The sequence below is a fragment of the Tasmannia lanceolata genome, unplaced genomic scaffold, assembly GCF_043159265.1.
Source record: "Tasmannia lanceolata isolate RefF3 unplaced genomic scaffold, GAP_Taslan_0.1 ptg000012l, whole genome shotgun sequence".
Taxonomy (NCBI): domain Eukaryota; kingdom Viridiplantae; phylum Streptophyta; class Magnoliopsida; order Canellales; family Winteraceae; genus Tasmannia; species Tasmannia lanceolata.
The window spans coordinates 15,300,355-15,372,443 of record NW_027518689.1 but is presented as its reverse complement, the minus strand read 5'-3'; the positions used below and the strand labels follow the sequence as shown (position 1 = coordinate 15,372,443).

At 38.5% G+C, this 72,089-nt stretch overlaps 1 protein-coding gene, 2 long non-coding RNA genes and 1 pseudogene across 5 annotated transcripts in view; 3 read left to right on the top strand and 1 right to left on the bottom strand.

Annotated features, from left to right (window-relative positions):
* The first annotated feature begins 28,911 nt into the window (after positions 1-28,911).
* On the top strand, positions 28,912-34,173 carry LOC143887645 (uncharacterized). The gene is made up of 3 exons (XR_013254320.1): positions 28,912-29,112; positions 32,429-32,511; positions 33,933-34,173. It is a non-coding gene; the product is annotated as an uncharacterized LOC143887645 (long non-coding RNA).
* On the top strand, positions 29,106-31,544 carry LOC143887644 (cation/calcium exchanger 1 pseudogene; annotated as a pseudogene).
* Positions 34,174-55,163: 20,990 nt separating the features above from the next.
* On the bottom strand, positions 55,164-56,931 carry LOC143887091 (uncharacterized). The gene is made up of 3 exons (XR_013254023.1): positions 56,798-56,931; positions 55,746-55,820; positions 55,164-55,318 (listed from the first exon to the last, which is right to left on the bottom strand). It is a non-coding gene; the product is annotated as an uncharacterized LOC143887091 (long non-coding RNA).
* A 6,099-nt stretch (positions 56,932-63,030) lies between these two features.
* LOC143887642 (putative NAD(P)H dehydrogenase (quinone) FQR1-like 2) overlaps positions 63,031-72,089 on the top strand; it is a 19,418-nt gene continuing 10,359 nt past the window's right edge. The window contains exons 1-3 of one of the 3 annotated variants that reach the window (XM_077391757.1): positions 63,031-63,179; positions 63,467-63,616; positions 64,037-64,428. In XM_077391757.1, coding sequence (XP_077247872.1) covers positions 63,467-63,616; positions 64,037-64,428 — 542 coding nt within the window. In that variant the 5' untranslated portion in view covers positions 63,031-63,179. Of the gene's footprint in view, positions 63,254-63,457; positions 63,617-64,036; positions 64,429-72,089 lie in introns of all 3 variants that reach the window. The other 2 variants (XM_077391756.1, XM_077391755.1) reach the window with 2 other exon arrangements.

Below are 72,089 nucleotides of genomic sequence, written 5' to 3'. Positions count from 1 at the left end.
GATGTTTCAGGCAGGTCTGAATAACAAATCTCTTGCCCTTCTTTGATTCTTAAACCAGGATCTACTTTGAATTTTCTTTTCACTTTGGAAGGTATACACCCATTCTCTCCAGTGCCAAACACTTTTGATTCTAAAAGAAAAACAATGATAAACCAGAAACAGACTTCTGATGACTCTTTCAAAGAAGACTTACAATATTCAAATGATTTGACTAAATTTTGATTCACTCTTAAATCAAATGTATCATTTTTTAATGGTAAGGTCAGCCACTCTCAGAGTAGTCTAAAAAACTATGTCAAGATGGCCTAATTTCCTCCATCGGGATCTCCGTCATGGTTATTACCCCTTTCGGATTGCTCGGTCTTAATGCCCCTAGTTTAAAAAGGTGTCAAAATAAGTCTCGCTGACACTACTCGGATTCCAGGATTCTGCCCTGTGCAGAGGTGGCTTCTCCGTCTCCCTGATTTCTCTCTTCAAAAGAAGTCATAACTTTTGCTTTCCAAGCTTTCAGTCTGAAAGACCACTTATCTCAACTTTTGCTTGTACTCAAACTTGGGAATTCTACGTAACTGAGGAACTCCTTCTGCTTCTATTCAACTCAACTGTTCATGGGAAGTCTTTGCCCTTGACTGGATTACCACTTCAAGTTTTCAATCCAGCAGACCACTACCCTGACTTTTTGCATAAGCTAACTCTTTTGGCTGTTAACTTAGCAAATGTATATCTCTAGGCCGCCCTTTCGGGTTTTCAACCTAGTGGGTCTTCAGACTCTCATTCTTTTCTTTCTGTTTTTCTTTTCATTCGCCTCGAACCTTTGCTTGTTTCACCAGAAGGACTTTCTAGGTGGGCTTGGGTTCGAAAGGGTTGAATACCTAAGGTTCTAAAGATTTGAACCGAATCTGGTCTAGCCAGACTACCTACATACCCCAAAGATGGAGGATCAGATCCGCGTAGTTCGCTTTGGGATTTTTCAAAGAATGGTTTAGCATTTAGCTTCAAAATTTTCAAAGGGGATTTTATCCCAAGGTTTGACCGAACTTGAATTAATCAAGTTGCCTACGTACCCCTGAAGAGGTGGGGATCAGGTCCGACGTAGTTCGGGTGTATAAATGCCCCGGGTTTATAATGTGTTTGAAAAGAAGTTGTTTTAATTTTGCTTTTGGCCCAAAGGGTTTACAAATGGATTTTAAAACATTAGGATTTTGGCTATAAAAGCTCAAACGATCAAGGATGGCATCCTGATGTATTTGATGTACAAGCCCTTTTGTTTAAGGTTCAAAGCCTTTGAAAATTTTTTTTTTTTTTTTTTTTTTTTTGAGGAGTCTGGTGGTTTTCTGGCAAAACTTCAACCACTGTGCTCCACTCCCGTCTCAAAGATCTTGAATTTATGCTCAAGATTCCACAACTCTGTCTGAAAATCTTCTCTCAATATCTCATCAGCTCCACAGGATGCCTGATGCTTATCTCTTTAAAATTTTATTCCTCAACTGGATGTCTAAAGCAGATGAAGTCTTGCTTTGATCAACGACAGGGCATTCCCCTGGTTTATCCTTATAGGATCAAGCAAAACTACCTCAAACCCCTCTAAACAGGTTTATCAATTCTTTGCGCTCCTTAGGAGATAAAGTTTTTCCAATCCATCCATCCCGAGTTTCGGATTTCGATACCACTATCAATGGCTTTGATTTCTTCTTTAAGTGGCTATGCTCGACGCTCTTCCTCTCGTTCGACCATCTTTCAGATCTCGAGGTGAATTTCGTCTGCATTCTCATCCGAGAAGGGGGTCTTTAGTTGTTTAAACATTAGATCTAAGAGTGAATCATAGAGTATCATAGATACGAAATCAACAATTTTATTGAATTGAGGACTGTAAGTACATTGATGAGTTTTGACACACCTCAATGGGCTCTTCAACAGTTCTGATAGAAAACAGAATACTGACACTGTATAAGAAAGATTGACAGACATGACTTCATTTTTTTTTTTTTTAACATCTACGTAACTGAACTTTTTCAACTTAGAGAGAAGAAAGTTGATGTACACTCAATGAAAGACAAATCTAAAGATACAGGACACTTCTTCAAAGGTAGTGAACTGACACTGAAAGCTTATAGGTGATACACCTTTCCTCATGATAATGATAACTATAAAGTTCAATCCCGGAGTAGAAATCACAGAAAAGGCAACTCCACAAGGTCTAGGTTAAATGGGGCAACAAAAGGCTTATGTTGACAATGTGGGTAAAACAATGGACTGCCTGGATCAAGTATGATTAGAAATAGTCAGTCTTTAGAAAAAATGGTCTTTCGCTAAACATAGACTCTTGACTTGGAAGCACACACACTAGATCAATAGTCATGGGATAAAGATTCTGAACAAACAGAGAAAAGAGTAATCTTGAAATACACCAAAGGGTATTTTATTCTAAAAATCAAAGAAATATTGTCTATGAAGGTCAAAGCGAAATAGACAGTGATATTATGACCTACATCAACAGGGTTTCAATGAATTCTCAATCCACACCTTGAAGTCTCATTTGAGTATAACTGCTCTTCTTTTTGGGAATGAAAGAGTCAGGAACGATAAACATCCCTAATCAAAATAAATTTCGATCTCAGCAATGATCATGCACTCAAAGAATACAGGTAAGATCAAACTTTCCCATTAATGCTTTCGATATGATCCAAGGGTAAAAGGATACATGATAGATGAACATGGATCAAATGGAAAATCAATGGTTCAGATAATAGACCATGGCCATAAGAATGACAAAAGTAGGGTCAAAGACCAGATCTAAAATCTGAATGATGGATATCAACAACTGTACGATCAATATGATCAGAAATGATAGACCATGGTCATAAGGACAGCAAAAGAGCCATCGGCCAGGTCTCAAGATAAAACAGGTAGACAAAGACAAGGATCTAATCCCACTGAGTGATGTATATATGAGAATCAAGATAAGGCAGACTGACTCCAAAGGATAGCAATCATGCTTAACATGCTTTTGGATAAAATCCAGCAGCATAACGGCTATACGAGGAGGTCAAGGTCCAGACTAAGTAAACTGACTCTAAAGAGTAGCCGTCATGCTCAAAATGTTCTGGATAAAATCCGGCAGCATAACGACTATACAAGGGATCACCCTAGCTCAATCGAAAGGTATGAATAACGGTTACTAGAGAAGGGTGATCAACAGATGGACTAACCAAAGGTGAGAATATACAACAATGGGTCAAACCCTATAATCAACAGATCAAGGGCTAAACCCGGCCAAGGTAATGACGGTCAAAATCCACTGACTAGATCTAGATCTAAATTCGGAATGGATATAACCGACTGAAAGGAATAAGGAATCTCTGACTAAGAGGAGAACCATAATATACATAATCAGTATATATAAGTAAATACACATACACACAAATCCTAACCAGGGGCACCAGCCCTAATTCTAATCTAGCGGAGTCGAGAAAATCTCGACTCAAGACAGACTAATGAGTGTACTAGGACCGTACTGTAGTCATGTAAAATGAACTACCCTAGTCTACAAATGGGGCAAAGCTCCTAACTCTAGGCTTTACATGTGTAAGCAACACATGTTCGACCCTATATGAATGCAATATACACACGGGTACTCCCTAGTTGGGCTTCACTAGGTCAGTAAGTATATATATATAAAACAAAGTAGGGCTCCGGACTCAATCTAATGGGTACTATGCGTATGAAACATACTTAATATGCTGCAGCGCTGGCGCATAGCTTGGAAATAGATTCAACAGTACCATCAGGATGTAATAACATCCCAGTCAGGCACGCATTGAATCTATCCCATGGAGCCAATAATGAAAAACAATGAAAAATAATAAAAAATAAATAAAAAATATGACAATGCATGATGTGCAGTGTGTGAATCCTTTGTTTTAATTACGCACCTACCTGGTGCCCCTGGATTCTAACGATAGAGTTCCCATTTAAAATGATTTTAGCTCAAATTTCTCCAAAGTTAATAAAAATGGCATTTTTAAAGAGTTAGGCAATGTTTCAAGAACTCCCCAGCAGAGTCGCCAGCCTGTGGACCCCGATCCGGGAGGACGAGTGCGGCGAGGGACGCGAGGTCCCCACAGCAATCCTCTAAGATCTCCACAATGTGAAGGAGAGCTCTGCCAAGGAACTCTCGAAACGGATGCCACCCTCACAGCATAGCACGAGTGGCGATACAAAACGAATAAGATACATCCTGATCAGGAGCCAGGGCTCGAAACCGAGATGTACCTAAAAGGAACTCAGAGTCGCCATCCATGGATAGGCCATGGAACCCTAAAATCAAATCCTCTGTGCAATGGATAACCAGAAATATATATGGGTTCGTGCCTGGTTACGAATGGGGAAGGTCTGAGAGCACCCCCAATTCGCCCGAGTGCAAGCACTTGGTCTCTTATGCCATTTTCATTAATTCCAAAGAAGTTTGAGTAAAAATCATGTGAAATGGGAACAATCCTCAGGAATCGTCTACCTAAGCATGCATTTCCTGAGAATGGAGAAATAAACACGTAAAATGAAATGAAAAATGTGTCACCTAAGCAAAGCTAGGTTATGAGTGACATGCCTAATGGGTGTCTAAGTTTCTGGTGGACACGCACATGCAAGCTACAACCAAAGGTATAGTATCAGTACAAGAAAGTAAGAAAACATATCAAAACATGAGACACAAATCTATGCTATGTATGACGGGACAAGACAAGTCCTAACTCTAATGCAGGACTGGACTCGGACCAGAATGGCCATCCATCCTAGCTGCGCTACGTATCCCGGCCTCGGGAAGAATCGGAGCCCACGTAGTTCGATGCCCTATTCTAAATTATGATGCCTAAGACATCTAGCCCTCTATCCTAGACTCGATCTAAAAGACCGAACCAGTTATTAAAGCTTCTTGTATGATTATTAAAATTCCAGTGAATTGTGGATTTTAGGACACCCTATATGCCCTAACTAATGCAAGTTGATTAGCCTTAGGCTAATGCAGGTGGTTCCTACAATCCTATGTGTAACTAGGCTGTGCAACCTAATGAAAACCACGGGCTGACTATATGCCTAGTCTAGCCATCGGTTCGACTAAATGTCTAACCGATCGACTCGAGGCCTCCTAACTCTAGGGACACTCACACGACAGGACATACCATATCAATACAAATCAAGACAAACTCCTAACTCTAGAACACAACCTAAACAGCTAGGACATACTCCTAACTCTAGAGGAAGATCTTTTTGAAAATGGTTTGAATATTTTTGTAACTTTGAAAGATTTAAAATTTTTATTTTTAAAGGTTTGGCTGGACTTGGGATGTGGATCCCAAGCTGCACTACGTACCTCGTGGAAGAGGATCAAGCCAACGTAGTTCGAAACGAACTCTCTACCTATCAAACACTTACGGCAAATCAACTATGCTCTAATAATACTATTATAAGAGCAAATGAGTCAAAGACTCTCTAATGACAGTAACTGGAGAATAAATGAGTCAAAGACTCTCTAATAAAAGCGACTAAAGGATAAACGAGTCAAAGACTCTCTAATAAGAGCAACTGATAACACTGAAATGAGATAACGAAGTCAAAGACTCTCTAATAATACTGCAAATAAAACAGATGAGTCAAAGACTCTCTAAAAACGGAAACACGAGTCAAAGACTCCAATGACACCAACTAAAAGATAAATGAGTCAAAGACTCTCTAAAGGAAAAGAAACACGAGTCAAAGACTCCACTAACATTAACTAAAGGATTAATGAGTAAAGACTCTCTAAAAGAGATGAAAAACACGAGTCAAAGACTCCACTAACACCAACTAAAGGATATATGAGTCAAAGACTCTCTAAAGGAAAAGAAATACGAGTCAAAGACTCCACTAACACCAACTAAAGGATAAATGAGTCAAAGACTCTCTAAAAGAGATGAAAATACGAGTCAAAGACTCCACTAACACCAACTAAAGGATATATGAGTCAAAGACTCTCTAAAGGAAAAGAAATACGAGTCAAAGACTCCACTAACACCAACTAAAGGATAAATGAGTCAAAGACTCTCTAAAAGAGATGAAAATACGAGTCAAAGACTCCACTAACACCAACTAAAGGATATATGAGTCAAAGACTCTCTAAAGGAAAAGAAACACGAGTCAAAGACTCTACTAACACCAACTAAAGGCTAAATGAGTCAAAGACTCTCTAAAGGAAAAGAAACATGAGTCAAAGACTCTACTAACACCAACTAAAGGATAAATGAGTCAAAGACTCTCTAAAAGAGATGAAAACACGAGTCAAAGACTCTACTAACACCAACTAAAGGATATATGAGTCAAAGACTCTCTAAAGGAAAAGAAACACGAGTCAAAGACTCCACTAACACCAACTAAAGGATAAATGAGTCAAAGACTCTCTAAAGGAAATGAAAACACGAGTCAAATCAGATAATATAAGATTGAAAATCTGTGATCAAGATGAAATGAGATAGCATAAGATTGCTTTCAGCGGATGGATCATGAATGACTAATCCTATGAGATCTTTGGAAATGAATGGGATTTACATCCTAACCCCAAAGGAAAAGTTTTTTAATCTTCGCACATTTTATCAGTGTTACCTGAAGGCATCAACTCTAACCCTAATCTAGCGGAGTGGAGAGAGGATCTCGACTCATGACTTTGTTTGTGTACCTAGGACCGATCGTAGCCATTGGAAGATGGACTACGACCTAATCTAGACACAAATGGGTAGGATATCCTAAACTAGGCTCACACACGTGATGCACATGTGTTCGTATACTACATGCATGTGTGGGTTAATCTAGGGGTAAGGCCAAGAGTTCCCTTAGCGCGAATCCATGTTCGATATACTGTACCAGTGTCCGGCGTATCAGTACGTGAACAAGAGATCCGTTTACGTACCATAAAGGTACTAGGCTAAGGGTGGAATGCTTCTCTAGCACAGAGGCACCAGGTGATGAAATCCCAGTCAACCATGCTAGATAACACTCCGGGTTCCTAAAATGGGACGTGTGTGCATGTGAGATGCAGGGGTTTAGATGAAAGTGATGTAAGTGTGTGCAATAAGTTCGCGCAATCTATGATGCCTTCAGGTTTTGTTAGATTAAGTTTGAGTAAATGTGATTTTATCAATGGATTTTATCAATTTTAATTTCGAATTTCGAATGTTGAAAATCACTTGGTAGTAATTAATTTCGAATTTTCAATGGATTGTATCAATTTTAAGCATATGAATGATTTTACAAGTGAAATTATTGCAAACGAATTCGAAATGAGTTGAAATTTCTACAGCAGCAAGATGGGAATGTATGTAGCTTAATAGATGAGTTTTGCAGATTTTTACATTAAATTCATATTTAATCTTGATTTAACAATTAAATGACCAGATTGCCAAATTAACACAGAAACTACAAGAAATAGACATATAAATTCTATGAAATTTCTACAGAAATAAGATATCAATAAAATGAGCATGCGGTGAGAATTTCATAAATTATAAAGACTATTTACTACCGATTTCGGATTTTACAATTTTCAGACCAGATTAAGAATTAACACTACATCCCATATGAAAACAGATCCAAATCACTCGAAAATTTTACAGTAACACGAAATATGGAAGGTAAGACTACTGTAAAAATTTTAAGAATTTTAAGGGTGATTTGATGTCAGTAACAAGTCTCACAAAATCTGATAATTTTCAAAGAAAGCATTAAATAATATACCAAATAAACTCCAAAAATCCTTAAATATTCATGGTAAAATGAATCAGTACCATATTAATTTCCCACGAAATTGCATTAAATTTGGAATCTGTTTGGTATATAATTTAATTTTTCTTCGTCAAAAGATGTTTTTTTGAAGAGTTTTCTATTTTTAAAACACAATTTGCGGAAAAAATCAGAAAAATTCGAAAAAATACAGAAATATTTTGAGAAAAATGCACCTACCTGTGGTGAAGATCTTGCCGCCGCCGATCCGATCCGCCGTCTTTCGCTTTCTCTTAGAGGGAAGGATTGGGAGGTGATTGGGAGAGATAATGGAAGAAGAATATAGGGAAAGGGATTTGAGGGAGTGATTGGAAGAGATAATGGAAGAGAAAGAGATAATGGAAGGTAAATCTCCTTTTTTTCTCCTCTTTCTTATGGATGGGAAGGAAGATATATATAGGGAGAGAAAGAGAGAGAGAGATGTGTTGGTGGAGAGCTCATCATGTTGTCCCTCTTAGTGGAGAATCCATCATCATTCTTCTTAGTGGAGGGCCCATCATGTTTCTTAGTGGAGAATCCATCATCATTCTTCTTAGTGGAGGGCCCATCATGTTTCTTAGTGGAGAATCCATCATCATTCTTCTTAGTGGAGGGCCCATCATGTTTCTTAGTGGAGAATCCATCATTATTGTTCTTAGTGGAGGGCCCATCATGTTTCTTTAGTGGAGAATCCATCATTATTGTTCTTCATAAGAGGCCTCACAAGAGGCCCTACTGAGGCCCCACAATGTGGGCCCCACAACGCGGGCCCCACAACGTGGGCCCCACAATGTGGGCCCTCGGTTGATTCGAATTTTAAACAAATGTTCAATGCGGGCCCACCAAACGGGTCCAAATTCTCCCTCGCTTGGATTCTTATGAATAATCTCTCTCAACCTCTCACGGAAAAATGCGAAACATGGCGGAAATGATCGGATGGGGTTTCTCCCAAGCATAGCGAACTTGGGTCCGGTCAAAATGGGGTGTCTACAGTTGTACAGTAACATTAAGGGCCAATTGTATGCCCCACCCATATTTTTGAAAATGAAGTGTACTGTCCAGACTATAGGATGATTCAATCCATCCATTTGATGGGCCATAACGTAAATGGGTTGTGCCCCCAAAATCATTTGTTTAGGATGATCGCAACCCTCCAATCTATAGAGGTTTCCATAATAAGCAATTTCTCTTTATATCTGAGGGCTAGGATCATCATATGGAAATGGTTTTTTGGGACACAACCTACTTACGATGTGGCCTATCAAATGGACGGCTTGGATCATCCTATGGTGTTTGCCATAGTTCATTTTGATAAATTGGATGGAGAGAGAGAGAGAGAGAGAGAGTAAGCGATTATCTGGTCCCCAGTTTTTATAGATAACAATTTATTTTGTAAATTCTAAGTCATATGGTGGGCCACAACGTAAATAGATTACGCACCAAAATATCATTTCCATAGGATGATCTGAACCCTCGATCTAAAGAGAAACTGCATATAATGGAAACCTCTATAGTTTGGAGGGCTACAACTGATTTTGGGGGCACAAGTACCCATTTATGTTGTGGCCCATCAAATGGACTGCTTGGATCATCCTATGGTCTGGACGATACACTATCATAGTGGGTTGGATTTGGGCACCATAGAGGAAAATTTTGGGGGCCCATCAACTGTTCCTGTTGGAGAGAGAGAGAGAGAGGTCAAAAGCTAGGAAACGTGCAGTAACATTATTCAAGGGGGAATATAGCCTCCGTTTATAGTTAGCGGTTAAAGTCTAACGTTTAGCGTTAGAGCGCCGTCAAGAGGGAATATAGCCTCCGTTTATAGTTAGCGGTTAAAGTCTAACGTTTAGCGTTAGAGCACCGTCAAGAGGGAATATAGCCTCCAAGGGGGGAAATATCAGTGCCCAATCTTCAAGTGTTATTTCCATCTCCTATAATATAGCTTCTGGCCCACCACCATGTGGATGCGATTGGATCCATTGATTTGACCGCCTCACAAGTATGGCCCATTTCTATTTAACCCACCCTGATTGGATGATCTTGGCCCCAAGATCCATCAATCCTTAATCATCTTTATTCCCTAAAAAGTTAAACCATTGAATTTTTTTAAGCCATATCTTACGGACGACAAGATGTCCTTTCAACATAGGACAAAGACCATGTGGTTCGCCTCTTGATAGACTACAATATCAACAGTCTTGATTGCATGTTAGCTCTAGATCACTTCGTCTTAAGGGTGCCCATATCAAAATATGCAGGACAATATTCTCCGTCTTTTCCCCCTCTTGGATTAAGATCATAATTGATCTTAGCAGTTCATGTGATAGCCTTACCTTTGGTGTAAGATTGTTATGATTTATCAATCCTGTTTGTTTTATCAAGATCCGACGGGTGGTGAAAAATAGATAATATCGTTTTTTCCACGCCTTTATGTTTTCTCTGTTCTTCCTAAATTATTTTTTCCCCAGCCATAAATCAAGTCATTGGTTTTTGTGAGATTTTACAGATCTTTGTGGGTGAAAGAGGGAAAGTAGTGAACTTTACAAAGAGATAAGGCAGTGTAACGAAAAAAACTAGGAAAGGCCTGATGTTTAGGGAGTCTTTAATTGACCGTAGTTAAACCAGCAGATTTAAATACTAAAACTTTGACCGCATGGCATTTTATATCCAATAAGCACCCGACTACCTTCAAGCGGCTGTTTAGCCACTTGATCTTAACATTCCTCAAGATAAGAGTTACAAAATTCACCGAATAGGTTAAATCTTTTAAAAAATCCCAAACTTATTGTTAGCCCAAGGTTCCCCATAGGGTCAACTAATCACCTATACCTTGTTATTTTGATGCTAGTAAACCCAAATTGATTAGTCTTTATGGACTAATGTGTTGCTTTGTAGTGTTGTGCCTTAGATAGGAAAATAAAATGCCAAACCAAAGATAGCACATCTAGCATAATACAACTTAATACATGGCTTGCGAATCAACATGCACAATGAACCAAACGAGCTTGTATATACATTGGAGACATCATCCTTGGAAGATGTTCAAGTCAAAAGCTATAGTTAAAGATCCCACAAGCATGCCTTGCAAAGTACCAAAAGAAGGTTGGAGATGAACTAGCATTGGTGACCACCTCATGTACCATTAAAGATGTTCAAAGAATAGAGAAAGTCACGAGGCCCAAAGCAAGTTGAAGAATTCACTCTCAAGTTGAAGATGTCCAAGAAAGTGCTAAGGAGCCAAGGCAATCCAAGAAGACTCAAGGTTATACCTTTTATAGATTGTATTCGAGTTCTCTTGTCAAAATATATTTGCACTTTCAAAAGGTTTTCAAATGGTTTTCATAACAAACTTGATATCCTTGAAAACCATCCACACACCCCAAAAATGTGTTTGAAAACCTTAGACAAAAGCCGAAGATAATGGCCCAAAGCCCCAAAATTTCAATATGTAAAACCAAGTTTTCAAAATAGGGCCGGTCAACCAGGGTCTCCTGGGCGACCGAGGGAAGTGCGCTGGAACTCGAGCACCTACCCAAACTTAGAGGGCAGGTCGACCGAGGCACCCCGGTCGGCCGTGGATGAGCTTCTGGAAATCCAGAGGCCATCCAGCATGTTTGGGCGATTCGACCGCCAAAGGGACGGGCTACCACGGATAGGGTTCTGGATCAAAAATAAAATGTTGAGATTGCTCACGGCGGGAGACCGCGAGACTCCCGGTAGACCGCGGAGGTTAGAAATTCAAAATAAATAAAAATGAGCACCCGAAAGGGCGGGCGACCGTGACACCCCGATCAATCGCACCCGTCTGGAAAAATAGCCGTTGGAGCTCGAGCTACTTTGATTTTCTTGACCAGTTATTTACGGTTTTACCCCTAAACGGTCATATTACTACTTGGGCTATTTATACCCTATCATTGATCTTCTAAACAACCTTTTGCAAGATTGATTCACATCTTTTGGAACTTAAACTTTCAAATCTAAGGTTTTCTTAAATCCTCTTTGTAGACACCCCATTTTGACCGAACCCTAAATCTGTCAGTTCTAGTAAAAATCTTCCAAACCAATGATCTAGGGCCCCAAATTTCTCCCTAGGGTAGGTTAGGGCCTCAGCTAGGGCCCTGCAAAATTTCGTCAAAATCCGCTAAGATTTGCTCAATAAGAGGAGTGTAGTTAGAAGCATAGCGTAAATATGGGAGTGTATTAGTCATTAACCTATGTAGCTTTTACATTAGAATAGAAAGGGGCGTGATTTAGGTAATTACACTAAGAAAACTTAGCTTAGGATGTAAGCTACCTTTAAAGAGGGGTGAATTATCCTACTTTAATTTTTGACCCATTTTCTTCCTGAGACCACCCTTATTTCGGTAAAATCAAGTGTAAAATACATATGAAGGGGTGTCTAAGGGGTAACTGAAGGGGATAAGGTTATGTTAATTTTTCACTTAAATTTTTTCCTCTAGACCACCGTTTTGCAACCAAAATTAAAGCAAAATTTTTTTAAAGGGAATTCCTATAAACTAATGGGGAACAAAAATTAAGGAAAAACTTTATAAATTGAGCATTTTGGCTCTCATTTGGAAAAAAATAGGGTTCTTAATTTAATTTTAAAGAGAGAGAAGATTCTAGATAGAGAGCTTTCTAGAGAGAGAAGATTTTAGAGAGAGCTTTCTAGAGTGAGAGAGAAAGCTTTCTAGAGAGACAGAAGATTCTGGAGAGAGAGAATTCTAGAGTGAGAAATAGTTTTAGAGAGAGAAAGGAGGAGTAGAAGAAGCTTTTGAGGAGAGATCCAAGAGAAGAGTTCAAGAGTTGCTAGAATTTGAACTTTCTCACACAAGGTTGGTGGATTTTGAGTTTCTTTTAAGCTTTCTTTGAGAATCTAGCCTAAAAAGGAAAATCCAAGTGAAAAATGCCTAAAAATGGTTAGATCTAGCAACTTAGGGCTAAAATTTACCAATATATTTTAAAAACATGTCTCATATGAAGATATAAAGCAATTCACCTTAGATTCTGAGCTCTAGTTGAATTTTGATGTGAAAATAGGAAAACTAGGTGCTGTCCAGCCTCGTTTTTATCATTTTTTATCAATTTTTGGTTGGAATTCATAAAACTTTCTCTAGTGGAGGTGTAGAGCTTGTTGAGATCTTCAATTTGGCGTATAATGGCCCAAAATCGGCCATGAAACGAAGAAGTTATAGCCGTTTTAAGATTTCAGCTCAAAATTCGGTACAAAATGGTGAATCTATGTGTGTTTTTGTGAAACTCCATGTAAGATTTGAAAATTGATGATAAAATTGGTAGATATAGGTTTAAATAACATGTTTGATCTTAAATTTGAATGAAATTCCCATAAATTTGATGTTTGGATGCCTTTTGATTTGAAATTTCATGAAAAAGCCTGAAAATTGTGAATCTATGCATTTTTTGTGAGAATTCCTTAAAGATCTTTAAAAATGAAACTAACATGATTAGATCTAAGCTTATTCAGCATGTATTATCATATATTTGTGTCAAATTCTCATAGATCTTGTGTTTGAATTAAGTTTTAATGTGAAATGTCTTAAAATTGTGTTGAATTACATGCAGTCCAGATTTTATTTCTATTATTTTACTGAAATTCGGCTAGATCTAGCAAGAGTATTACACACGGAAGTTGTAGATCTTTCCGTGATATTCGATCTGACATCTTACAGGCCTCGTAACGATGAAAAATGAAAACGTTGTGCTACTTTTAAGATATCAGCTAAAAGCACTACATTTCCATATTTGGACTTGATCGGGAATGACCGTTTTCTGCCCACTTCCGGCAAGATCCAGCCTAAATTGTCAACGGAGAAAAGTTTATTTGATCAATTTCCTAAACCTTTGTAGTTCAATACTCTTTTTAAAAATATATTTTGGATCCTCTGTTTTGCAAAACCAAATCAAAACTTTTGAAAAGCAAAACTACAGAATTGAAATCTGAAATTTCCCCAGAGATAGTCATTTTCCGGCCACTTCCGGCAAGAACCAGCAAGAGTATATAACTAACCAAATGTTCCCTAATGTGTCTTCTACGACTTGTATGTGTATCATGTTTGTTAGTTTTCCCATTTGGATAGTGTGAGGTTCAATACAAATTTTCAGCTTCCATATGGAAGGCAAATGCATGCTTTTTTATGCTGAGCTTAGCCTAGTTTGTGATGGATGAGATGAAATGCTTTCAATGTTTTGAGTTTAGTTTCTGATATTATACATGCTATAGGCTTTTATTCATGCTTAAGTTAACTGTTTTGAGTCTTGCTATGTTTGAATGCCTTGAATTCCATGCTTTGTGTAATGCTTTGTGATGCAAAAATGTTAAATGCATGCAAGTGGAAATCAAAACTGAAATGAAAGATGTGAAAATGATTAACTAAAAGATGTTAGGAGGTGAACTCAGTTACATTAGAAAGTTACTCTTAGGGAGTTTACCTTAGCCTCATTTATAGAACCCTCTCTAAGTTGTAGCCCAACTTATACCCCTAGTAGTTGGAGACCAACTTAGTCTGTTGGTTGCCTAATCATTATTTATCATTACAAGGGTAATGATAAGGATACATGGAGCCCACCTCTGTGTCTATGAGACTCGCCCAGTCTCTCTAGGGTCACCCTTCTTTGTCTCCTCTTCTTCTAAGAGACTTTCTTTAGACTAGTTAGCATTCCCCTTTATAGCTTATAGCTTAGGAGTCAGTCCCATAGTCTAGGAGTCAACCCATAAGTTAGAAGTTAGCCCCATAGATAGGAGTCTATCCTTAATGATAAGAGTCTGTCTTCCCCCTATAGAGTTTAGGATTCTGTCCAACCTGTCATAGAGTCATAGGATTTTGTCCTACCATCATAGGGCGTGGGATTCTGTCCAACCTTTCACCAAGTCATGGGATTTTGTCCAACCCCAGTAAAGTATAGGATTCTGTCCAACCTTTGCAAGATACAGGAGTCTGTCCTACCCTTATAGATGATAGGAGTCTGTCCTATCCTTTCATAGTATAGGAGTCTGTCCTATAGATAAGAGTATTCCCCTTTAAGCTCTAGGGATTCTGTCCTTAGTGTTTAACACTCCGCCAGGCTGTGGATCACGGGGTGCAGTCATATAAGTTTCATTTAGCTGAAAGGGTGAAAACACTTTAAAAATCTAAAAGCATTACAAATTTAAAACTCAAAAGCATTGAAATGTCAGGAAAATGTCAAGAATCATTAGGAGAGTAGTTAGGAAGGCTGTTTTCGAACTACGTTAGTTTGATCCCCTCCCACGGGGTACGTAGGCAGCTTGAGGTTGTCACCTCAGGTCCAGCCACCATTTTGTAAATATCTCTCACCATTTTGTAAATAAATAAACCAAAGGTCTTTAAAAATCACTAATAAATTCAAAATCCTAAAAAATAAAAAAACCCTTAAAAAATCAAATGTTTTCGAAAAGCTCTTCCCATAGATTTTAGGATGGTGTGAGAGGGAGTTTAGATTGTCTAGACTCTTGTTTGGTCTTGTTTGTCGTACCTTGTTGTGTGAGTGTCCCTAGAGTTAGGAGGCTTTGAGTCGTGGTCGGTTAGACACTTAGTCGAGCCGATGGCAAGATTAGGATGCACTTAGTTAGCTCACTTTCTAGGGTCTCAGCCTAGTTACATGTAGGATGTAAGGTACACCTGCATTAGTTTAGGACCATATAGGTGTGTCTAAAATGCTTAAACAACTTAAACATGAGTCGAGTCGTGTCGTGTCGAGTCTAGTGTGGTCTATGCACATTTAGGTATCGTAGCTTAGAATAGGTCACCGAACTATGTTGACTCTAATTCTTCCCGAGGCCAGGATACGTAGAGTAGTCGGGATGGCCATCCTGGTCCGAGTCAAATTTCACATTAGAGTCTTAGGGTTTGTTGTTAGTGTTTTAGGATTTTTGTTTGTAGTTATCATTATTTCTTGCATAGGATCATGCTAGTGTGTTTACTTCTTTCTTCTGATTATCCTTATTCTTTACACACTCACATGTTTACACACACTTAGCTGTAGTGTATTTTTTTCCTTTTATTGCTTCATTTACTGTTCATTCACATGCTTAGTTGTAGCCCTTTACTGCTTTTCAGTTTATTATCTCTTGATTATATTGCTTAGCTGGCTTAGCTGTAGCTCTTTTATTGCTTTACTGATTTTTCAGCTTATCATATTCTTGCTATATACTGCTTAGTTGTACGTGTGCAGGTGTTTGTTACTGCTTTCCTAGGTGTGATGAGTTAGGATTAGATGTGATGATTTAGGATTAGATGTGATGAATTAGGACTTGGATGTTTATTTTTCTTTACCTATCCCCAGGACATGCATGCTTAGGTAGACGTTATCTGGAGGATATCTGTTCCCATTTCACATAATTTTCTCCTAAAACTCTTCGAAATTAATAAATAAATGGCATAAGAGACCAGGTGCTTGTACTCGAGTGGATGGGGTGCTCTTCAGACCTTCCTCATTCGTCACTAGGCACGGACCCAAATTATATCTCTGGATTATATCCATTGCACAGAGCATTTGTTTTTTGTTCCATGGCCTATCCATGAATGACGACTCTGAGTTATTTTAGGTACGTCTTGGTTTCGAGACTTTCGTCTCCGGATCAAGTGGTATCTCACGTACATCGCCACTCATGCTGTGAGAGGCACTCTTTTGAAAGTTCCTTGGTAGAGCTCTCCTTCACATGTGGAGATCTTAGAGGTCGCTGGGGGCTCGTCCCTCACCTTCCTCTGGATACGGGGTCCATAGGCTGGCGACTCTGTTGGGGAATTCTTGAAACATTGTCTAACTCTGTTAAAATGCCATTTTTTATTAACTTGAAAGAACTTTGGGCCAAAATCAAGTAAAAGGGGAACTTTTTCGCTAGAAATCCAGGAGCACCAAGTAGGTGCGTAATAAAACAAGGGCTCACACACTTCACTTCATGTTTTATTTTATTTTTTGGTTTTGATCTATATATATTAGAGTCGGCCTCCAGGTATAAGTACAGTCAGGCCTGGCAGGAGGTGATTACCTGTACGGGGCACTGAGTGAGACTTATATCCAGGGCTATGCAGCCAATGAGAGTGATCCATTAACTCTATGCATTGCTTAGATCATTCGTGATGTATAAGGGCATGGATCATAAGCATAGCTCATAGTGTATAATGGGGCCATATTTTTGACACAAGTAAATATATATGTATATAGGACATACATGTGTAACTAGCACATGCGAACCTAGTTATAACCTGGCCTTGACCTATTATTTAGTATAGGATAGTGGTTCGCCTGGTGCGGCCATTCACTCCGTTGTTTAGTACTCACCAGTCATTTATGAGTTGAGACCTCCTTGACTCCGTTAGACTAGATTTAGGGCTGGTACCCCTGGTTAGGATATATGTGTATATATATTTATATATATTGATTATTAGATTAGAGCCTACTCCTTAGTGAGGTTTCCTTATCAAATTCAAATCAATTATATCTACCCATTGTTCAGTCCGGATCTGGTCTGTGGATTTTTGCTTACCACCCTAATGGCCATGATCTATTCTCTGATCCTTTGATTGTTAATCTGAGTATATCATACGTCATTGTTTCCTATACTGTATATTCATATTTAGATTAGGGTTTACCTCTTAGTTAAGTTCTCCTTCTTAATCTAATTAATTCTTTCTGTTAATCCATTCTATGGAGTATCAATTAGATTATTGGATCTTTATCCATAATCTATCCCTTGATCTATTAGTCATAAAATTGATCATTATTTTCCATCACGGATTTACATTATTAGATTAGGGCCTACTTCTTAGTTACGTTTTCCTTCATAATCTAATCAATTATTCATATCTATTCATTCTGTGGATTATCATCATATTATTTGATTCTTAGATTAAGGGTCTCCTCTTAGTTTTGGTTCTTTATCTAATTCAATTCAATAAATCTATTTGTTTTTCAAATTATGATCAGATCAATGGTTTTCAAGTTATCATTATCATAGCCATGATCTATCTTTCTGTCTTTTGATCGCAAATCTGACCCATTGCCAAATGTCATCATCTATGGTCAGTTCTGTGCTTGATTACCTTTCTTCAGTGACTATATTCCATTTACCGATTGTCTGCTTATCTTGCCACCTTTATTTGAGCGCGAGTATCCTTGCTGAGAGTCCTACATTACTGAGTTTCTATTCATTTACCCTTATGTTGAGTTGTGGGGATCTCTTTATATAGTTGTCATGCTGTCAAATTTTACCCAACACATTTTCAGTATGATTGCTATCCTTTAGGACTGCCAAATTTTACCCAACACATTTTCAGTGTGATTACTATCCTTAGGATTATTGATAAGTCATGTGTTTACCTTCCCACCACCCTTTTCACAATCGTTATGCTGCTGGTTTTACCTAATGAAGAGATGTGTTGGTATTATCTCTTGTTTCAACTTGTGTATAACATTTCCATGAGATTGCCACATACTAAAATTGGTGTTTGTCATTTCCATAACAGGAGTCTTAGCCTCTCACTTGTTCATACCAAAAGAGCCTTTATTTCTGAACCTATTGGATCTCATTAACCTTTGCTCACCACTTTATTTCATTTGTTTCCCCTCAACCTAGATGGCCAAGCTAACTATGAACAATAAGCAATCCCTAGCTGAAATGTGGGAAATAATATATTCTTGGAATAAAGAAGCAAGTCCTATGAAAGACAAAGCTAATGAGAAACCCATAACTTCTGAGGACTTTGTAGTCCAAAATCGTCCTCCTGTGACCCTTGATCCTATCCCGGCCATGATAGCACATATTAGTGATTCTGAAGAGGAACAACTTACTGAAGAGAAGCGTTTTACACTTCCCACTGCCATAGGAAGGGAGAAAGAACTTACTAAAAAGGTTGAGAAATTGTCTCCTAAGATCCCTGTTCCTGTCTCGGTAGCACAGATTGATGATTCTAAGGGTAAGCGACATGTTGAAGAGAAGTGTCTCCCATCTTCCAATTCAGTAGGACCGGTGAAGAAACGTGTTAAAGAGATTGAAAAGTTGACCATTAATCACCAAAGTATGAAAATTCAAAGAACGATAGCAAACCAGTTGCCAATTCTAGAAAGATCAGTGATTTTGAGTCATCTCATGAGGCACCTCAAGTTGTCATGCAAAAGTCTGGTCAAGGAGATGAGAAACTAGCACGCAAGCCTAAAAAGAAATTCACTCCATTACCGAGACCTCCAGCAGTCATTCTTCGAAAACTTGTCAAGGATGGGCGGTTGAAACTCATGGCTCCAAAGCCACCACCCAAGGTTCTTCTAAGGTTCTATAACAAGGATGAATACTGTGAATATCACCAAGGCCCTAGTCACATCACCAATCGTTGTCGCTCCCTCAGATTTGCGATTCAGGACATCATAGATAGGGACCGTCCCATTTAGCCCGAGTTTAACGCTCAACAGAATCCTTTGCCTAAAAGTGTTATAATTCCTCCAACCGTTGTTAAAGCTAACTCGAGGGCTGAGCCTTTTGAAGATCCCTCCGTCATCATTCGTCACAGATCCGAACTGGGGGGTACTTCGGCTGCAAATTTGGGAATGTTAGAGCTAGAAATGTCAGGAGGTATGCCAGCGAGACTGTTACTGAAATGGACTCAAATTTAGTGAAATTTTTGGTCCAACAATTTAGTGCAATTTTCGGTCCAATAATCGGTTGAGGACTCCACAATCGGTTGTCATAATCTAAAACAAGCATAGCCTTAGTGTGAAGGCATTTGCTAGGGACCGTCGCAGAAGGCATTTTGTGGACCAGCTATTGCATGAGAGCAGCCATCTAAGATAGATTAAGTGAATAAGACAAAACTGAGCCTATGTGGCTGCTCTCTCATGCAACAGCAGGTCCGCAAAATGCCTTCACAATTTATAAAACATAAATCCGATGCTAAGACCTACTTGCAAAAAAAAATTGCATGGGTTAAAACTAGTACCATTGTCAAGTTCAACAAATTCGAACTGACAATGGAACGGAGTTTCTCTCTAGGGATATGATTTCCTTCTTTCAAACTAATGGTGTGGTCCATCAACATAGTTGTGTTGTAACTCCCCAACAGAATGGAGTTGATGAACGAAAACATAGGCACCTCTTACAAGTCGCACATGCCCTACATTTCCAAGCCAATCTTCCTCTATCTTTTTGGGGAGAATGTGTCCTAACGCCCACCTATCTCATAAATAAGTTGCCCACACCAATTCTCTCGAGAAAATCACCCTATGAAATGCTGCTTAATCGAAAGCCCTCTTACTCTCATCTTCGTATTTTTGGGTGCCTTTGTTTTGCTCACAATATTAGCCCACACAAGCACAAGTTTGACACTCGTGCTAAACCAGGCATTCATATTAGTTACCCATATGGTCAAAAGGGTTGCAAAATTTATGACATTGCCACCAAAACTATTTACACTTCTCGTAATGTTATTTTTCATGAATCTGTTTTTCCATTCAAAGATATTGCCATGCATCCTTCCAACATTCCTGTTTCACCGATTCCTATCACTGATTATCCTGGTGATGTTGACCCTCCATTGTCAACTCCCTCCACAACTATTCATACTGGTCCATCAACACCCTCTCCATCTCCTTCTAATACTATCCTTGATGACCCCTTCACCACCTTACCAACTCGCTCTCATCATCTGCCAAGACACTTGAAAGATTATTATTGCTCTATCGTCGCGGGCACGCCACCTACAATACCATGCACTCCTCCTCACTCAGGAACTCCCTACTCCTTGCATAAATTCATGTCTTACCAAAATCTCTCACCCTCCCACATAGCCTTCATTGAATCCCTTGACTCCTCGGTAGGGCCTACATCCTTTTCTAAAGCAGTTAAAATCCCAGAATGGAAAGAAGCTATTGGTAGTTGAACTTGCTACGTTATAAGGGTCAGCTCGTGGCCAAAGGGTTCACCCAAACTGAGGGATTTGATTATCATGAAACTTTTGCTCCAATTGCCAAATTGGTTATAGTCTGTTGCCTACTAGCCCTTGGTTCTGTTCAACATTGGCTCGCCCATCAGTTGGATGTAAATAATGCACTTTTACATAGTAAGTTGGACGAAGAAGTGTATATGACACTTCCTAAACAACAGGAGAATTTAGTTTGTCGACTTAATAAGTCCTTATACGGCCTCAAGTAAACTAGTCGACAATGATTTGTCAAATTTTCTAATGCACTCTATGAAGTCGGTTACTCTCAGTCTAAGGTGGACTATTCACTTTTCTATCAACGGATATCATCTGGTTCTGTTTTTGTTCTTGTTTATGTACACGACATAATTGTCACTGGGGATAATGTTGCCGCCATAAATCACCTAAAGCGCTTTCTTGAGTCCAAATTCCATATTAAGAATTCCATAATGACAACCTGCGACTATCCTCCCATAATCTCAACTTGCAATTATGGATTTTTCCATAATCGCAGCGTGCTATTATCCTCCCATAATCGCAGCCTGCGATTATGGATTTTCCTATAATCGTAGTCTTCGATTATCATTTCAATGTCTATAAAAGAAGACCTCCCCTCCCTTCATTTTCATCACTTATCCAATATCATTATCACTCTTCTTCACTCCCTTTACACCCTTACTCTGGTTTTCACACGCCCTTTTTTATATCAACACCCTTTTAGCCTTTACACCCCTCCCTCTTTGATATTCACACGCCTCCCCTTTGGTTTTAGAAAACCCTAGAGAGAGAAAGTATGAGAAAGAGAGAGTATGTTCGAGAAGCTTGTAGAGATTTCTAGAAACCAACACTACCCAATTTCTACCGAAATCTCCTCTGATATATCACCGAGCGTCGGAGTTCTACCGAAATTGCCTTGGATATACCACTTGACGTTGGAGTTCTGCCGAATTTCTGAGGATTTAGAGCAGCACCAACCCTTGATTTGGTAATTTTATAGCGTTATGTACTTTCCATTACAAACTCAATAGCGGGTAGCTACGGGGTTTGGTAGCGGGTAGCTACGGGGTTTGGGATCCACTGGCCCCAAACCCTATAGCCTAAATCCTCCATTTTCACAAATAGAGTTCTTTTCTCTCTCTTTATCACACCACTCTGCCTCAGGCCCCACCATATGTCGTGAGAGACAATGAAGAGAGCTTTACGCTCCTGAGGTGTTGGACAAACGGAAAGAAGTGAACTCCTTTTCTTTATTTTCAGTTATTTATTCCGTCATTTACAGCTTCTGTCTTTCAATTACAAACTCTGTTGTAGGTAGTTACGGTGTTTAGGGACCCATTTGGCCCCGAACCCTATAGCCTAAATCCCCTCTCTTTTCCACAATTAAAACTTTTTCTTTAAATTCTTTCATTTACTTTCAATAATTAGGATAATTATAGGATTTGGGAATTCTTTTGTCCCAAGTCTTATAATACAAATCCTATTTTACTCTATATTTGGAAGCAAATGACCCACATTCTTTACTTTTATTCTCTTTCTTTCTATTTAAGACCCAACTCAAAAACAAGCTTAACCGTAATGAACTTTTAAAATCAATTTTGCTAAAGTTTTCCCACATCCGCCAATTTAAGTCAAGAAACTGGGTTTTCCCTGGCATGCGTGGTGCCTAACGCCTTCCCCTCATGTAACCATATCCATTACTCAGATTTTACAAGAGTGCTAGAAACAGAGTTATTCAGGGGCCTAGGCCCCAAACTAGACAGCAACTTTGATTATCGCCTTTCTCGCAAAACTGCCAGAAACAGAGTTATTCAGGGGCCTAGGCTCCAAACTAGACAGCAACTTTGATTTTCGCCTTTCTCGTGAAATTTAGATTCTTATCCCAAATTCGGTAGAAATACAGAGGGCCTAGGCTCCGAACTAGACAGCAACTTTGGTTATCGCCTTTCTCGTGAAATTCATATTCTTATCCCAAATTCAGTAGAAATGCAGATCATGAGTCCTAGGTCCTAACCTAGGTGGCGACACTGTGAACCTCTCTTTTCCCATGAAATTTGGATCTTTATCCCAAATTCACAGGAAACGAAGACACAAACACACCTTAACAAAAAAAAAAAACAAGAGAGCGACAACAAAACACTCACCCAAGTGTGGTAACGAGAACTCCGGGAGGAATTAGCCCGACACCAATCGAGAGGACCTCCGCCCCGGGGGACCCACAAAGATATAATTGGATAGTTCCATGATGGTAAACATGAGGGTTTATTAAAATCTTTCCATTGAATCCGATCTACATTTTACTAAAAAGGCATGGGAATAAAAATCAAGGAGTATTCATGGAGTAAATAAAAAATTGCGATATTTCCAACTTCACAAGGTGGAACATCTCGCCCAGACCGTTATTCTACAACCATTGCCAATGCCAAGCCAGGCATGAGAATACATTGCGATGGATTTCATTGATGGGATGCCTATTTCAAAAGAAAAATCTACTATATTTGTTGCTATAGAATGATTATCGAGATACCCACATTTCACTTCCATATCTCATCCATATACCTGTAGGAGTTGCTAACGTCTTCTTTGACCAGATCTTTTGATTGTATGGTATGCCTAGATCCATCATGTGTGTTAGGTATCCGGCCTTTACAAGCATGTTTTGGTAAGAGTTGTTCTGAGTGAATGGTACCCATTTTAATTTCAGCTCGGCTTACTATCCACAAACTGACGAACAAATTAAAGTAGTGAATCAAACAGTAGAGATGTACCTTCGTTGCTTTACAAGTTCTCAACCCAAGAATCGGGCCAAGTGGCTAACATGGGCCAAATACTGCTATAATACTATCTGTCATTCAACCATTGGGTGGACGCAATTTGAAGTGGTATATAGATGGGCCCACCTAACCTCATAGCTTACAAACATAAAATGGCTAAGGTGGTTGCAGTTGAACAAGAGTTACTAGATATAGATAAGATTGTCAGAGAATTAAGGGAGAAAATCAAGGAGACACAAGCGATGATAAAGCATATCTATGAATCCAAACATAGAGAGAGGTTTTGGTTGGTAATTGAGTATATTTGAAGCTACAACCATATTGGCAAGCCTCCATGTCTACGAGAAAAAAATTTGAAGCTCCCTGATGCAACCCAAAGATTTGCAATAAATTTTGAGGATGGCTATGTTAGGAAGATTCATAAGTGGAAGTTCCACAAGTGGAAAATGCAGAAAGTTTTCGTGAAAAAATGTGTTTTGGCAGAATGGAAACTTGCTAAGTTTACATGATTTTGAGATATGGGAAACTAACATTCTTGGAAATCTTGCAAAATTACAAGCTTTGAGATTTAGCAAGTTTCAAGATTTGGAAAATATGATTTCCGATTCCCTTGAGTATTTTGTTTCCTAAAGGTTATCATTTTCTAATTTAGCTATTTACTAGATTTAATAGGCTCTAGTTGCTTTTCTTATTTGTAGCTAGTTTTTAGCTAAGGAAACTTTAATATTTTAGATAGATATGCCAATATCATTTTTAGCTACTCTTTAGATTTTGGAAATCTTTTGAAATCTTTTAGAGATGTAATAAAAGAGATGGAAGATTGGAGTTGGGGAAGTTTTTGAGATTGAATAAAATTTTATCTTCATGGCATACGTGAGATTTCATACGAGTTCTTGTTGTTACATGTTCTTTCTTGGTTTGGTTTGATCTTGGTATTTGGGCTGCGCCAGATTGGTATTAGTGCTACTTCGCTCCTGCGGTTGGCGGCAGATTGATCATGCCACCGAAAAGAAGAAGCGCTCATACCGTTCCGATGGCGGAGATTGAGACACGAGACGAACGAGCCATGCGTCGAAGACAAGTCGAAGACTTGTTCTTCTCTTGGAAACTTCTTGCCAAGATGAAGAAACCAAAGAGGAAGATGAAACCCGCCTAAACCCTTTCCATGACAGGGTGCTAATGGAGGCTCCAGTGAACCCGCGTGAAAGAGACAACCGCAGTTGGGAATCCGGACTGAAAATAGAGATGCCTACCCGAGTTCCATGGTGGATTGTCTGCGGAAGAGTTCTTGGATTGGCTATGCACGGTGGAAAGAATATTCGAGTTCACAGGAGTTCCAAATCACAAGCAAGTCCAACTTGTGGCTTTGAAGCTAAGGGGACGAGCCTCGGCATGGTGGACACAATTAGGATTGACACGATCTCATCGTGGAAAGTCCAAAATCAACATGTGAGAGAAGATGAAGAAGAAAATGATAGAAGCCTTTTTTTTCTCCTTTTATCTGCTTTCAATTTATTTATCAACGACTACAGAATTCAAGAGAGAGAAAGCCATTACTTGTCGAAGCGAATGATGAAGACCAAGGTGAACCTATCTATGATGAGTACGGGGATGATGATGATGAAATAGTGGAACTACAACCCATTTATGATGAGTACGAGGATGAAATAGTAGAACTACAAGGAGTTGTTGTGGAAGCTTCGGTCATTCGAAAAGAAATGATTTCACTTCAAGACAATTTTGTCGACTATTTTAGAAACAATAATTTTTCATTTTACAAGTACGGTGTCTAGGAAAATTTGCTCGTTTGTTATCAATAGTGGGAGTTGTGAGAGCATCCTATCAGAGTCTCTCGCATCCAACTTGCAGATTGACATAAAAACCCATTCAAAGCCCTACAAGCTTGTATGGTCGAAACGAGGAAGCAAGGGTGATTCGTCGGAGGACGATGTATCGAATTCAATGGCGAATTCTTCTCAACAGGAGGTGACTGATGCAATCCAAAGATTTGCAATAAATTTTGAGGATGGCTATTTTAGAAAGATTCATAAGTGGAAGTTTCACAAGTGGAAAATGCGGAAAGTTTTCGTGAATAAGAAGGTGTTTTGGCAGAATGGAAACTTGCTAAGCTTACATGATTTTGAGATATGGAAAACTTAAATTCTTAGAAAGCTTGCAAAATTAGAAGCTTTGAGATTTAGCAAGCTTCGAGATTTGGAAAATATGAATTCCTATTCCCTTGAGTATTTTGTTTCCTAAAAGGTTATCATTTTCAAATTTAGCTATTTATTAGATTTGATAGGCTCTAGTTGCTTTTCTTATTTGTAGCTAGTTTTTAGCTAAGAAAACTTTAATATTTTAAATAGATATGCCAGTATCATTTTTAGCTACTTTTTAGATTATGGAAATCTTTTAGAGATGTAATAAAAGAGATGGAAGATTGGAGTTGGGGGAGTTTTTGAGATTGAATAAAATTTTATCTTCACGGCATATGTGAGATTTCGTATGAGTTCTTCTTGTTACTTGTTCTGTCTTGGTTTTGTTTGATCTTGGTATTTAGGCTGCACCACTCCCTCTTAAATATCATGGTTCATTTATAAGGTTTTGCAACGAATCAGAGTCGTGGCTTACAAGTTAGAATTTTCGACAGATTCTCATATTCATATGATCTTCCATGTCTCACTCAAGAAGCAAATTGGAGCCAAAGTCAGCGTTCAATCTCATTCCATTAGCGAGAGAAGAAGATGAGAAGTTACTTCCAAGACCTCAAGCTATTCTGGATCGACAAATGCAACGGGGGAAGTAAGAAGTTCTTAATTATCTATTAGCCAGCACTATCATTTGCAGAAGCAACATGAAAAGATCTCAATTTTATTAGAAATCAATTTCCTTGGTACGCCTTGAGGACAACGACAAAATTTAAGAGGTGAGGAATTGTTACATGTCACGAGGTTAAGTCCATTAGTTTGGATCTCATTTCTAGTTGAAGTCTACTTTATCTCTTTAGTGTTTAGCATTATGTGGGTGTTGCATCATTGGAGTCCTATCTTCTATGCGGGCATGCGGTGTTGCTATCTTTTAGGTGTTGTTAAGATAGAGTCTTATCTTTGTGATCTTTTAGTTTGAGTGGAAAAAGGATGCATGTAGTTATTTGTCCAGTCTAAAATACTTTGGCATGATGCGTGATCTGTGGTTGAGTGTATTGTGTGAGTGATGTGTGGGCGTGCCAGCCTCCTGGGAGGCAAGATAGGAAACTCAATCCAAGGAGTCAACGACTGAAACATTTTTGTCCCCTAGGATTGGGGTTCGGGAAATTGAGGGGAAGACAGGAACACTGCTACTTTCTTGGGATCCCCTGCCTTAACACAAATGCAAACGACTTTCGGGGTCGACAAACTATTCAATCTAACTAACCAACAGAACAACAAAAGCAAACTCCGGTCAAGGGATAGTGAATTAAAGTGAAATACTCACGTGAGAAGATGAATTCATTTCTCCCTTAATTCGGTTTCTACAACTAAGAAAGGTAAAAGACAGTACATGAAAGTAAATGATAAAAGATAAATGCTAAAACATGTTTGATTTTGGTTCTGGGACCTCTTCTTTAGAGACAAGCATCTCCTTATATAGCTTTATTCTAGTAACCGCTCCCATTACTACACGTTCTTAAGGAGGGAACTTCTGATAACTGCCTAACTCAGGCTCTATTACTTGCATGTCCTTGCTTCTAGATGGTTGTCAACCCGCCTTCCCTCAAGTGACATATGACGTGTCACTTCTTTGACCTAGCCCAATTGGGTCATAGTTTAAAGACTCGGTCCTTCTTGACCAATCGAACTAAAAACGAGTGTATAAACAAGAGGGAACTTTTGGTAACTGCCTAGATTTTAGGTTCAACTATTTACATGTCCCCCATTGAATGCCAGCTTGGCAAGTTACTTCTTTGACTAGGTCCAAACGAGTCATCATCTGTTGATTCGGTCCTTCCTAACCGAACGTGTCAAAAAAGTGGTGTAAACATTATTATTTAATTAGTAGAAGAAAATAAGAGAAGGGATTTCTCAAGTTTATTCTACGCAAATGTGCAAAATCTGGACGTTGAGTTCCCTCGAAGCAACCATCATTCTTTCTTCTGTTTCATCTTCTCTTCTTTGATTATTCAAGATAGGAAAGACTGGAAACAGCCAGCCCCTACCAGTTCTATTCAGTATCTGTGCATGTGTATACACATTTATTTAGTTGAATAATTTATCTGTGAGTAATTTAAACTTCTAAATACGAAAAATGCTTTTTAATAGAGGATTCAATTTAAATTGCTTACAAGCATCTAGCCAGCCTCTTGGAGTAGGCTATTGTCTAGTTAGTTAGGGTAAGCCTTATGAGAAGAGATGGGATAGAAGAAAGGAATAAAAGTGACTTCCTTTAAAAAATTCCATGTCAAAAATACCCATCATAGATACTAATTTATTTTCAATTTGAAAGATACCTTCATACAGTCTCCGATCGAATCTTGGATCGTCGATGGATGGCTATGGTTGGGTTGGATTTGGCGTGATTTCGAATCTTGGATCCTCCATTTCATGGCTAATTAATTGAGTTCACCAAACTGTGGGTTGCAGATTTTTTAAGGAAGGTTTTTTCCAAGGAAAAAATACCGACACCCAAATTAGACCTGGCAAACGGCCGGGCCAGGCCGGGTTTCACCCCAACCCCTACGTGTTTAGGTGGTACCGGCCGGGTCACTAATGTCCTGGAATCATACGGGCCACTATTTTGTAAACCCAGACCCCACCTATGTGGGCTGGGTGGACCCCGTGTCATCCAGTTCTTTTATTTTGCTGTATTTATTCTTATTTCAGTCCAAATGACTATGATTGTCTCTTACTAAAAATAAAAGACTAGGATTGTCATACAAATTGGGGTAAGGGGAACCCTACAGGTGAAAATTAGAGAGAAAGAGAGAGATGGAAGACTGGAACCCAAACGAATGAGGTAAATTAATTTGGGTTTTAAGGGCACCTGCGGGTTTACCTAGCCTGGCCGAGTTTTGATGGGTTGGGGTGGGCCGGGTCAAATTTCAACAGGTCACTAATTTAGTGACTCATACCTGTAAATTACAGTCGGAAAGGTTGGACCCACGGGTCCAAGTCACTCTTTTCCATGTCTAATCCAAACAATCCCATAAGACAGATCTGAACTGCGTCCGATATATCCAGCCCTTCAGCCCGAATCGTACCAAATTAAGCTTGGATTCTTTTGAACCGATCGGATAATGTCTGTCCACTGACTCCCCAACTACCAGTCTAGTTCTAAAGTAGCTACCATTCTAGTTGTAAACGTGGGTGGGTATCTTTTGCTAAGACGTTGAACCAATCCTTAAAGCGAGATTCCCTATTTATAGCAAAGACGCGTAACCAATCTTTGTGCAACGTTAGACACAACCGACACCCAATGCCTCTCACTAAAATATCTCTTTATATTCTCTCTTTCAAAGCCATCTCAATTTCCCACCTTCTTTCATTCCCCTTTTTCTTTTCTCGTAGAATGTATAAACGCACAAGAATCGGTAACGAAAACAATTTGCTCTCCCATCAATTCATGACAAGGTGAGTTTCAGTTTTATCCCTTGAATCGTTATTTCAAAATTATCTGTTAAATCCCTAAGATTTAACCCACGTTTCTATCTCATTTTTCTATATCATCTGATTCAATTTCCCTTAAATTTATGATTCTTGGTGTTTTTCTGTAAGTGGGTCTGATTGGGTTTCTTCAATGGATGCCTTAAAATCCATTTACCAATCCAAGAAATTCTCTATCTTTCTTAACATGTATTTTCTCTTACTGTTATATTATTCGAAGTCTCTTCCCTAAGATTTAACCCACTTTTTTGTCATTTAACTAATTCATCTGATCCAATTTCCCTAAATTCTTGCTTCTTGTTGATTTTGTGTAAGTGGGTCTGATCGAGTTTCTTCAATGGCTAAGACTTTCCTAAGATTTAACCTACTTTTCTTGTCATTAAACTAGTACATCTGATTCAATTTCACTTAAATTTATGCTTCTTGTTGTTTTTCTATAAGTGGGTCTGATCGAGTTTCTTCAATGGCTACCATAAACTCCATTTCCCAATCGAAGAAATTCCGTATCTTTCTCAACATTTCTTTTCTCTTACTATTATGTATTTCCATCACTACCCGTATATATTCTTCAAACTCCCTTCTCCTCACTCGTTCTCGTTCCTTCACTAGCCCCGATGATGGTTGTAGAGGTCTAGAGAGGTTAAAAGATCAGAAAACCAAGTGCTCATACCTTAAATCCAAGAACCCATGTGTGTCACAAGGCTACATAAACTATCTCCAATTCTTCTATTGCATATGTGGGAAATGTCCTGCATCGGGGTATGCCCTTCTAGCCCTTTGGCTTCTTGTGTTGTTTTATCTATTGGGGAACACAGCGTCCGAATATTTTTGCTCCTCTTTAGAAAGCCTTACAAGGGTCCTCAAGCTCTCTCCTATTATAGCAGGAGTGACAATTCTTGCTTTAGGGAATGGCGCTCCAGACGTCTTTGCGAGCATCGTCTCTTTCATTGGAAATAAGACTGGTGATGTTGGTCTCAATAGCATACTTGGTGGTGCGTTCTTTGTCTCGAGTGTTGTGGTTGGAATTATAAGTATTTCAGTTAGCACACATCAGATTTCAATTCACAAGTCGAGCTTCATTCGAGATGTTTCCTTCCTACTCCTAACTTTGTGTTCTCTACTTGCGGTGTTGATTGTTAGAAGGATCAATATATGGGGAGCATTGGCTTTTTCTTCTCTTTACCTTGTATATGTGTTCATAGTCTCAATAACGCATTTCTGTATGAAGAACAACAAAGAGGTAGATCGCTTAGACTCCGAATCTTCTGAAAATGGAGAATTGGTCATGCCGCTCTTGCGTAGTTATGGAGACAGAGAATCCACAATGATAGAGAACGAAGGTTTTAGAAGTGATGTTTAGAATGCTAAAATGATCTGTTCTAATTCTAACTCATCAGCTACCATCTGGTTTGCTAGGGTTTTGTGCTTTTTAGAGCTGCCTCTTTATCTACCAAGGAGATTGACAATTCCTGTTATTTGTGAGGAGAGATGGTCTAAGCTATTTGCAGTTGCTTCAGTTACATTAGCACCGGTTCTTTTGGCTTTCCTTTGGAATTCTCAAACAGGGGATATAGGTTTGAAAGCAAGAGTAATCTACATATGTGGAGGATTGATAGGGATAAGTCTAGGGCTTCTTGCATTTTTTACTACTGAGAAATCTAGCCCACCGAAAAGATTTGTACTCCCTTGGCTTGCAGGTGGGTTTCTAATGAGTGTCATTTGGACTTACATTATAGCTGAGGAACTGATTGCATTGCTGGTTTCACTTGGGAGTATATTTGGGATAAGCCCCTCAATTCTAGGGCTGACTGTCCTTGCTTGGGGCAACTCAGTTGGGGACTTGATTGCTAATGTTACAATGGCAGTCAATGGTGGGTCAGATGGGGTCCAAGTTGCTACTTCTGGCTGTTACGCAGGGCCCATCTTTAACACATTGGTGGGCTTAGGTCTGTCACTTGTTTTCTCATCCTGGCATGCCTACCCATCTTGTGTTGTGATACCTAATGACCCATCTCTCTTTGTAACCTTGGGCTTCTTGGTGGCTGGTTTACTTTGGGCTCTTGTGATCTTGCCAAGGAGAAATATGAAGCTTGACAGCTTTTTGGGTGGAGGACTCTTGGCAATTTACTTGTGTTTTCTCTCCCTTAGACTTACCGAAACACTTACCTCTTTGTAAATTCATGACACGTTTTGTCTAGGTCATAAGAATTTAAGTTGATGAAATCAGGCGATGATGCTTAATTTGCAATCCTATGCTAATCACGTCTTGTAAATGCATACTCCCAATTTCAGTATCTCTGACTGAAATTGACTGACTTCTGGTAGCAAATTCTGTATAACTCTGTAAATTATGCTGGTTTTAGTGACTATATAAAGGAAATTGTTATTCGTCTATGATATTTTCAGGATGTGACTTTTACATTACTTTTTTCAAGGATGGCATTGACAAAATTGGAGAATTACATCTAAGAATGGAGATTTTCTTTATATGTTAAAATAAAATACTCTACAGCTAAAAGTGCAATATGTGAATGACAAGGGAATAACAAAGTTAATAGACATGAGTAATTGCTACCCAATTACTCCTCCCCAAGCCACTGCTCAGAGTTCTTCCTCTTGGAGTCACTGATGGTGAGGTAAAACTAATTGCAGGATTTCAATTTTCTTAATGCATACAAAATCAGGAAGAACAATTTTCCCTTAAAACTAGTTCCAAAATTCTCTTCCCAAATCCTCTACCCACTCATTCTCAGATCATAAATCGATCAGCCTCTGCAATTTTTCTTAAAATTATCTCCAAAATTCTCTCAAAACAAATAGCTACTCTTCTTTCCAAGCTAATCTCCCCAAACCAGTTTGCTTTTGTGAAGAGTAGACTCATATCAGATAACACTAGTATTCTGAGCCCAGCTGATTAAGAGATAGATGATTCCAAAGTGCGCTGTGAAAGATGAAAATGTGAAATTGTCCTACAAATTGCAGGGTGAAAGATGAAAACCAACCGATTAAAAGATAGATGATTGCAAAGTAATGCTGTCCAATGATTTTTTTTTTTTGCAGTTTTTAACAGTGAATCATTTGTGACATGATCAGAATCATTCAATCAGTGGTTAAAAGTATAACTTCCTTACTATATTGATAATTTACTATTTGATTGCTTATGTTTCCCAACATTCTTTGCTGTAGCTAAGAATTTGTTTTTCGAATATGACTTCTACCAATAAATTGAAGAGAAACTTTCTTTTTGCAATGCTATGTATCTAACTTGTATTAGGGATTCCAGACTGAGTTTGAGGAATGTTTGCATCAATGATTGCCAGCAGATTGCAGTTGTGCATGATTAATTACGTCACTGTTTCATGAAAGGTATTTTGTACACTGATACTACCTCAAAATATGAAATCTCCATGAAAGGCGCCTTTCCAAGGAAACTTATTAAGCTCAGTTGGCCTTTCTTAAAAGAAATCTTATCTAAATTTTGTTTCTTAGAATCATTTAATCTTTTTTTCATGGCTTGTTTAAATTCTCCATTTTTGCTAATGTTAATCCCTCTGGCTACTTTGATGCCGCCAATTACATTTTCCAAGGTGGCCCCCTTTCTCCTCGCCTGCTATTCTTTCTATTAGAAGATGCATTGACCAGTAGCTTAAATCATGTGGTCCTCACAAGTCAAATCAAACTTCTTTTGTACTCTAAATCCTGCTCTCCCTGTCATAATTTTAAAACTCTCGTACGAGTCGACTTACTTTTACCTTGACCGTATTCTTGTATGAGTCTGCATTTCGTCCTACAAAGTTTATCAAAACTCTTTTGACTCTTCCAAGTTATGGGCGCGTCGATTGTGTCATACCGAGTCGACTAGGATTTTCTTTGGCCCCGTTTTGACCCACATCTGAGTTTTGAAACAGTATCTCTGCCACTAAATGTTCTATGCAAACAACATCCTTCTCTTCCTTGAAAGGCAATCTCAAGGGCATTAGAGCTCTCAACTCCCTTCTCTGCGACTATCAATTAGCCATCAATCAACCCATCAGAAATTAAGAAAAAAGTTAAAAATCATTTTTATTAAGATTTCCATAGCTGAGAAAATCAAGGATCTCCATATTTCTCAAGGGATCTCTCCCCACAAGCATCTTGGAGGCTTCTTTGCAATGGTCAACCAAAAAATAATTTTTTGCTGATCAAATTGACTGTGGCCCCATTTGGATTGTAAGAAGGAAAATTGTTTCTTCCCACGATTTAGAGGGAGTCGATATAATTATAGTTAGTTTAGAAGGATATCATCAAAAATTGAAGGCCCCGCTAATTAAAACTGAATAGGGTTGGTTCAAGTTATCTCTTTTGGCGAGGAAATTTTAGAAATATTTTTCCTTTCCAAACTTTTCAAAAAAAAAAATCCTGTAATTCAAACAGTGCCTAAGTGAAGGCCAAAATCGCCTAATCTCCTCTCTTACTGGCGTAGAATCACCCTCATCAAGTATGAAAACCAATGTACTGTGTACTTACATTAGGGAACTACTGTATGATTTATCAATTATTTTTCTCTAAAATTTCGTTTCAATTATAAGAAAAATTGAGGAGCCAATTTACTAAGCAATTTGTTCATTTAATTGGGCATATTTTCCTTCTACTTTCATCGTACTATAGTGCCGGGTACAGTATTCACTTTTGGGACCTAGAAAGATTATGTGATGAACGTATGGGAAATTCTCTTTGGATTTGCCTAATATCTTTGGAATTCATTTCTTTCTCTCATGGTTGGCTTGCTTTGGGTTTGGTGCATTCAGCAATCATAAAGCCTTCTCCGGCCACTTAGCAGGACTTATGATCAGGATCACGGGATTTAGGTTCCGGCATACCTAATTAAATATTAATACAGTATAATTTTGGTTATTTAGAAATCATTGTTTAAGTTAATGATGTTTTGTATGAGAAACTCTCTTGAATCTGGCACTCTTCAAGTGTAATGTGAACATGAATGGTTCCAACCCTATATAGAGATCTTTTCAAAGCAATTCAAGGTTCCTACGTTTCTAACAAGTAATGACAAGCCTTATAATTGAAGGGACAGAAAGGTTGCTGTATCTTTCTTCCAACTGCGCATCTAACATCCTACCATGGCCCTGGTTTTGGCTTCTTGTGTAATCAAAATAACCTAATTCTTAAGGCCCGGTTTGTTTTGGCCCTCTAATCGGTTGCCATAATCTTAAACGAATGGGGCCTTCGGATTTTGAGAATCGATTGAGTCCAAAACTGATTATTGGACACAAAATTAAATATAATTTTGAGTCCAATTGCGAAGCAACCAATTACTCCAAAAGCTTAAGTTGTTAGAGTGGGTATAATTCAATCGTTTAAACTTCAATACTCTCAATCATTTGTGGCCTTCTTTTTAATATTTTTTTTTTGTGTTGCCCGCAAAAGCTGTTATATCATGTCAAACAACCAATTACTCCAAAAGCTTAAAATGTTAGAATTGGTGTCATTTAATCATTTATACTTCAACACTAATAATCAGTTTTTGACTCAAAATCGATCAAAATCCAAAACAAACAAGGCCCGAGGGAGCGTATGGGCATTTGAATCGGCATCCTATTCTGATTTCGACATTTGGTTCAAAAATCAATGGGCAAAAAATGACACCGGGACAAAATTAAATGAGGGAAATGTTGGAATCTATTTCCCACCCGAAGAGGTGGTATTCTGATTCCACCTTGATCAGAATGAGATTTCTATTAAATTTTAATTTCAAAATTTCCATTATGTTTAGGGCGATGATATTTTCACCCCCCGCATTACACATGCGGGGCCTTATAACGTGATTTAACGTCAAAAAGCATTAAAGTTGCCCACTTTTCATGTCAAATCACAATATAAGGGGAGCACATGCATAATGTGGAGGGGGGGTGAAAATATCATCTCCCTATGTTTAATGGATAATTAGAATAGGATGCTCATTCTGATTCTTGATTCCGGCAATCCAGGCAATCCAAACGCAGCCTAAAATCATTGTGGTCCTTGCACTAGACATTGCCACCACCCATCATTTAGTGCAAGGTCTAGATTTCTTTCTATCCCATCCCTCCTAAATCTTATTCATCTTGACCGGATGGGGGTGTTATACACAAGCATGTAATTTTTTCTTTTCTCTCACTCTTTTTTTTTTTCGATGTATTGCTATCTTTCTCTTTAATGAATCTGGTAGGGGTCTTGCCTAACCCCAGTGTTGGAACGTGCAAGCTGGTCTTGCCTTTCTCAATTCTTACTATTTTGCCTCTTTACCATTGCACTCTTTGTTACTATTCTTGGAAGATTTGGTTGACCTCTAAAATGGAAGATGGGCCAAATCTCATGGGATTTGATTGAGTAATTCTGGCATTACCATTTCATCTTCTTCTATATATCATTTCTAGAGTTGTATTATTTTTCTTATGAATGAAAGAATAAAGGAGAGATCTCACCGTGGAGTAGGCACCGCCGAACCACGTAAAGTTGCTTGTGTCATGTGACTGTCAATTTCTTCATGGTATCAGAGCGAGATCCATAGCCGTTGTGCCTTTGCTCCCTCTCCATCTTCTTGACATCTCGCCGCTGCCGTGAGGCAGATTTTGTTTTTGCAAACCCATTTCAAAGTGGATTTCCGAAACCCTCACAAAACCAATTTTTTGTTGACAGCTCTTTTTTATTCCACTCCAATATTGTCTCCTTCAAGGTGAAAAACAAAAAAGGACTACAGGTTGCTTTATCATCACATCACTCTCTTTATTTGATTTTTTCTCTCTCTCACTTCACTCTCTTTACTTGTCAGAAGTACCCACTTATTCCCATCATTACAAACCCATTAATTTTTTCTCACCACAATATTGTCCAAGGCAGTTTGCATGCCATTAATTCATGCCCTCGATTTATTTGATAGCTACACCCTTGACTTTCATGTTTGGCTCCCCTCTTTAGCCGAGGCTTCTCACTGTTTTATATTTTACAAGACTCTCGGCGGGACTTGTATTGTCAGATGTGCGGGTGGCGCAACAATACCTTTTGAAAGGCTCAGGTTACAAGAAGAGTGCAGCTGCCAACTTCTAAAGGACCTTTTACCAAGTGGAGGCTTTGGTGCTATTAATCGTTCTCATTTTCTGACGCATCAATATTAGTACATTCGCTCATTTATTCTTGTTAAATTTGTGAATCATGGGTGATAAATCTAAGGGTAAAAATATTGTTCAACATAATACTCGGATAAAACTTACCCCGGTTCCTCTCAATGGGCTAAACTATGTGTCTTGGTCTAGAACCGCATCTTTAGCCCTTGGTGGGAGATCAAAATTAGATTATATAAATGGGAAAAAGGAAATTCCCAAAATCACTGATCCTAATTTTGATGAATGGCAAATCAATGACCAACTAGTAATGTCTTGTATCTTAAATTCTATGGAGCCGGCTATGTCTTGAATATCTACTGTCCCCTTACCACCGATCTTGTTGAGTTAAAAAAGAGGGTTGAACAAGAGAAATTTTTATAACTGTTGCATGCTTTGAAACCTGAATATGAGCAAGTTAGGAGCCAAGTTATTCTTTCTTCCGAAATGCCCAGTTTGTCTAATGTATGTGCCACCTTAATGAGGGAAGAAACTCGAAAAAAAATTATGAGTGTTGAAACAAAGTATGAACCTGAAGCAAGTGAAAAGTCTGCTTTTGTTTCAACTAAGCCAAACTTGGAACATATCAAAAGGGGTAGCAATAATGTCCCTGAAAAAGGAGAATATGATGGAAATAGTGTAGGTGAAAAAAGTCAAGGCAACGGACATACTCTACGTTGTAATCATTGTGGAAAAACAAAGCACACTATTGATAGATGTTGGCAGAAGTACCCTCATTTAAGACCTAGTCACAATAGAAAATGTGGAACTTCATCTGCTCAGACCGCTGATACACAAATTACTGTTGAAAAGTTTGCCCAACTTCTTCAACAATTTGCTAAAAATGGCTCTTCTTCCACACATGATACTACTCATGAAACAAGTAATCTCTGTGCTCTCCAATCGAGTCTTTCTTCTAATGACGGTGGTTGGATTATTGATTTAGGGGCTACAAACCACATGACTGGAAACAAAAACTCTTTAATCTCTTATCATGATATATCTAATAAAACCCTGTCTCAATTGCAAATGGTTCTCTTGTTCCAATTAAAGGGATAGGAAGAACTAATTTCTTTTCAGAAAATGCCAACTCTGATGTTCTTTTTATGCCCTCATTTCCTTCAAATCTTCTATATGTTAGCAAACTCACTCAAAACCTGAATTGTGATGTTATTTTTTCTCCATCTAATGTTTCCTTTCAGGATCGGGTCACGGGGAAGATGATTGGTGAAGGAAAAATGTCTCGAGGTCTCTACTACCTGGATCAGAAAAATAAAGCCTTGGTGGCTAATAATGATGAACTGAGTAGGACTTGGCATTCTCGTCGTGGCCATCCTGCTAATAAGGTTTTACATAGCTTAAAACACAAATTACCTTTAGTCTTTAATGATTGTGATGTGTGTCATTTCTCTAAGCAGCCAAGACTTCCTTTTTAGTCCTCTGAAAATAAGGCTGAAAAACTTTTGACTTGATTCATTTTGATTTGTGGGGACCGGCCGGCCCCTGTTGAGTCATATAATGGACTACGATATTTTGTGCTTTTCATTCGTGATTTCTCTAGAATGACATGGATTTTTTTACTCAAATTTAAAAGTGAGATTTTTGAAAATTTTAAAGAGTTTTCAAACCAAGTTAAAACCCAATATAATGCTAATATCAAGGCTTTACATTCCGATAATGGGACTGAGTATAAAAATAAAACTTTTTCAGAATATCTCATAGATCAAGGCATTCTTCATCAAACCTCATGCATCTCCACACCTCAACAGAATGGTGTGTCTGAAAGGAAAAACAGACACCAATTAGAGGTCGCTCGATTGATTATGTTTGAGAAGAATGTTCCCAAAAGTTTTTGGTCTGAAGCCGTTCTCACTTCATGTTATTTGATTAATAGGCTCCCAAGCAAGTTCTTGGAAATAAGTCTCCACTTGAAATTTTGAAAGGTAGAAAGATTGATTTATCTCATTACATATTTGCTTTGTTTATAATAATTCTCAACTAAGAGATAAATTTGATCCGCGTGCCATTAAAAGTGTTTTCTTGGGGTATTCCTCTACAAAAAAAGGGTACAAGTGTTATGATCCAAAAAATTAAAAAACTTTACATCTCTCGGAATGTTAAATTTAATGAAGATGAGTCCTTCTTCAAAGAAGAACACAGTTTCAATAAACCTGGAAAAAGGACTCAGGGGGAGTATTCTGGGATGTTTCCTATAGCAAATAGTGAAAATAAGAAAATTATTGTCCAAATTCAAGAAGTTCAAGAAAGACCTATAAATAATGATGAAGAAAGTGAAGATCAAGGAAGACAAGGCGATCATGAATAAGAAGAAGTACATGTGGCCCGATCCGCTGAAGATGATCACCCTCTTGACTCTCCACCCTTACGCAGGTCTGGTCGTACCTCTCATCCCCCTCATCACTTGAAAGACTTTTTTACATATCATTCGTGTTTGTATCCCATCCAAAATCATTTGTCATATTGTAACGTATCTGTTTCACACTCTTCTTTTCTTTCAAAAATTTCTGATAAAGTTGAACCCACCTTCTTTCATGATGCTAATTCCCAACCTCTATGGAGGAGGGCTATGCAAGAAGAACTTTCTACATTTGACAAAAATCATACATGGGATATAGTCCAATTGCCAATTGGGATAAAATTCGTCGGGTGTACGAAATTTTACGGCCCACATGGCCCGCCGGCCAGGCACGGCACGGCACGACACGATTAGGCCACGGGTCGTGCCGTGCCGGCACGAGAAAACAACCACATAAAGCCCTTTCTACACTGTTTTTTGTCGTGCAGGGTGTGCCGTGCAGTTTCGTGCCGCTTGCCTAAACCCTCAGCCCGACACGGTCCATGTCTTCGTGCCGTGCCAGCACGACCCACCTCACTGTAGCAAGCATGTCGGGCGTGCCGCGGGCCGGCATGGCCCAATTGCCACCTTGAGGTGTAAATGGGTTTATAAGATCAAACACAACAGTGATGGCTCAATTGAGCAATACAAAGCAAGGCTGGTGGCCAAAAAAGGGTTTACCCAAACCTATGGGATTGATTATAAGGAGATTTTGCTCTAGTAGCTAAAATGAGAACCGTTAGAATCCTTCTCTCTACTGCGGTTAACCATGGACGGAATCTCTATCAAATGGATGTATAAAATGCATTCCTGCATGGGAATCTAGAAGATGCCTATATGAATCTTCCTCCAGGACATCCTATGGAAGGAAAACATGGAATTGTGTGCAAATTTAAAAAGGCACCATATGGGTTAAAACAGTCTCCTCGGGCTTGGTATGCTAAGTTGAGTGATGATTTGTTTAAGGCAGCATTTAAAAGAAGTACGGCTGATTCTTCCATGTTTACAAAAAGAAATTTGAAAGGAATAATTATTGTATTGATTTATGTCGATGATATTGTTATTACAGGAAATGACGAAGATGGGTGTGGGACCCGATCCCGCGAGAAGGGCACGACCCGCCTCCCTCTCCTGGTCTCTCGTACCCACTCGAATGTCGTGTGCTTTTGATTATTGATATAAATCATCTTTTCCGTGAACTTGGGATCACAAAAGAAATCCGAATTTCACGCAAAAGAGAATGACCAGAGTTGCCACCTAGGTAAGGGACCTAGGACCCATAAGTGACACTGCAATGATCTGCGATCCCAGAAGTCTAGATTCGTTACCTGATTACGAGAATGGAAGGTATGACAGATTACCATCATATGCACCATTCTTACCCGATAATCCAGTCTTCAATTCCAAAGATTAACTCATTTAAATTTCTTTTAAAAGGCTCATTTAAACTCTCTTGATGTGCAAACTACAGGACATATATCCTAGATAATCTAGTTTCAATGTGATTCCTAGGTATTTCTCTTTATTCTCTTGATTTGTTTGGATTCAATCTATGTGAGAGTTCTCTTAAAATATAATTTTGGGAAAATCCTAAGTGTTTTAATCAATTTAATTTAGGATTTAAAAAATAATCAAGAAATAAATAAAACAACCCTAAAGCCCTACTGGAGTGTGTGTAGGGTCGACTCGTGCTTGGAATGACATCTAAACATCCAAGTTACCTACGTACCCAAGCCTCACTGGGATCAGAGTCGACGTAGTTCGGTGCTCCTAAACTAAGCTATATGCCTAACTCATCTAAGACACCAATCTAGACTAGACAAACTATTTCAACAGTTTTAGAGAAATTATTTCATTCAAGTTAATTATGTTTTATTATCTTAGGACTTCATCTAAGATGCTATATGATCCTGTCTAAATGCATGACGCGTCCTAGACTAATGCATGTGGGTCCTACATCCTAGGTTAACTAGGCTTGTCCTATAGGGAAAATGGGTTATCTAGTGAACTTAATCTATGACTCAGTTGCTAATAATAGCAACCGGCTGTGAAGAGGCTAATTGAACTCCTAACTCTAGGACACCCTAAAACCTAGAACTCAACGGGACGTAAGTATTCCTAAAGGGGGCTCTAAGGGCTCCTACGAGGTGGGACCATGATCCAACGGTTCCAGAAATATCTTGAACATGGGTTAGACCAATCCAAATTATTAAGTTAATGATTTTTTGTCTTTTAAGGGTTCCTAACACCTAAAATTTAGGAAAAATTTAACGCTCTAAGGGTTGATTATTACCATCCTTGGGTTGGATTCATGGAAGGGAATCGTGCTTTCTACCCTTACACAATTCGGCACATAAGTTATGATATATTGTTGCCTGGCATTTTTTAAGGATTTTCGTGAAAAACAACCTCAGAGCCAACAATATATTATAATTTAGATGCTAAAATATCCATGGTTGATATCAATAAGTAAACGATTATGAATACAACCCTTACATCCAAAATGACCTAGAATAGCAAGTTATGAAGGAAATTAATAATTTTTAAGGTTTCTATTTAATTAACTTACGAATTACATGCATTCTGTAAAGTTGTGGTATTCTGGATTGTTTCACGATTTTTAGAATAAAATGAATTTTTAATGATTTTAACAAAATCAGGCCAGATTGATGGTGTTACAAAGTAATATATAGTAAAAATACTCCAATTTGGCTCAAACTTTTATAGAAATACAATCACATCAATAGAATCTTACTGTAAAAAATTTAATAATTTTTCTAGCAATTTTAAACCTAACAAAATCTGGCTGATATGGAAGACAAATCATAAATAAACATCCACTGTTATCATAAAATCATGAAAAATTCATGGTAAGTCAGATATGAACCAAATTATATTACCACAAAATTTCAGCACTGGAAAATAATAACTGATCGAAAACTCAATTTTCATTGAAAATCAGCAATTTCCTTGATATTTTAAGCCAAATCATCGTGGAAATTTGAAACACTCACCAAAACTTAATGAAAATTTATAATAAAATTTCTACATCATTCTACTAACATATGTTTGGTTTGAAAAGAATTTTTTTTAAAAATATTAGTTTTAACATGAGAAATCGCTATCGCACGCAAAACGATATTTTGATTACTAAACAATGAAGGAAACTGATTTTTTTTAATTTTATGCTACAAAATTCCTTAAATATATATAAGATAAATATATGAAAAGTTTCATAGCTCTTCAAATTCGTTTGATATTTATTATGATAAAATCACTTTTTAAAGCAATTACTGTAGACATCCCATTTTGACCGTGCCCTGCACCTCCATGTTTTGTGCTTAACGTTTTCAAATTAGTGTGTTAGGACCCTAAATTACACCTTAGGCTAGCTTACGGTCCCACCAAGGTCCTCATAAAATTTCATCAGAATCCGTCGCGGTTTGCCTAGCAAACGGACGACGTTTGTAGAGTAGTGTAGTGTAGGAATAAGGGTGGCGACTTAGCCAGAAATAGGGGTGCGCTGGAACCTGAAAAGCCAGTTCAAATTTGATGTGGTAGGCTGTCCAGGGAGATATAGGGGTATGCGGATTAGTGTGTAACGTAATTAGGGGGTGTATTATCCTGAACCAGGGCAATTTCATAATTTGCGAAGATGCTTTTCTTCCCCTCCAAGTCACCATTAAGCCCTAAGCTAGCTTAGTGAGATGCTTAGGACTATGATTAGTTAGAGGGAATCTTAGGAAGCTTCCTAGTTGGTTATGCTTCCTTTGACCCAACCTTGAACAAAAAAAGGTAATTTGGAGGGTTGGGATCAAAAGAGAGAAGATATTTTGCAAAGATTCCTCCCCCCTGTTTTCTACCTGGACCACTAGCCCTGTATAGAAGAGTACCAAAATACATAAATTGAGGCTGCCTATGGAACAGCAAGGCTTTGAATAATATCATTTCTATTTTCTCACCCAAGCCACCCCCTTTGCTGTGTAAAAGAGGGGTCATTGAATACATTAGAGGAGTTGTCTCAGAGGAAAAGGGGGGTCAAATTCATTTCTTCTACTTGATAAAACCCACCGAATGAGGTTTTTTTTGGAAGGACTTTTTCTCATTTTCTTTTCAAAGAAGGGTTTTGATTTTTGGGAAGAAGATTGTAGACCACCATTTTCGTCCACTTCGCCGGAGCCTTGACCTCCAAAGTCTAACACCAACACCCTCCCCAAGATCTTCATCTTTTTGTCCCCATCCCCATCGTCAATACCCCTTGTCATCTCCCCCATTCACTTCCAACCTCCATGGATTCCGGTGGCCTTGCCTGAATCCGGTCATTCTCCTCTACAGAACCCCCAATCTAACCTAAACTCCATCTCTCATCTCTACAAACCCATCTCAACCACCACCACCACAATCCACCACCATCTCCTTCCTTAACCCCATCTCCACAATCTCTGCAACATCTCCCTCACCTTTCCGGCCGTACCACCTCCACACATCACCATTTCACCATCACCTTCCATCACAGCCACCAACCCCCACCACCATCTCACCATCACCTTCCATCACAGCCACCAACTCCCCCACCTCTCAAAATCCAAACCCACATCCACCACCATCTTCTCCGGTGAGAAATCCCCGAATCCGACCTCCCTACCCAAATCAACCACCACCAAACCCTTCCCCATTTTCAGCCATCATTACCATCTTCCACCTCCATTAAACCCATTTCCACCAACCCCCCCCCCCCATTATCCCGTCATCTACCACCACCACCTAATCTCCGGCCAACCCATTTCCGCCGGCGAACCTCATTAAATCCGGCAACCCCATCCACCTTGAAACCCATTTTCATCGGCTCCTTCTCCAGCCACCTCTGTCACCTCCAACCACCATTACCACCACAGCCATTGTCTTCATCTTTATTTTTATTTTTATTTTTTGTCAAACCCATTTGGATTCCCCACACCCAAACCCTCTTCTACCCTATCTCTTCTTCTCCGACCACACCCCGTCAGAATCCGGCGAAGCCACCGTCTCCGGTCGTGCCACCTCCACCCACTGACCAACTCCACCACCATAACAGCCACCTCAACCTCCATTTCCATTCACCTCCACCGATTACCCCCTTCTCCGTCCACCCTGTTTCTTCCCTGGTTTTTAGGGATTTTTTTTTCTTCCTCATTTTTTTTTCTCTTCCTGTGTAGCTACAAGGAATTCAAGGGAAGAGAAGAATATATATATATATAAAAGAGAGAAAATAAAAGGGTTTGCATAGGCAGAGAAGGAGGAGATTCATGGGCGGCAATATATAGAAGAGGGGTGGAAGGGCCTGCAAATAAAGAAGAAAAAGAAGAAGAGAGGGAGGTCCGGGTTCCACATTGTTTTTTCTCAATTGGGTCTAACCTCGCCGACAATTTTGCCATCTTCAATCAATCTACTGTTCTCCGGCAGCAACAAATTGGTTTTCTCTCGGTCAAGTTCATTGGACGAGAAGGTAATGATCATTAAACTTTGCTCCTTCAATTCTCCTGTTTTCTTTCATGTTTCAAATGCCTAATTTTGCGTGCATAGGATTACTAGTCTGAATGGTCTTGTGCTATAAATTTTTCTAGACTCAAATTTCTGTTTTTAACAAAAGTCCAAATGTTTCATGCGATGCGAATTAGAATTCCATAGAAGGAGGTTTTAGATTTTTAAGCTTGATTCCATTCCAGCTGCTGTCCTGCAGTTTTCTACTCTTTGCAGCCGTGATTCGTATGTGTTTAAAAGCATATAGTGGCTGTCCTCGTAGGGCTATATATATACTCCGGTCCCGATTCATCTTATTGTACAGTTCTTTCATTTGGATTATACAAAGGCTGAACCGGATTCCATGGCAGTATTGTTGCAGCCATCTTCTTTTTTGATATGAGAAGCCCTCACCTTGTTTTAACATGTGCAGCCCCCACCTTGGTGTAACGAAGTCAGCCCTGTTTTTAGCACAATACAGTCCATGGCGATACTCCTTGTTTTCACGTAAACTCAGTCCATGTTTTGGTCTCAGCTTTGGCATCAATTCAGCCCACGAATCAGCCCTGTTATTAGCATAATACAGTCCATGGCGATACTCCTTGTTTTCACGTAAACTCAGTCCATGTTTGGGCCCAGTTTTGGCACATTCTGTCCATCATTTAGCCCCATTTTTTTGCGCAAATCTGTCCACAGTTTGGCCCCAGTTTTGGCCCAAATGTGTCCACAATTTGGCCCCTGTTTGAGGCGCAAATCTGTCACATGGTTTAGCCCTGGTTTTATGCACATTCTTAAGCACATTTCAGCCCCTGTCTTAAGCACAATTCAGCCCATGCATGTTTGGGTTGTCATTAGCTATACCCACTTTTAAAAAAAAAGTGTGAAATGTTTTGATGTGAAAATGCCATCTTAAGTAAAAAGAAAAATGAAGCAGGGTACCTCCATGAGTTTGGTCTTCAATCTTTCCTTGATAAGGGTAGTACTATTACGAAATGTTATTTCTTCTTGGTTTTCAAGTTCATATGATGCGTGCATATAGTACAGATGCAGAGCTAAAAGCCTTCATTATATATATACACATATTTCTATCATGATTTGTAATCTTTGGCATGTGTATAAAGGCAAACCAGTCGGAGCAGTGCTCCCCCTTTGTTAATTCCCCTCTTGTCACTTCTTTAGGCATTACCTCATTCTATCTTTAGTATGGCTCTTGTTGGCCTGGTCTTTTTCTTAGGGAATGATGTTCGCCCAGCCATGTTTTGATAGATGCATCATTGCAGCTCGTCTTCCCCTCTTAATTAGCTTGTGAGAATCTTTTAGGGTACTAAAATATCATCTTAGCAGTACCTTCTTCCTCCTTCCTTCCTCTTCTTAAAGTAGGAATTTCTTAGCCTTTCAAGTACTCGGGGATATTACTTCTTCTTCCTTCATTGAGAGGGCAATGAAGGCGTTAGCCCAAGCCCATCATTAGAGGGACTTACCTGGTTGTGGTAGTACCCTCTTCTCTCTTCTTCTCCTTTCAGGTACCTTTAAATCTTAGATGGCCCTTTCTCTTGAAAGCGCGATGAAGGCGATAGCCCAACCCCATCCTTTAGAGGACCTACCTTGTCATAATGATACCCTTTGTCCTCTTTCTCTTTCCTCAAGTAAAGATATCTTACCTTTTTGGTACCTTCTAATTTTAGATAACTCTTTCGTTTTGAGGGCGATGATAGGGATACTTTGAGCCCTCCTTTGTATATAGGAGACTTGCCCATTCTCATCAGAACCCTTGTTTACGTTTGTGTCTCAGAGACAAGCCTTGTCTCATATAGAGAGTTTCCCCTTTAGGAGGCTTACCTAGCCTCATGTTAGAGTGGCCTCCTCTTTTAGAGCGAGTTTTTAACTTGGTAGTGTTATTAGAGAGTCTTTGACTCATTTGTACTCCCTCCCCAGTGTTATTAGTTAGGAGTTTTTTCATTAGAAACTAACTCAGTCATATAGAGCCTTCCTTGCTTGGGATCTTAGATTATTTTCTCTGTTCTTGGGGCACTAACATTCTTATTGTGGTTTGTCTCTTTGAAACGCTAGTTGCTTGTTCGGGGTTTCCCCTTTTGCTTTAAGGCTTTGCCCTAGTTTGTGGTTATGCTTGCGTGTTCCCTTTGAGGGTGAAAACATTTTAAGGTCTAAAAGCATTTGAAAAACATCAAAAACATTGAAATACTTTAAAAATATCAAAAAATATTTGAAAAACATTAAAAACCCCTAAATCAACTAAAGTGTTGAGTTTTTAGCGTTTTAGGAGAGTTCGTGTCGAACTACGTTGGCTTGATCCTCTTTCACGAGATACGTAGTGCAGCTTGAGATTCTTATCCCAGGTCCAGCCAAACCTTTGTAAAAAATCATTTAACCCTTTTAAAAAATACCAAAAATCTTTTATACCTGTTTTCAAAAGATCTTATTCTAGAGTTAGGGCTTTCTCCTAGATAGAGGGTTTTAGAGTTAGGAGTTTGTCTTTTGTTGTGTGTTTATTGTGTGTTTGTGTTAGAGTTAGGAGTTTGTCCTAGCTAGGAGCGCCTCCGTCCGGTCAGTTGGCGATTCACATCGCCGACTGATGACTAGGTTTAAGATGCGTTAGTGATCCCATTGTTTTCCTTAGGACGCGCAGCCTAGTTGCACATAGGTTATAGGAACCACCTGCATTAGCTTAGGGCTAACCTACATTTAGTTAGGGCATATAGGGTGTCATAAAATCTACAATCCATTGGAATTTAAATAATCGCACAAGAAGCTTTAAATAATCGCACAAGAAGCTTTAAGAACTAGTCCGGTCTTTTAGATCGAGTCTAAGATAGAGGTCTAGGTGTCTTAGGCATCATAGTTTAGAATATGTGCAAAAAACTACGTTGCCTTGATTCTCGTGGAGGCGGGGATACGTAGGCTTCTTTGGATGAATATCAGATCATCTAAAGACTCGGGCCGAAGCATTAGAGTCTTAGGTTTTGTTGATAGTACTTTAGGGCTTGTGTTTGCATATTGATGTTGATTTTCGCATATGGTCATGATAGCATGTGTTCATTTCCTTACTTACCTACTTGCTTAGCTGTAATTCTCACATGCTTAGCTGTAGTTCTCACATGCTTAGCTGTAATTCTCTACTGATGTTTGCTCATTGCGCAGGTTTACCTTCTTAATTATAGCGCTTTACGGTATTACTGCATTTTCTATCTGTCATTTACTGCTTTCTAGATGGGATGTGTTAGGATTTTATATTAGGCGCTATGTATTCGCCCCATTGTAAATAGGCGCTATGTGCACGCCGTAGTTTTTTATTTCATTATTCTGTTATTTGCCTGGCATTTTATTTATTCCTTATTTCATTTACTATTCATGATGAACTGTTAATTTTAGATTTTCTTTCCTGTACGGACTGATACTTGTAGCTGTAGCATGCATGTGTTCGTCCACCAGAACTTAGACACCTATTAGGCATGTCACTCATAACCTAGTTGTAATTAGGCGACACATCTTTTATCTTACTTTATGTGTGCTTATTATTTCATCCCCGAGTCATGCATGATTAGGTAGACGTTCACTCGGGGATATTTGTTCCCATTTCATATGATTTTTACCCAAACTTCTTTGGACTTAATGAAAAATGGCATAAGACCAAGTGTTCACTCGGGCGAATTGGGGGTGCTCTTCGGACCTTCTCCATTCGTCATCAGGCACGGACCTTCTGTATCTCTGATTATCTGTTGCAAGCAAAGCATTTGTTTTTTGTTCCATGGCGTATCCATGGATGGCGACTCTGAGTTTATTTTAAGTACATCTTGGTTCGGGGATCTATCATTGGATCAAGATATATCTCTTTCATTTTGTATCACCACTCATGCTATGCAGGAAGAGTGGCAACCGTTTCAAGAGTTCCTTGGCAGAGCTCTCCTTCACGTTGTGGAGATCTAGAGGATGTAGGGACTCGTTTCCTCATCATCCTCGAATAGGGGTCCACAATTACAAATAGCATTAAATAAATTCAAAATTTCATGAAATTACTTGTGTGATCTAAAAACCTAGAAAAACTACTGGAGACAAATTTTCAACCACTTTCAACTTATTTTGCTATATATCGAATTTATTCTTCGAAAAAGACATTGTTCCTTGGCTATATTCGAAGAACAAAACTGATATGAACATAAATCGAACATGGCTGGAAATTTAGTTTTTCGGGTATTTTTCAATATGTATTAATTCAGAAAAAATAAGATTTGGAAAAACATGAAGATTTAGACCACTTGCTTTGAAAAGTTGATTTTTACCATATTTTAAGAAAATTGATTTTTAATTAAATAAAACTAATTTTCCAACGAAAATTAAGATTTTAAAATAATTTGGTTCATATCATATCATAACAAAATTTCATGTAAAAACACATCCATATGCATCATATTCTCAAAGAAAACCCAAAATCTAACCCTAGCATGCTTTGTCACACCTTGTATACACGCAAAAGAAAACCCGAAGATTGCCAAATATAATCCGCTTTGACGTATATTGAAGAAGAGATGAAGAATTCTAACTGCTCTTTGGTGAAGAATAATTATGGGAGATGGACCAACCACACAAAGAGATGAGGACGAATTTTTTTGGAGAGCCAACAAGAGCTGGACGTTTTTCCAAGAGTAAGCCAAAGGTCGATTGGCTTTGTTTTTATAAAAAAACTTAAGGCAAAGCAAAGAGTAGAAACTTCCTACCTAATTTGAACACTTACTATTTCTCTTCCTTCTCTTGCTCTTACATGAGTTACTTAATATATTGGTTTCCCCCTCTTTAAAGCATTGGCTTTCCTGGAGATTAAGACATGTCATTATGCTCAAGAGAGATCTTTCAAGATCTTTCTAGAAGCTCTCCCATATGGTAAACACACCATTTTATGAAAGATTTCCTTCCAAAAAAATTTGCCCAACGTTGGAGCTCATTTTTTGACCTATTTAGGGGCAGAATCAGGAAAAGTCGTAAACTAGAAAGTTGTAGATGTTTTCGAGATCTTTCCAACAAGTATAACTGCAAATTTTTTAGATAACTATGTAAAAAGTTATAGCTGTTTTACTAACCTGACCATATTAGCCATTTCTTTTATTTTTAGCAACCAAATCCAATCAAATCTCCTCCACATTTTGGACGCCCAACATGTGTGGATCACATGTTTGGATACCCAACCCATGTGGCCTAACCACACATGTGGTTCCCACATGAGAAGTCCATGGGCTTTTTGGTTCATGAGCTCTTTAGGTTCATGGGCTTTTTAGGGTGTATTTTATGGACTTTTTCAAAAGAATCAACCATCTTTTCAATCAAATTTGAATTTTTTATTATTGGGCCAAGCCCATATGACACCCGAGGTGGGTCCCATGCACATGGCCGAACCACCCTCCCTTTCGAAAAATTATTTTTCGGACCAAAATGCCCAAGCTAAAACTTGCCTCTAGCTTTATGCATGCACTCCAAAAGAGGGAAGCATGTTGTTCAGAAATTTAAAAAAAGGCGCAAATTCCCTTTTTTGCAGCGAGAGCAAATATCCCTATGAGGATTTATTTAATAGGGAGAAAAAATAATATGAAATCCTCTTTGCACTCAAAGACGCCTTAAATGCCCCGAACAAAAGGAGAAGAAGAAAAGGAGGGAATGGAGATTTTTTTTCTTACAGTGCACAGAGACTGAATTTTCTTTACACGTAACAAAACCAAAACGATGATGATAACAAAGAGGAGCATGGCTAAAATGGACTGAAGATAAGGACTTCTTTAACGCAATTTACAGAAGGCAGGATTTTTTCTCCCATCGCACCAAAAGCATAGTGATGATGATAATGTAATGGAGGCCAGCAGAAGGAAAATGGAAAAAACAAAGAAGAAGAACAGTAGGCCCAAGTTATAAACTTACAAAATATAAGGTAAAAAACATAAAGAAAGGTAGAGGAAGAGCGGTCTTTAAGGCTCTGTTCACTTGTCTTCCGGAGGCATGAAAGGAAAAGAAAGTGTTATTTTTTTCCCGAGAAAGCAGAAATACCATTGTTCTCTTACATTCTCAGGAAAATATATATACTGACGTGGAAATACGAAAAAATTACGTGGGAAATCTGTTTTCTCGCCAAACCCTTCTAGTATTTTCCCTTTGAATCGATAGGAAAATCGTTTTCCCGAGGTCGCGAGAAAACACGGGATAAACTTTCACACATCCTCTATTCCTCTCTCGCCCCAGCGACAAGAAAACCCTCGTCATCTCCAGCAACTTTCATCCCCTCCGACGAACTCAACACTCCGGCGACGCTACAAAAGGTCAGATCTTGTCTCTGTCTCTCATTTTCTCTTTTTTTTCCGGAGAAATGACGAATCTAGGGTTCAGATTTGGTTTTTTCGGTTTGGGGTTGGATTTCTTCTCAACGAAATAAGGTTTTTTTTCTGTGTGTTCAGATCTACATGAATACTAATTTTCATGGAGTTTTTTCATTTAAAGGTGATGTGTGTTCAGATCTACATTTCAGGGGTTATGTTTTTACATTTTTTCAGCCATTGCTTGACTTTTTTCATGTCTGATACTTGCTTCATGTGGGTTTTCCCATGGATGCTGGTTTTTTCATGTCTAACCACTCAAATCCATGGGAAAAATTATGGGTTCAGCTATTTATGGGTTTTTTCAAGTGGCTGCATTCGGGTGTGTATTTTCCCTTTTTTTTATCCTATTTACAAGCTTCAGCTTGGATTTCTGTAGAATCGACCTGCATATTGGGTTTTCTTACTCTTTTTGTTTCTTTTAAGTTTTTAGGTCCTTTTTAGGTTTTTTTCTTTTATATTTTTATTTTTTATTTTTATTTCAGGGTTTTTCACTGAAATATATGCATTTGCAAAACCTGCTTAGGTTTCATGTTTTCCTGTATTTTCTGCTTTTATGGGGTTTTTGAATCTTTTTTGTATCTTCCATTCAGCTTTATTCAGGTGGATGGGTTTTTTCATCCATGCTCGTTTTTTCATGTCTGATCACTCAGATCGATTGGAAAAAATCAATGGGCTTAGCTATATTATGGGTTTTTTTAAGTGTCTGCAATCATGTGGATGGGTTTTTCATCGATGCTCGTTTTTTCACATATATTTGCTCACTCAGATCCATGTGAAAAAAATTATGGGTTTAGCTATATGGATTTTCAAGTGTCTGCATTCAGGTGGATGGGTATTTGTCGATCTTCACTCTTTTCCATTGCTTAAAAAAGTAAATAACTCGTTTTTTCCATTTTTCTTTCCTTACATTGGTGGGTGTGGGTTTTGGTTGTTGATGGTTGATGGTTGTTTGGAGATTGTGGGTGGTTGTTGGTGCTTTGGGGGTTGATGGTTGTTTGGAGGTTGTGGGTGGTTGTTGGTGCATTGGTGGTTGATGGTTGTTTGGAGGTTGTGGGGGTATGTGGGTGCTTTGGGGGTACATGGTTGTTTGGAGATTGTAATCCAAGTAGAGACTTGGTTTGGCAACCTAGAGGGGGGGTGAATAGGATGTTTATAAAACTTTTGTCTTTTAGAAATTTTTTCTAAAATTTCACCCAAGACTTATCCCTTGTTTAATTAAGTTTGAAATATTTGAACTTTAAACAATATTACAAATTAATATTAGTTCAAAAACCCTTGTTGATTAGCAAACTTAATTAGGTGATTTATAGCCTAGTTAGCAAGGTACAAATATTCAATCAAAACCAAAATGCTAACTACTCACTCAATTTCAAATATGTAAAAATGCAAGCACAAATAAATAAGAGAGTGAGAGTGAGAGTGAGAGAGAGATAGAGAAATACCAACACAAGTGACACAAAGATTTATAGTGGTTCGGCAAACGGCCTACTCTATTCTACTCAAGGTCGCACTTGAGAATTTCCACTATTGAGACCTCTACGACGCCCGGCTCCGAGGCTTTTACACTCCAAGGGAATTAAATAAGGATGCCCTTCCACCTTTACAATGACTCTCCTTCTCCGCCAAGTTCTAAGCGCTTTCTCCCAACGGAATTAAACACGGATGCTCTTGCCACCGATCGAATGAAGAAGAAGAAGAAGTATTAGCCTCTTACTAGCCTTGATTACAAGTTGAAGCTCACACATTTTCTCTCAACAATAATTTGCAAATGAAAGCCTAACCAATCTCAAATGATTTTCCCAAAATCAAGGCATAATGGATTGGTGAGAAAAATTAACCCAAAAATTGTTGCAAATAAGTTTCTAGGGTTTGTTAAGGTTGGAACATATTCATCAAGTCTTTTGAACCCATACAATGGGTATATATAAGTTCCCAACACAATATTACCGTTTTAGGGGCAAAACAGCAATTTTCAGGTCAAACAGTCAACTAGCCGTTGGTCCTCCAACGGCTATAATTTTTTTGAGTTCGTAGTGTTCTCGGAGTTCCGAGACATATCCTCGGAGTTGCGAGAAAACGGCCAGAAAGTGAAATTTCATTCCCTGGATCATTTCTCTGAGTTCCGAGAAAACTCTCGGAGTTTTGAGAAGCCTATGAACAGCAAGATATTCCTGTTTTTAGAGCTGTTTTGTTTTAGGCTTTTGGAACTCAATTTTATCATGTTAAATGAAATGTCATGAGGGTTCCACAATGATGGAACACCACATGGTCATTCACGAATCCAATTAGGCTCCAAGGGTGTGTTGTAGTCTCTTTGGAAAACATGATTTTTCACTAGTTTTAGGGGTTTAAAAAAAATGTGCCTTGACAAGGGGAAATGCAAGAGAGATAGAAATACATTCTACCCTTTCTATCACTCTCTTGAACTCTTCTCTTGAGCTGGGATCTTCTATGGTTGAGCTTCCATGCTTGACATCTTCAAGTTGTGGTACAAGCTCCTTGGTCCTTTGCATTAGGTTCTTGATCCTCCAACTTTGGCCTTCATTGATCTTCCTTTGTTTGTTCAATGCTTTGAGATGGTTGTGTGGGACTTCTCCTTAGTTGATCCTCCAAGGTATGGTTTGTCCAAGTATGCTCTAGCTCCTTTGTCCTTTATTTGGTTCATCTTCAAGCTTAGGCCATCTGTGTGTGTGCTAGCATGGATTGACCTGTGAATTACCTGTCTATAGCACAACACTCCAGGCAAATAATTAGTCCATAAATGACTAATTAATTTGCGTTTGTTAATCATCAAAACAAGATGATTGAGTGAACCCTTGGGGTAACAAGGTTGTTGATGGTTGTTGGTGCATTGGTGGTTGATGGTTGTTTGGAGGTTGTGGGGGTTTATGGTTGTTTGGAGGTTGTGAGTGGTTGTTGGTTTGGTGCTTTCTGATTGTGGTTGTTTTGTTTCAATTGTTGCGACTATAGTTATGGTGTTTTTGGTAGTTGGGTTCTTATCTTCAGTTATATTTTTTTTTTAGTATTTGGTAGGCTACCATCGTGCCTCGACAACTAGCAGATAGGCGCATGTTGATCCTTCGAGCTGCAGCTATAGTAATCTATGCGGCAGCTGCAGTTACGCTTAGGGTTCGACTATACATAGAGCAGAATATTACAAGAGCACCATACGAAAGCGGGTACCTAACCCGTAGGACCTTTGTTAAACGTATCACGAACGCAGAGGACCATTGTATTGCTTTTCTTCGTATGGATGTTCGGTGCTTCCGCACCTTCGTGGCCCTTTTCAGAAACACTACCTTGCTGAAAGACACAATTCATTGCACTGTTGAGGAACAAGTTATGATTTTCTTAAGTGTGATTTCACACAACGAAAGGAATCGTATTGTTAGGGCAACCACAAGAAGGTCTGGGGCAACTGTGTCAAAGTATTTTAATAAGGTTCTCGATGCTGTTCTCATTCTGCAATACATGTTCATAGTACGTCCATCAAGGGAGACACCATGTGCAATCCTTGATAATCATAATTTCATACCTTATTTTAAGGTACATTTACGATAGCTACGTATTTTGACTGTAGGTTGTTAGTAAATGAGGCATGTTCACAGTGATGGTTGATATCTGAATGTCCATATTATAGGATTGTATCGGTGCAATTGACGGGACGTACATTCCTGCAAAAGTATCTCAGGATATTCAGAAAAGATATATTTGTCGTAAGCACTTCCCATCCCAAAATGTATTAGGTATAGTGGAGCATCTTATCGCTCCTATGCCACAAGGAAGGAGGCAGAAGGAGCCTTAAATGCATATATTGAGCACCATGAGGATTTGAAAGACAAGCGTGAAAATGACATCCACAGTGTTCCTTGGTTTTTGGGGTTAGCCATTGGTGTGGGGTTAGTACCTATGACAGTAGCATTTTAGACTTTTTCCACTTATTTATGAGGTATGTTGACTCACATTTTGATTTTATATGCAGACTGGGCATTAAAATGATTGCTGATGCCAAAATTACTACTGGTGAGGTACACAGCCTCCCTGACCTCAACGATGCCGTGCTGAACATTGATGGTTTCGCTAGAGGTGAGCTCATTGATGCTTACGTGTACCTGCACGGGCATCACAAGAAAGCTGAGGCCTTCCTTTCTCTGGACGAGATGGGCCGAGTGGAGATGTTGGGCGCCGAATGCGCCGTTTGGCTATGTGATGTTTATCTATTTTTTATTGAACCGTTTATATATGAACTATGTGTGTATATCTATATTTTGTGTGTACCAAGACCTTTGTTGAAATGTTATAAGTTATGTTTATTTTCTATTGGTAGATCATACTATATACATGTTGTTTATGTGGTAGCATTTAATGCAAAAAAAAAAAATTGTGCAAAATATGTTTAATATGGGTTTCTGCATATTTTCCCTTGCTTTCTGGGCAAGTGAACAGCGATAAAACAACTTTCCTGCATTTTTTTTCTCGCTTTCTAAGCAAGTGAACAGCGAGAAAGCAAGGGAAAATCACAGTTTCTTTTCCTTTCCTTTCCATTTTGCCACGTCAGATTCCTTTTCTTTCTTTTCCTTTCCTTTCCCGAGAAAACAAGTGAACAGAGCCTAAGGCAATTTACAGAAGTCGGAATTTTTTGTAGTCGTAAAAAAGCAAAATGATGATGATAATAAAGAGGAATAGAAGGAGTACAAAAATAAGGAGAACAACAACAGCCCAAGGTGATATGTCTATATTGTAGAAGAAATTGCCATCCATAATATTTATCCCCTTCTATGCGATCTATAGAAGCCGTTTTTTTGTCCCTGAACATGAGAAAATCAGAATCTAGAAAGTTAATGAATAATGGCAAACTATTATTTCCTGCAAATTTAATTCATATAAATTTCCCAAGAGCAAAGTTAAGCAATTGGAGAGCAAAAGGAAATGGAAATAAATATTGATGGTAGAAACACAGGGTAAACTGAAAAGCTGACTGAAGTTTGGAATCAGCTACAAACACTCTTATGCCCAAACTGATTTCATATAACCCATAATCCAAACAGGACTCTCAAGCATAGCTAAGTGTAATCTTCAACGGGGATCCCATTTGTAATGATCAAGAGTTTGAAAGTTAAAAAGAATGAAAACTCTAGAAGAACACCTTTGGATGAAGTGCTATGATAATCCGAATATGGTCAACATCCATAAATGGAAATATAAAATATGAGTAACCCTTCTATTTTAGTCTACCTTCTTGAAATCAGCTTCTGAGAATCCTGAATTGTCTAACCTTCGGTGGTCTTTCGAGGAATCAATCTCGAATTTCTGCATAATCCATGAAATATAATTACCAAATCAAGTAACTTTCCGCTCAGGTTCCAAACTTTGAGCATCAAAAATTCTGTTCTTTGATAAATGGGAAGATTGAAGCTGAGAATTGTTATCTGTTATAAAATCTTGGTTAACTTCCCTTTATTTCTATACATGTTCACATGAAGACAAGGTACAAAGAAGACCCCCAACAATGACTCTTCTCCCAACTTAGTGGCACACAAACAAAAGAACAGAAATATTACAAATCCATAAGCAGATATAATACTGCAAAAAAATATCTACTAACAATTTGGGTTCGTAGCATCCAGATGCATCAAATATTCTAACAATCTAAAATTCATATAAGACAGCAGCTCTATCAATTGTTTTTAAAAAAAAAGAGGCATATAAGAGGAAACAAAAGGATGAAAATATTACAAATCTATAAATAGATGTAATGGTACAGAAAAATGCCCATTAACAAAATCAAAATTGGGTTCATGCTGTATCCAGATACATCAAATATTCCAACATTCAATCTAAATTAATAGAAGACATAACAGATTTATCATTTTTTTTTAAATAACCATATAAAAGGAAACAAAGCGCCGATTTGAAGGAAGAAGCATAAATCCTAACCCTAGCCGCAGGGGAAAATTTTAGAGAATACAAGATTTGAAGAATAGCAAATAAAAGGCAACAAAAAAATTAAAAATTGAGGGAAAAGGCTACAGAAAAAACACATGGAACCCAAGCAGAATAATTTGTAAAAGAGTGAAACCCTAATTCTAGACCTGACCCTATTCAAGAGGGGAAAAATCATAGGGGAAAACAGAGCACAAAGGAAAAACAAAGAGAGGGAGAGAGCAAAACTACCTAGATTTTTTTTATCTATAGGATTGGGTTTTGAAGAGGTAAGAAGCTTTCTACGACATAATATAAATGTAGATAGAGAGATAAGCAGTGTAGAAGGTGGAGAGATATAGCACCATTTGAGTCTTGTGGAAGGCAGTGTCGATGTAAGGCTTGTTCTGCACATTTTGGAACAACATAAAGGTCGGCGATTGTGGAAGAGCATCAACATTTCCAAAGAGGTGCAAAGGATTGAAAGCGGTAGAGGTTGTCGCATGCAGAGTTTCTCTCCACATTAGAGAATAAGATAGAGAGAGAAGCAGGCACGTGTATTGCACGGAGTTAGTTCTCTAGATACGTGGAATCACAAAAAAGAGTAGGTGTTCTCATTATAGAAGGGGACCCCACTGATGCGTGAATCTTTCTTGAAAATGGTGGTCACATCAGCTTTTTCTTGGTGACATCAGCAAAATCTTGTCTTGAAAATAGTGGTCTCTCTTTCTCTCTCTACCTTCTCTCTCCACTCATCACAATATCTTTCTCTAATTAATGCTTGTCCCCTCTTTTGTCTCCTACCTTTACCCACATAAATCCCAGGGAAAAAAAAAACCGGCAACCAAACGGGGGTTTTTGCTTCTATTACAATACAGCCCCTATTTTTTTCAAAATGGACTGTACAGACCATACCATAGGAAGATCCAAACCGTCCATTTGATAGGCGACTATGTAAATAGGTTGTGCCCCAAAAAACATTTCCATAGGATGATCCTAGTCGTCCGATCCATAGAGTTTTGATTATATGGAGTTTTCTATAGATCGGAGGGCTAAGATCATCCTATGGAAATGATTTTTGGGGGCACAACCTATTTACATTGTTGCCCATCAAATGGACGGTTTGGATCATCCTATAGTGTGAGCTGTACAACCCATCTTAAAAATAGGGGTTGATTATTGTAATAGAAGGGGGTAAATCTATCACCACTCTTTTTCTAGCATGTAACATGGTTAGGTACGCGTGGATGGGTTCAGAGACAGTGAAGAGAAGCGTGGGAAAAGCAATTTAGGGTCTTGAGTGGGTAGACTTTCCCAACCTGCATATATATTAGATATAGGGAGATGATAAAGTCGCACCCCTTGTAGGATAATTTGCACCCCTTATAACATGAATTGTGGTAGACTTTTAATGCTTTTAAGTCAAAATCACGTTATAATGGGTGCGAATTATCCTCAGGGGGTGCGAATTTATCAGCACCATATATATATATATATATATATATATATATATATATATATATATATATATATATATATATATAGGGATTTGGTATGGACCATCGCGAAAAGGCGTTTCGAGGCTAGCTGTTGCATGTGAGATGAGCCAAAGAGAGTTTTGAATGTCTCTGTTCAACCAAATCTCATTTGACTTGTTAAATATATGATTCTTTACATTATTTTTCTTTAGGGAAAATTACATTTACACCCCCTCTAGTTTTGACACATCCACTTCTACGCCTATAGTTTAAAACGTGACAACTACACCCCCTGTAGTTTCAATTTGTATAATGTAGGCCCCCTCAATTGACAGTTCGTCCACAGATTGAAGGGTTAGGATGATCCGATGGAGCTGATTTTTTGGGCACACCCTATCTATGTCAGGGCCCATCAAATGAACGCTTTGGATCATCCAAACAATATGGGGCCCATACCCGAATCCAAACACTACCAAAAACACAGTGGGCCCACATTGTTTAGATGATCCAAAGCGTTCATTTGATGGGCCCTGACATAGATAGGGTGTGCCCAAAAAATCAGCTCTATCGGATCATCCTAACCCTTCAATCTGTGGACGAACAGTCAACTGAGGGGGCCTACCTTATACAAATTGAAACTACAGGGGGTGTAGTTGTCACGTTTTAAACTATAGGGGTAGAAGTGGATGTGTAAACTAGAGGGGTTGTAAATGTAATTTTCCCTTTTCTTTATGTGCTAACATTGACATTCTTATAGAAACTATTTGTCATACTTGTTGGTCTTCAGAGTTTGTTGATAGCATGCTACTCTGACTATTTGAAAACAATATATGTTGATCTTGACATGATAGAAGCAAATTGATGGGTTGCAAAAAGAACCCTCCAATCGCCGGTCGACACGTGGCATTAAGGCAAAGATGAGATTATGCGCCAAGTTGGGGGTAAATAAGTAATCATACCCCTAGGAGAAAGCCCTAAAGCAAATTCTACCCGGGTTGACACCTGTCAAGGGTAAAAAGGTAATCTAATACCTAAGCCCCCACTATAAATAGCCTCCAAAGGCTCAAAGGTAAGGGTTCGAATCCCAAAAATTACTATTCACAGCTTTACTTTTCTTATCTGGTATAGTTGCTGACTTAAGTATCGGAAGGCCTATCTCTGGAGTTACTACTCTTGGTTAGTCGTCTGACCGCTTGCTGCCTTGTGCAGGACACAGCTTTGCACCTAACTGGTCCCACAGTACCTCATATCAACCGTCATTCATTATCATCCCAGATGGGTCAACTCTTCTTTGATTGCCACACCTATTGTAGATTTTGACCATAACACAAATAATTATGAAGTTAAGTTTTATGAGAACCTAGGAAGTTAAACTGGATTTAGATATATGAAGCTAAAGAGAGCATTGAAATCCTAGGTGAAATCCAAGAAACTTATATGAAAATATAGGAAGTTAAACCGAATTTAGATTTACTAAGCTAAAGAGAGCTTTGAAATATACATTGTTACTAAATAAGGTTGGGCAACCTTGCCTATCTTTTCTAGATGTTCTTTGGCAGAACAATTTTGTTGTCGTAGTGTGGACTCTCTACGGGAAAATATCCCAATAAACATACATATGTAGTCAAGTACCTTTCTGGTGCTAGCCTGCTATTCTAAATTATTGCTTGATTTTTGCATATAATCTATAACAGGCCTTATAATTTATAACATGCATTTCACCATTTCTAAGTTTGATTTTGTCTGTACAGAAAAACGATCTCACTTAAACGCCATCTAAGAACATAAGAAAAGGGATCACAGATGGTCTTAATGTGACCACAATGGTCATTGTGAAGCTATTTTAGTTTTGTAATTGGCTTAGAATAGGCTCCACACCCATATAGTTCACCATTTGAGCATGGGAGTTGTCTCGGGCATGTCAAAATTCAAGGTACGTGTGAAAAAACCAATTACTCCAAAAGCTTAAGCTGTTGGGGATGGCGTTATTTAATCTCTTGTACTTTAACACTTCCCCTCACGTGTGGCTCCTCTTTTTAGGGTTGGCCAACACGTGGCACATGTGGCCCCCTCTTTTGGGTTGGCCATTACATGTGGATTTTTTTTAATATCAAGGAGTTTTGAACTCAGGACCTTTCCTCTGATACCATGTGAAAGAACCAATTACTCCAAAATATTAAGTTGTTGGGGATGGCGGTATTTAATCTTTTATACTTTAACAGTGTGAGCCATCTCCAAAACACTAAAAATTAAAATGGAACAAAATGAAGAGAGAAAGTTAGAACTAGGTATTATGCAATCAGAAAAGAAATTTAAATTTAAACATTTTTAATCATTTTGAAGAAGTACTTTTGAAGAAAGAAAGTTAGAATTAAAGAAAAAATATTTACCACATTCAAGCATAGATTTTGGTTAGTAACACATCATTGACATAAATATTCTCATCTCTAACTCAAGGCTGATTAATATATAACAACCCTTCTTTGTTGCCTCTAGGATAGGGGTGCAACTTAGGTCGGGCTCAACCCGAACCCGGCGGGTTCAACCCGATTTTGGCTCGGTTTGGGTTGGCATTTTCTCGGGTTGGGTTGGGTTAGGGTTGGAAAAGCCAACCCGATTTAATTTTGGGTTGGGTTAGGTTAGTGTTGAGGCCTTGGCAGCCCGACCCGATCCGAGCCCGACCTCGGTAGTCTAATTTTCTCATGATTTTCTAGGATTATGCTATTTTTTCTTGTATTTTCCTATTTGGCCCTAGATGAACCCGAACCCAACCCGACTCGATTTGGAGGCGGGTTGGGTTAGGGTTGACCATACTCAACCCGAGGCTCGGGTTGGGTTGGGTTAGGGTTGAGAATGCTATCTCGGTTGGGTTAGGGTTGGCCTCAACCCGACCCGAGTTGCACCCCTACTCCACGAGCAAATTCCTAGTTTTTTGTAAACATTTTTAATCATTTTGAGGAAGTCCTTTTGAAGAAAAAAAATGAAGAGAGTTAGAATTAAATAAAAAATAGTTACCACATTCATGAATATATTTAGCTTAATAACACATCATTGAAATAAATATTCTCATTCTAACTCAAGACTGATTATCATATAACAACCCTTCTCTGCCACTCCCCCTGGAGCATATTCCTAGCTCAGTCTCTGATTTTAAATATGCCAACCTTAATAATAAAAAACTGTGAAAGTTATTCTCTGACAAGGCAAACTCCTCACAATTGGAACATCCTTCTTAATAAAAAAGTAGTCAAATGACTACTTACAAAATGTGGACAAGGCATGCGTGTACAATGAGGTAGTCAAATGACTACTTACAAAATGTGGACAAGGCATGCGTGTACAATGAGGTCAGTAAAGCACATTATCGTTCCTAATCTTGAATTATATAGGGTAGTTGTCATCTATCAAGTTTGGCTATCAGGTTTATTATGTTTATTATTTAAGTTGTTTAAGAATTTAAACTTTTAATTTAACATTGATAGCAGGAATCATCTAATGATTACATCTTCAAAACATATTAAATGACTTTCACTTGAATATGTGACCTCCTGTTTAGGATGCACAGAGAGACCTTCCCCCTGCATCTAGCATTTCTCATTTCTTCAAAGAAAAATAAGGGCAGGCAACAAATAAAAATAGAGAGTACTTGTTCAACTATCTAAATTTATTTGTTTGCTCAACCCATGCATTAGTATCTCACCCTTGGATAATCCTACACTTCAATAGGTGGCCTGCAAATGAATAGGAACATGGGCGGAGAGCCGCGGAGGCACACATAGCATGAGGGGGGTCATGGCCCCCCCCATTGACTTGCAAAATCCCTTTAATATTACATGGATGTACATGCATGCTTAGCTAATTTAGTGGCCACGGCCCCAATGACCAATGCAGCTAAATGTAAATTAGATCGGCCCCCCAAGTGTAGATTCCTGGCTCCGCACCTGGATAGGAAGGACAGGGCTTCTCATTCTAACCCGATTTAATGGATGAAACAAATCAATGAGGACCTGAGAAAGCCTCCCCGAGTTGCTCTGAAGAATCTCTTTCCTTTAGTAGGGTAAAAAGGAGAAACGACGGGAACAGGCTTCGGTGGTCACGGTAGCCAAACAAAGATTTTTCAGACTTTTTGTAGGGAAATGATATCAGCACGGCAATGTTTTGATATTTCCGTCTAAGTTTGTTGTCTTTTAGTATTTAAAAGGACTTTGAAAAGGTTATTCCAGTTCCCAAAAAAGCTCTCACAAGCCCTTTAAGTACTAAAAGACAAGAAACTTGTGCAGAAATATCAAAACACACTCCCATCACAAGTGACATACAAGTGTACAACCAGTCCTTTGGTTTAAGAAAATCACCTGAAAGGAAATTTTTATTGCACACATGACACATTCTTACTGTTGGTTGCATCCATCCGTCTTACTCTCGGTTACCATTAGGGCTGCAACTCGGGTCGGGCCGGTCGGGTTTTGAAGAACCCAACCCTACCCGAAAAATATCTCGGGTCGGGTCGGGTTTTTTTCCGAAAAACCCAAGATTACCAAACCCGGCCCTACCCATGATAAATCTCGGGTCAGGTTTATTTACATTTACGCAACTTTTTAAGGAAAACTCTTGTTTGACAAGGCAACTCAACTGATAGAAGTAGAAAAAGTAATACCCAATCGTCAAAAGGACCGAAAAATGTCCCACATCATGAAAGGGAATTGTGTAGAAAGTAATACCCAATCGTCAAAAGGACCGAAAAAATAAAATAAAAAAACTATAAAAAAAAAAAAGGGAAATGTTAACAGCACTACTATATTTTGATGAGGGCACTCCTCACTTTATTAAAAGTATGGTATGGCCTGCACCATAAGATGATCCAAACCGTCCATTAGATGGGCCACAGCCTAAATAGGTTGGGCCTCAAAAATTATTTCCATAGGTTGATCGTAACCCTCCGATCTATAGAGGGTTAGGATCAACACTCTAACATTCAGATCGGAGGGTTAGGATCAACTTATGGAAATGATTGTTGAGGCACAACCTATTTAGGCTGTGGCCCATTTAATGGACGGTTTGGATCATCCTATACAGCAGTGCTTTTAATAAAGTGAGAGTGCCCTGATCAAAATACAGCAGTGCTTGCTTACCTCAACTGATCCGGAAACCAGGGAAGTATAAGCTGAATATCGGACTCCAGTTCCATTCCGAAAAGTCAAACAGAAAGAGAAAGATATTCGATTCGGTGCCAATTTCGGAGCCCCACGTCTGAAAAATTAGGGTTCCGTAGGTGAGGACTGTACTCGGATTTCTCATTCCTTAATTAGAAAAAAAGAAGGTCTGATCAGAAGCTTAGAAGAAAAGGTGAGTGAGCTAGAAGAAAATAAATTGTTTGAATTAAAGAGCATATTATTTTCCATATTGAATTCAGAAACCTTCCTAAATTATCTTTATTCCATTCCATACTTTATGAGTTTCAAAATAAGAGCTCACCTGTTTCATTCTCTTCATTTTTATTCTAAAGAGCAGTGTCTTATCATCTATAAATCGGATTTTTACTTATGTGAGGTTTTACAGATGGGAAAAGGAGGAGGTTGTGTGCCTAGCAAAAAACGGATGCCATTAGTTGCTTCAGATGATCATCCAAATGTTACAAGGGAAGCGACGATTCGTATAGAGGAGAAGAGCCCTACCAGTGGGACTGGTTCGATTGAAGACACGACTTCGGTACTGTGAAACAATCAATTACTCCTAAAGCTTAAGCTATACTTGTGTTATTAATCACGGGGTTTGCTAAAATGCATTGAAAACTTAATTTTGCAATCATTTTACACCTTGTTTCAGACTTTTACACATATTTTGATAAATAAAAAAGTCAGTTTCCAATTCGTTTAAAAACCCTTTAATCATTCATACTTCAACACTCTTCCTCTACCTGTGGTCCTTCTTTTTTGGGTTGGCGGTACACGTCGATTTTTAATATCAAGGAGTTGTTGGGTTGATTTTTAATATCAAGGAAGGAGTTGTTGGGTTTTGAACCCAGGGACCTGTTGTGAAGCTATAGCTCTATACCATGTGAAAGAGCCAATTAGTCCAAAAGCTTAAGATATTAGAGTTGGTGTTATTTAGTCATTTATACTTCAACAGGTACCTCTTACAAAGTTGAAGATCTTCATCGTGTTCTATTCCATGTATGGACACGTGGAAATATTGGCGAGGAGGATGAAGAAAGGGGTGGATGGGATTGATGGGGTGGAAGGGGTTTTGTTTCGCGTTCCGGAGACGCTTTCGTCTGAGGTTCTAGAGCAGATGAAAGCGCCTTTGAAGGATGATGACATTCCAGTGATATCTGCGGTGGAGTTGGTTTCGGCAGATGGGATATTGTTTGGATTTCCTACGAGGTATGGGTCTATGGCTGCACAGATGAAAGCTTTCTTTGATTCGACGGGGCAGTTATGGAGGGAACAGAAGCTTGTGGGTAAACCAGCAGGGTTCTTTGTGAGCACTGGAACACAGGGGGAAGGGCAGGAAACCACTGCGTAAGCCTAATAATCCATTCTGCTTCTTCTCTTCATGTGGAAATTATTTATACCATTTTTGTATGCAAAATTGCCTTCTTTTTTAGCTTCATCAATTATCAAGTATGTTCTCCTCTATTCATTTGATATCTTTTGATGCCAAGTAACTGGTTGCATCTGTACTTCATGAAACACCTTAAACTCTTCATTTCTTAATTTTTAGTTGTCTGGTGATGATATCCTAATTATTGCTAAATTATGTCATTTTTAGTACATCCTGTGACGTCCTATTTCAGGGTCACTAGATTAGGAAAGAAGACAATGGTATCCTAGTCATCGAAGCTAACTAAGAATGCTAAGCAGAAAAATGGAAAAAAAGAGAGGAAAAGAACGGCAATGGGTGGATTACATGGCTTGACAATCTTAATCGTCGGATACATGATAAATTCAAAAAAAAAAAAAAAAAAAAAATCATCGGATACATGATACTGCTGCTAGAGCTAGAGAGGAAAATATGAGCATGACCATGTTAACTGACCAAGGGATCATATCCCTTGTGATGAAGGAGTTGAATTAAGAAAAAGATAATCCAATTGGCATTAGAGTGTGCGAGGATAGAATCAAGAGACAAAGAAGCTCTTGCATTAGAGAACTGAGCTTTCACTGATGGAAATTCCAGTAGATATGAAGTGAAAATGAATTTTTTTTTTATGTTAAGAAAAGTGAAAAAAAAAAAAGTTATGAAAATGTTACTCATGACTATGTTGAATGATGAATAGATCTTCAATGAAGAAGAGGAAAAGTCAACTTCGTGATGCCCTACATCATGTTTAGGGAGAGGAGTATTGCTACCGACTCATCCTCTATCACTTTCACTGTATCATTGATTCACTTAGGTCCTTCCTGGCTGACGATGGCCGAGATGATCCGTGCTGAGTTGCGCTCTCAGATTCATACTATAGAGCCATCGGGGGCTTCATCCTCTATGACTATTGGGCTTCCAAGAACTCCAGCTTCATCTGCCTTTGTTGCCTCTTTCTCAATCACATCCTCATGTTAGCTCCCTGACCCAGGGGCAACAGATCACATTCGTGGTGAGTCCCTTCTTTTTTCTCTACGTTGTCCACCTTCAACATCTGCTCGGGTCAGCTTAGCTTCCAGTTCCACTAATCCTGCAATGGCATTGATAACCATTCTTGTATCATCTTATTTCTTTATTTCAAGTGTTTTGCATGATCCTCTTCTCGCCTCTAATCTTCTTTTTGTCTCTACTATAGCAAAACAATTAAATTGTTGTGTGATCTTTTACCCCTCTCATCGTGTCTTTAAAACGTTTTCTATGAGGATGGTTCTTGGTGAAGGCATTGATAGAGGCAGACTGTACTTTTTATGCTAATTTGGACTATTCTACAGTTGCTGTTGCTGATTCTGCTGCATATCTTCTTGCTTTTGTTTATGTTTCTGGCTTCTTTTCCTATTGTAGCCACTCATGAGACTTTATTTTTGTGGCATGGCAGATTGGGGCATGTGGATTTTAGTCCCTATTCACTATGATTCCTCAGTTTAATTTTTTTTATACTCTCAACTCAACTCAACTAAGCCTTTGTCCCAAACTAGTTAGGTCGGCTTAATATATTTTTTAATAAAACAATAAATTTTTAATGTTGTATTTGCGAGCTTTCTAAACATATTTGGACTGTCTACCCCTCGCGCATGAATAGATGCAAGTCTTTCTTTCGATTTGATGCATTCTGATGTTTCATGTTTGGGGTACATCTACAATTATTAATATATTGTTACCTTCACCGATGATTACTCTCTTGTTACTTGGATCTATCGTATGCAATCTAAAGATGAGTTTTTCTTTTCTGTCTTTCAAATATTTTATGCTATTTGTACTCAATATGGGAGCCTTACACTTTTATCTTAAAAAGGAGGTGCGTATACCTTTCGTTCCTTTACTCAGTTCTTTCAAGAGCACATGATAGCTCATCAATTTTTTTTGCCCATATACCCTCAAAAGAATGGGGTTGGTAAGCATGAGAACGAAGCTACTCGGTCTTTGTTATGGGGGAGTGCATGTTCTTAAGTCGTTTTGGCCAATGACCCTCCTTGTTGCTTGTTATTTGAATGATCATATCTCGTCTCGTATCTCACATGGTCGTACTCCCTTCTAGACTGAAAGACCTCAGACTCAAAGACGTTCGGATGAGTGCGATTTGGATTAATGACTAGATTCTTTGATTTATATGTCCCAAATCGATGATCCGACAACACAGATGATCTACGGATATTGCAAACATATTTCATATTCTCGACGGGCCCACATGTATTTTCCAGAGACGATTCAAATGCCAAGCAGGCCTCTTTTGAATTCCATGAATTGTTTAGGTCTTTTTAGTTATAGAATTTTTAATGAGTCTTTTATAAGTCTTTTAAGTCGCAGGGGGTAATGGGGGTTTTCCCATCAAAATAACTTAAGGCCTTTGAGTTATGAGTGTTTTAAATAGCCCCAATACATGTATTACAAGAATTGTAAGCAGGAGCAAGTCTTTATGTCCTCAGAGATGGTAGTTTAGTCCTTAGGGTTTTTCTTTGTTTGATATAAATATTTTATGTTGGGTTTGGAAGGCATTATTTGTTTGAAACCATATAAATATATGACTGGACAGGAGGTACCTAAGAGGGATATCTTTCGCTATCTTGGTTTAATCCTACATAACGAAGGAAAGATTGAAGAGGATGTTAACCACAGAATAAGAGCAGGTTGGTTGAAGTGGAAGAATGCTTCAGGAGTTGTGTGCAACCGTAAAATACCTACCAAGTTGAAGGGAAAGTTTTATATGACAACTGTGAGGCCAACAATGTTGTACGGCTCCAAATGTTGGGCCACTAAGAGGCAGCATGTGCATAAGATGAGTGTAGCGGAGATGCGAAAGCTTAGATGGATGCGCGGCTTAAAAATGAAGACATCCGTAAAAACGTGGGGGTGGCACCAATTGAGGAGAAGGTGAGAAAGCACCGCTTAAGATGGTTTGGGCATATCCAACGTAGGCCTTTGGATGCTCCAGTGAGAAGAAGTGACTCGTGCCAAGTTGATGGAGTAAAAAGAGGTAGGGGCAGACCGAAAACAACTTGGGTAGAAACTGTGAGGAAAGACATGATGTCTTTGAACATAACAAAGAACATGACCTTGGATAGGAGAGAATGGAAGAAAATAATCCATGTAGATGAACCCAACTAGTGTCAGGATTAGACTTAGTCAATTTGAGCAGGTAGATTTTTTCACCTTCTTCATGAAAATTTTAAAGGATTCATTAGCCGACCCCAACTAGTTTGGGACAAAGGCTTAGTTGAGTTGAGTTGAGTTTGGAAGGCATTACACATACTTTGGATTTGATATTACTTGTTTTTCTTCATCTTCTCTGATGAGTTGCCAAAGAAACTCATGGTGTGAAGCCTTGCGCCTACTTCTCCATACCTTGTGCATCAGATGCCTACCTCTACCTAACTCCCTTAACTACCACCAACACCTCACGCACACCTATCTTCTACCTTAAACCCCTAAAACACTCATTATAAAAATCTCTCTTGCGTTATTTCTTACCTTTTTCTACCCATCCATTACCTCTCTAAGCCCTGCGCCTACTTCTCCATACCTTATACATCAAATGCCCACCTCTAACTAACCCCCTTAACTACGACCAACACCTCACGCACACCTATCTTCTACCTAAAACTCCTAAAACACTCATAAAAATTATGCTGCCTTAGAAACATCATTCAAATCTCATTTTCTAAAAAAAAAAGAAATATCGTTCAAATCCGTCCATACCTTGTGTCCCCTAGTTTTGTGCCAAAACTAATTTTATACCTTCTTGGCATACATATGTAACTTATCGGCTTGTGTTCACATACATCTAAACGTAGTCAAAATCACTCTCTGAGATTCACAATTTTCATCATAGGCATATTGGTATTGTTGTGTGATCTTGTCAAATTTTGTACATGGGATTGATATATATTTTTTGTGGGTTGCTAAAATTTGCTAATTTTGAGAATTGTGACTTCTTAATATTCTTGTTACTTGCATGTTTATGTATCGAGTAATTATATAATTGAATTTACTCGTGAAGACTTAAAATTTCTCCTGTTTAATCATATTTTCATGGTTGAATCATAGAAGTTGGATGATGTTTGTTGCACTGTTATTATTATTCCTTTCATATTCTGCACATCCAAAACATAATAATCTATCACCGTCGTTCTAATTTCTAGAAATCCCATACAAGTGTGATCTATCCTACATCAACTAGAAGATGGATAAAGAAAACAAGATTTAGAAGGAATACATATAAAAGTAGATCTAAGGATTCGAGAACAAATATCTAACCCTTGGAATCAAAACAAAAAGTCAAGAACAAAAGATCAAAGAAAGCTTGAGACTTATAAGTATTTTTGATAGAAGAAAGACGTGATAGATAGATACCAAGGCATCACACCAAGGTTTTTATAGGGCATAGGGGTATCGAGGCATCACACCAAGGCAAAGAGGATATTGCATCATTCACAACCTAGGTTGTGCAAGGCAAAGTTTTTTTCCATTATCAAGAGTCGTCCTACAACTTAAACTCCAACATGTGGGCCCTCTTAACTAAAACTCTTAACTTCTAGAAGGTTCCCACTCAAAAACCAATGAAAAATAAAACTATCGGGATCAAGATTAACTCGCTAGAACTCTTCGACAATGATCCACGTACAAGCATAAAGCTGTTGTCCTTTCCATTGAACAAGATACTTCTGACAGCCACTTCTTATAGTCGACATAATCTAACCATCACGCACATCTTCATTGTCTACTTCGAGTATATAAACTGGTTGTAGAAGAAAAGCTTGCCCATCTCTCTGTGTAGCATTATCAGATCCATTATTTTTTTTTCTTAACCATGTAGGAGGAATACAAATGTTGGTCTTCCAATTCTGGATACGAGAACTTTCCATGACCAACATTCCCAATGATTGGTGATTTTTTAAAACTTTAAGGTCATGCATCCGTCACTGTAAATTTGTTCACTTATAGTAGCACTAGCAATTTGGCTAGTCCCTTTGCAAATATCTAAAAAAGCTTTGCTCGAGAATTGAATTGTATCAAGAAACTTGTACTGCTGCTATTGTTGCATCCTCAGCTCCTTTATCAGCAATGTTTTAATTTCCTAACTTAGAAGTTGCATCTCAAAAGCTTGCTCATCCCTCTTTATAGCATTATCATATCCACACTTTTCTATGTTTCACCATGATCGGTGATTTTTGAAAACTTTGAGGCCATGCATCCGTCCTTGCAAATTTGTTCACATATAGTAGTACTGGCAATTGGGTAGTCCCTTTGCAAACCTCTGAACTTGCTTTGTTAGAAAATTGAATTGTATCAGGAACTTTCCTACTACTATTGTTGCAGCCTCAGCGCCTTTATCAGCAATGTTTTAATTTCCCAACTTTGAAGTCGCATCTCTGGTAAAGTGTATTGCAATTTTGCATTTTCTTATGTTTTGAATTCTTCCACATCAGCCCTCATTGTTTCTTCAGCTGTAGTTGCTAGGTGAGTTCTTCAAATTGCTTTTCCAATTTAATTTTTGCAGCTTGGAGAACACTAGTTTTCCTTGTCGCCATCTCAAGTTTCCATAGCTCTCTTCTAGCAATTTTTCCTATCTAGGCACACTGAATAGTGATTGTTTCCTTTTAACTTCTAATAATGTAAGGGAGTCAAGTACTAGAAGCATCAAATTCAGATAGCAATTATAGCTTTTGTCTGTTGCTTGAAGTTGAGCTCTTTATGGATGATCATCCCACACAAACCAGATTAAATAGGAACAATGAAGAAAACAAGCTATTATATGCTTTCTTTGCAAGACGTATCCACATCACATGCTTTATGAAAGTTCCATAGTATGCACCTTCACTTTAATGATGTCTTCTTTGGATAGGTTTAGGTATCTCACATACCAAATTACTTGTAGGAGTCTTTTATGAGTTTTGCCTTGCATTTGTAGAGTCGTCCTGGGTGGCGGCTTACCTTTCTTCTTCTTACACCATTGAGGGTTGCTTTTCTTTCTTCTAGAGTCCTCCTGGGTGGCGGGTTACCTTTCTTCTTCTTACACCATGGAGGGTTGCTTTTCTTTCTTCTCAACTCTTCTTCCACTTGGGTTTCCAAGATCCCAATCCCTTCAGCTATGTCTATTATATATGATCAGCAGTCTTGTTGTATTGCAACATCCTAAACTAAGCTCTAATACCAAAGCTAGTCCAGGGCCCATAGGGGAGAAGTAACTAGAAGGAGATCTAGGGTTTGATGAAAAGTTGATGGTTACAATATAACAGGATGAAACGGGGTTCATGTAACACATCTAATTTGATCCAGGTGAAAATAGGGTTTCCCATGAAATTTGAATGCAAGAATGAGTGGATCTAAAACATGCTATCTAAACCCAAGATGATCGAAATATAGGGGAAAACCTTAGGTTACTAAAATATGGAGATATGAGTGATCTAAGCTCTAATACCAAGTCAATTCGAGATACAAGCAAATATTTTAGTCTTTAATTCTCTCAATGATCATGTCAATTTCATCCATTGGGCATTACAATATATTCAGAGAAATTCCACAAAAATTAATTTGGAATGGAATCTTGTCAATTAAGACAACTTAATAAAAGGCTTATGCTCCCAAAAGAGAAACTTTGACTGATACCCAAGAGTAACTAAAACTCAAACAAAATTTATGGGAAAAATGTTTGACCTTCAAATTGGACCCATTAAGCCTCTTAAAAAATCCGAAGGAAGTTAAATTCCCATGTGCGCCAATTTGACCAAGGTATGCCCAAAATTATCAAAATACCCCTAAAATGTTCAAGGGATTTGAATTTGGATCAATTATTGATTGACGACACATCCATCTAAACTCTTTTAAAGCATCTAGGGACAATTTTGAGCCTTGAATTTAGTTGTGGACGGTCCCCATCATTTTCCTCGACTTAAAAAGCTTTTGAATCTGCCAAGCATATCCTTAGCATGTTGACGTGTAGCTCTTGAGGGTACCCCACCAGTATTTTAAATTTCGGGTGAAACATTTTGTTTCTGCCCGAAATATTTCGATTTCAGGCTACTACTGAAACGAAATCCACTTGATTTGGAAAAATACCTCATGTAGCCCGAAATTTCGGGATTTCATTAATGTTTTAAGTCGAAGTAAGTTTTAAAAAACACAGATACGGATCAAAATGCGTCCAAGAAAATCTTTATTGACTCGGTGCAGACGTGGCCAAGAATGCGGTTGACGCGGCTGAGTGCTCGATTGACACAGTCATAACTCAGGCGAGTCAAAGGAGTTTTTACCGACTCTGTAGGGCAAAACGCGGAGCGCGGTGGAAAAAAGCGGAACATGGCCAAGGGAAAAGGGAGTCGCCTCAGGGGAGTCCATGATGATGCGGGGGAGTTTTAAACCTATGGCTGAAATATCGGAAACATGCAACTTTTCAGATAGAAAGTAAAGTTTCTGTCGAATTGACATTTCGACTGAAACCCTAACAAAAATCATCATTACTCGTAGAAAAGAGAAGAATGACGAGATTCTTATAAGACATTTCTAAAAACAACAAAATAATAAAGAGACAAATCACTGCATGATG